Source organism: Seriola dumerili, unplaced genomic scaffold (genome assembly GCF_002260705.1).
Source record: "Seriola dumerili isolate Sdu_G_001 unplaced genomic scaffold, Sdu_1.0 BDQW01000449.1, whole genome shotgun sequence".
NCBI classification, from domain to species: Eukaryota; Metazoa; Chordata; class Actinopteri; order Carangiformes; family Carangidae; genus Seriola; species Seriola dumerili.
In genome coordinates, this window is record NW_019174704.1 from 5,583,400 (window position 1) to 5,655,488 (window position 72,089).

A 72,089-nucleotide genomic window follows, 5' to 3' on the forward strand; every position below is an offset into this window, starting at 1 on the left:
GAATAAAAAAGAGTCATACAGCTAGATGGGAAAAACAGAGTAATGGAGTGAAAGCAATGACAACCTAAAACTGGTGAAGAAGTAAATGTTTGCTGGGGAGTGTTTGTGCTAGGGCTGATGGCTAATAGCAAGCAGCTGACTGGACTTCAGTCATCATTAATTTTAATATTTACAGTCGTGCTTTTTCCAAAGGAAATGTTAGTAAAACTTAGCAACTGGGATAATCAAAGGAAATGGACAAAGACAAATGAAATGAAACCATATAAAATATCTCACAGCTGGTTAGGTTAGATATAACAAAAACCATTCTGACTTTAAAGGTTTTCATGTAAAACATGTAACAGCTGAGATAGCAGCCTCACCAAAATCTTCTTTGAGCAAAATCTCAATTGCTCACACATTTCAACAAAGACATTTTCCTCTTTAAGAGATTTCCGGTGCGTGGGTGCTGTCCACAATGTAAGGAAATCTCTATTGAGTCTGTCATATAGCTATTTTATATTCCTTTCTGTTTTCACAAATCAGCTCCAACTTATTCAATAGATTACAATAAAACAAAACACAAAAACAAAATTAATTAATTATTATTTAATTCTATTGACCATGTCTTAAACAACCCAGCCTTCAGCATGTCCTTACCTTTGGTGGAGGATTGTGAAAACTTTTTATCCTTTTCTGTAGATAAAATTGACAGAAGAAGAGCATTTATCGTGCCCCCCCCCCCCCCCCCCCAGCCTCCTTGGCCCACATACTGAGCCATGTCACATCTGTTCCGTCCCACTAGATCAGTTCTCTCCCATCTCCCTCAGTGATTTGATTGATACTGTTTCCCACACTTGTTCTTCCGTGTGTCCCCTTGACATTGTGACTCCCAAATTACCTGAAGAAGCCATTAGCATTATTGGAGCATCTCTGCTTGCTATTATGAACCAGTCCCTCTTGTCAGGATATGTTTCTGAATCTTTTAAAGTGGCCTTAGTTCAACCCCTCCCACAGAAACCGCACTGAAAGCCCAGCTTACCAATGAACTACAGCCCTATCTCAAAGTTATCATTTACATCTAATGTTTTGGAAAAATTAGTCTGCAAGAAACTTCTGGAACATGTTGAAGAAAATGTCATTTTTGATAAATGCTTCCAGCACAAACAGCCTGAGACAGCTCTCCTCAGGGTCATGAATGACATTCTCATGCTGTTAGACCACAGAGATTTGTCAGCGGTCTTTGACACTATTGATCACGTTATTCTAATTGTTTGAATGGGTTGAGATATCTGATGTAGCACTAAACTGTCATCCTCTCATTTTTAGTGGCAACTGAAGAGGTGCAGACACAGACCAGGACTCCAGAAACTGAGAGGAAGTTAAAGATATTCATTGCAAGTTCACAGGCAGTGTGAGCTGGTAACTGGAAGTCTGGGGTTACAGGAGCAGGGCAACAAGGGGCAGAGGGGGCTAATCCAGAGGGAAGTCCAGGGGAACAGGCAGGGAGCAGGGTTGGTCAGGCAAGGAGACAATTAGTTCAGGGAACAACAACAAGGACAGAAAGCTTGATAGCAAAAAACCAGTGCAAGGCGCGGCTGGAAATATAGATACAGTATATTGACTGTAGCAGAGATTTGGGAGGGTGGACATGGCTGAGCTGAGTATTTGAAGAGGGCTTGATAACGGAGATGGGATGCAGCTGGTGGAACGCTGCTCTGACTCTGAGACACCTGCAGGCCATCACAACACACACACATATACACACAGAAAAAGGGAGAGGGGTGAGAGACACTTAGGGAGGATTAGAGAGAGGCATACTTGGAGGTGGAGGGTGTGGTAGTGGGTGTCCCAGAAGTGGCTGTAACACTTATTTATCTAACCGGAAGTTTTTTTTGTTTCAACTGATGGCAAGGCATCCATCTGTGCTCCCTTGATTTGTTGGGTGCCTCAGGGGTCAATTCTTGGAACCCATTTTATTTTCATCATATATGATCCCTTAGGGCACTTGATCTGGCACTTTGGTTGTGTGTTTTATCATTGTTACAGTTATCATACACAGCTCTACTTATCAGTTAGTCCCGGTTCTCAAATTTAACTCTACACAAGTGTCTGACCAAGATTAGTGACAAGATGTCTCAAATTTTTCCTCAGTTAAATCACAGTCAAACTAAAGCTCAGGTTTTTGCCCCACATCAGGTCTCTACTAACATCTTCCAACACCACAGCTCATTAGCTGCTCCTAGAAAATCTTGTTCCTGGGTGTCATTTTTGACTACGAGATGAAATTTGAAAAACGCATCAAGACATTCATAGAGTCCTGTTACTTTCACCGGAGGAATATCACATGTCAAAAATATGTCCTCTTTCCAATATGTTATCTTTCCAGCAGCTGGAAATGGTTATGCATGCTTTTGTTTCTTCCCACTTAGACTACTGCAATGCTCTTCATTTCTTCCTAAGCCAAGATGCTGTTACATGGTTACAGTGAGTCCAAAACTCTTCAGCAAAATGACTCACCAAGACCTCATATCGCTCTCATATCAGCCCGGTTCTGACGTGCTGGCTTCTGATTAAATTTAGGATTCAGTTCAAGATCCCCCTCCTCATCTTTAATAATTTTGCTCCGGGGTATAGAAGTGAACTACTAATACTAATAACTCTGCTTGGCCCCTCAGGTCCTCTGAGTGACGACCGGAGGGGATTGTGCATTTTGCCGTCTTGTGTCCCAGGCGGTGGAACAGTTTCCCCCCTGGGAGTCAGGTCAGAAAACTCGCTTGGATGTTTCAAGTCACACCTGAAGACCAATCATTATTATGCACACTTTTTTGATTTGTAACGTCTCTATGGTTGTTGATTTCTCTGTGCTATGTCTCCTGTTATAATGTTCTTTTTACTGATCTTTTGTTCTTTTAACAGTTTATTCTTTTGTAAAGTGCTTTGTAACCTAGGTATTGAAAGGTGATCTATAAATCAAATTGTAGTTACTTACTTCCCAACAAGGGATTGATATAGCATATTATATCAATCCATTTCTCACCAGTAAATACCATTTTGTAATTGTGATTTACAATGCTTTTTTCTGTGGCGTTTGTTTACAGCAAATTACAACAATGAGTGAACGTGTAGTAAAAGGAAAGTTGTAAAATCCCACTTAAAATGTTTGGAGTGTAAATCCAAATCCAATCCAAATTCTAATAAAATCCATGCCTAAAGGGAGAGAGTGCTGATAATGATGCATCACATCAGTTTCCTATCCAAAACTCCTCCAGCTGCCCCTTAAGCTGCCTGCATAATGTTTCTTCCTCACAGGCAGAGTTGGAAAATAACTAAGTACATTTACTCATTTACCATTTTACCCCTACTTTTACTAGCCCTCATTGGATGCTCTAAGATCATTACATGGCAAGTCAGTGTTGGGCCTTTGTCCATATAACCTGTGCTTAGTCCTGACAGAAAGTTTTCAGCATGCAGGTTACAGTTATTCGATCTGGTTCCCTTAAGATTTGTGCTTTTGTCAACTTTGTAGGTCATCTTATTGATGTTTACGACACACAGTGGCATCCGTCTGTGTAGCTGCATGGAGACGCGTTCTTGGGAAAACACAAGAACGGCACACAGTATTAGAAACTGTGGAGAAAGTAGGGTGATCTGATTAGACTGTGGAGTTTCTTGCTGCACAAATTATCATATTAATAAGAAAACCTAATTTTGATTAGTGCTTTAAGATTCTGAGTTCATGCCTGACTTCATATTAATACATCCCATGTAAAATGTGAAGAAGTACTGTATATGTTGACATAGGATTATCTGCAAATGAATGCACTGATTTACTTAATTAATAACCACATTAACATAACTGCTTATCTTTTATATATAGGCTATATTACGAGGACAGTGCTGGGATATTAGGCAGCTCAAGTGCCTCCTGGGGCAACACACTGGCTCAGTTGTGATTACTGTCGCCTCACAGAAAGAACGTCCTGAATTTGAACCCGCACAGAGCTGTACTGTGTGCGGTGGGTCCTCAAACCCCAAATTAAAAATGGAGCACTGCCGCTGTCCCTAAAAGGACAATGTCACGTTTTTGCTGACAATTTGCAAATTCATGCCATGTAGGTTTTGATTTTTTTTGACAGGCAGCTGTTGGTTTCCATTCATTTCAAGTGGCACACACTTGGAAAGTGCCCTGCATTATCTCATGACTGTAATGGAACTTAAACACACACATTCACACGCCAGTGCGTGATGCAATGCTGTGCATGCAAAAGTTTGTTATTGTAAACGAAGAAGACATCTCTCACCTCAACACAGTCTGAGACAACCAAAAGAAATAAAATTAGACTGTCCCATGTCTGAAATCATCATCTGCAGAAAAAAACTGTCAAATGCAGGAATAGTGCCAAATAAAAGAAATCTTGAGACAGATCTAGAGACTATTTAGCCAGTAAAGATAATGAATACTTTGATCACAAAGGGGTGCAATAGTTTGGAAAAGCCACTGCCCTGAGGCCACACCTCTAGTGTGGCTAAAAATGAGCAGACTTGCTCGAGTTCTGCAATGCACAACAGTGCACATCAAGTCATTAACAAACCATTTTCACTGAAGACATTTTGACATGTCGCAGTGGGAAAAACACAGAAATTTAGACATCATAAAATTAATGATGTCTAAATTTCATTTAGCTGCTTCCGTTTGAGGGTATTGTGCATGCTGGCTCACCATCACACTCTCATGGCTTCCTGGGACATTTGAATGCAACACAGCCATTGTTAATGTTGTTAACCTACCTTTCCCTCTATGACAAGTCAAAATGTCAGCAGTGAAAAGGTCTATTTTGTCATGCAGTCCATTGATTTGAAAGGTCTGTCCACCATTACCTCAAAATAAGAATAATGCAACAATTAATGGTAATGTGGCAAAAAATAGCAGCGACTTAATGGTCATTATGATTGATTACACAACTGGTTGTTAATGAGACTGTTAATTGATTTCAAACAGAGAAAATACTTTAAAAAAAAGACTTTCTACAATAGCAGCATTGTCGTGATGGGAAGCATATGTGATTTGTAGTAAACGGGCTAAAACATGAAAAGTTTAGATTGTTCTTTAAGCCTCTGGCCTCAGAACCTCCGGCTGCCCTCTGCCCTTAAGTGTTTAGAATAGTTACAATGCAGAGGATCAGTTTCCTCAGTTAGATTACTAAAACATAACTTAACTTTGTAGACAGTTGGCTGAATTTGGACACAAAAATTAAAGGCCCAGACAACTCATGCTGTGCTTTTTATAATTAAAGCACAGGCTGATGCCAGTTTCTGTTACAGCCTCTTTTTTTTTCTTGAAATCATTCCACTGTAGCTTGTTCCTGCCACAGTGGTGTCATTTTAGGTGTAGGAGCCCCAAGACCCTGTAATCACCTCCGTCAGTCTGAAATATAAAAAGGAGTCCTGGCTCAGTTTGTCCAAAGTGGCTATAAGCCAGTGAAAACCAGTGCCTTATCATTTATTTACAGTTTCTAAGGCATTCAGTTATTAATTAAAGCAAATCAAAGTCAAAAATAGTATTGAAGCTGTATATTTTAGCATGTATTTAAAAAATCAACTAAGGGTTTTCAGTCATTATTTTGCACTGAAATTGACATTAAACGTGTCAACAACACGCCCAATTCCACAAGCATGTATCGATCTTTATCAGTCCTGCATCACTTGTAAAGATGAAGTGTAAAGAAAGAAGAAAATGTTTAAGTGCTAGAAGTTCATACACAGCAGTCATTTCTTGGTCATTTAAAGTAAAGCAGATTTTTCTTTTATTCTTCTTTTAACAAACGGGCACACTTTCTGCTATGTCACAAAATTACACACGTTATTACACATCATAGTCAGCATTATTTGGCGTGTTTGATATGTCTTTAAAACAAGGTTAGTGTGTGAAACATATTACTGTACACAGTCTGTCAACTGGATGTTCAAGATACAATCTAAAAAATGAGTAAGTTGGGGAATATTCACATATTTTCTTCAAGAATTAATTTCATTTATGGATGGAGACTAAACATTTTTTTCTCTTTTCCTGAAATCATCAAAAAAAAATACAAGTTATGTTTGATGTAAATGTTTACTTTACATAGTTTACAAATATAAACAAACCCAGTGAAATGTGAAAATACATGTAAACTCACATTCAGTCATTAAGGCCAGATCGCACTGGATGTCATTACTGACACTAGTCACTGGATGCTGTTCAACTGATGCTTTCTGACTCACTCCAGCTGAGAGACTTGAATTAGCAGCATCAATGATGCCATGATGCATAATGTTTATTTATCAGTACGTCTCTTCTATCATCTGGCTCTAGTTCATATATTTGGATACCAGATTTTTTTATTTGAAATGTTCCGTCCAAATATGCTACTTTAGCTTAGTAGGTACTTTTTACACCGACTAAGCTTGCGGGCACACTTCAGAGCTTTGTTAACTGGGCTTTTCCTCATCCACTTCTTAACTTCCTGCAGCCAAACTCTCAGCAAGAATGTGGTCAAAAAGCTGCACAATGTCATTTTGCCCTAAAGTGGGTAACAGTCGCTAAAAGTCTACTAACCTTACAACATCCATTCTAGTTCAACTGTGACTTCTAAAAATCAAACCCAAGCGTGAAGTGGTGATGGACCTGTATTTGAAAAGGCTTTGCTTCCAGTGCGTTTCTGCCTTTAAACTGTCTGTCCAAATCAAAGCGTCAAGTCTTTGTGTCAATAAACCACCATGTAAACAAGTCTAGTAGTGGGGGCAAAAAAGTAGTGGGGCCGTATTGCCTCCTCAAGTGATATTTAAACATTTAATTCCAATTTAAATGCACTGCCACTCAAACTGTGGCTCTGGTGTGGGATTGGATGAGCCTGTTTAGCTGTGCTCTTTTGTCATGCACAGCAAACCAATAATTTTTATTTTTTGATATGTTTTTGCAAATGCTCAGACCTGCTTGAAGACGGCAAGGTCAGTGGACTCCATCACAATCACTGTAAATATTACATTACACACGATTGTTTTCAATATAAATGAACATACATGAGAAAGTTTCCTTGCAGAGCTCAGACAGGCTATTTCCTGCAAACTCATCCTCAAATTAGACAAGTTTCTCCCTCTTAAAAAAACTTCCCTATACTTCTCTTTACCTACATCCCTGCAGCTGCGTAATTTCACAAGAAAATGAGCCATAAGAGAAAAAATCATTAACATCAGCAAAAGATATTTCAGGCAGAGATAATGGCTCAATGTGCTGCTCAACGATCAGAGCAGCCAGCAGGCTTTGCAGCCTCCTGTGTCCATCGCTATCTCCGCATCTCGCTCTCACAACATCTAAAGCACATGAGGGGGAAGGAGCACTAAAAACACATCTCCTAAGGATAAAAAAGTGAGAGGGTATGACAGCAGTAAATTGGCTATTTCCTCCCCTGAGCCTTACTCCAGACTTCCTCGGCATGCTGAGCAATTTGAATTGTGCTGTAATTGCTTATGTTGCTTTTCTCTGCTCATCATTTCTACAATAGAATTTGATCTCATTGCTTTTGCCCGTGGTTGAATTCTCAGCCACTCAGCCTGGTAGGAATGGTACTAAGTGGCGTGTTAAGAAAAGAGGCAGAGCAGAGGGACTGTTGCACTCTGCTTTTTGATGAACGGAGCGAGAAGAACCAAAAGTTGAGAAGGCATAAGATCTCTGTGTGACAAAGCATCGGCTCCCATCTTATCACTTTTAAAATGAGGCCGTTTTAAAAAAGTGCTGTTTTTTTTGTGTGTGTGGTTCAAAGCAGTTTAAGTGCGGTGCAGTTTCTTATTAACTTGTTGTAAAGTGGATTATTTTACTCAACCACTGTATGACGGAGGGAAAGGAAGAGCCGAAGGGGCAGCAGAGAAACGGATGTGACATAAGTTATGAAATAGAAATCAAGCTCAGGTCCGGTTGCAGTGGAGTAGACTGGTTATAGGTTTTGGGAGCATGTATAGTGGATGTAGCCTTAGGCGATGTGCTTCTTGTTAAAAAAAGTGGATGTACTTTGAGTGTGAAGCAGGCTCTAGATAGAGTGTTTGCCCAGACAGCACTTCTCAATTCAGCCATGCACTCATGTATCTGCTCACGTTGTTCCCTTCCGTTCATAGAAGAGAACTCGAGCAAAGACATGGCAGATGCTGCAGGACTACTGATATCTTTTAACTCTTGAGGAGGCAGTGGTAAGAGAAACAGAATAATAAAATAAAGTGAGAGTATTTTTGAAAAAAGAAAGAAAGAGAAAAGTTAAGAAGGAGCATTTCCATTTCTTCCTCACAAATGTCCTCTGTGGTTCATTCTGAGTGTTGTGATGGATTTGAAAGTGGTAGCAAGAGTAAAAGATGAGTTGAGGATGAGATGGAGGCTTCAGTAGCTCCAACACTTCCAGTCCAGGATGAGTGTAGGCAGCAGCAGTAATGGTAACACAAGCACTGCTCGGCTAGCTGCTCCCCGCTGACTCCCTCTGGCCCCCGATTCAATGTTAGAGTCCTTCTCAGAATAAGGCGGGATGACATTGAATTCCTCGCTTTCTTCCTCCTCCTGCTGCTCCTCTCCCTCGCTGTCCTCCATCTGCAAAAGCAGGGAAAGAGTGATTCTTCCAATTAACAGAGGTGGTGAAGCATGCGGGGGAAGGTCAGTATGTAAACTTCGCAAGATAGTCCACGTGAAAAACACAGAATTCACAACTACATATGAAAATGTCCTCAAGCTGCAGCCAAAAACAGCCCCGGTGCTGCCGTGACTGTGGACCAACTGGCAAAAACCCTGCAACAAATACAATCTTTGCAAAGCCAATAACGTAACATAGTCATAATCATACAGTGTATAAGGGTCTGCTACTTGGCAACATTTGAGTTTCCGTGTTAATTTGAATTATGCTGTTTCGTGTTTAGATTTCTAACATTCCCTCATGATTTCAGAGTTGAAAGAGTCCAGACCTACATACACTTGGGGCCTGCTCTTCATGAAAGATCAAGATTTATTGAAAATAAATGTCAGTGTGAAAAAGGCTCAGCTCTGGCTCTGTAATAAGTAAACTAAACTCCTTTGGAGGAGAACAGAGAATATTGACAACGTTGCACTGCTCTTATAATGAAACTGTTCTAACTTTTTCATTTATTTGCTGGTTGACAAGAACTGATGACAAGGTGGTGCTCGCCTCAGCTATAAAATTATTGGCAAAAAGGAAAGTATTCTGTTCTTTCAACATAACGCCGTCAGGAATGTGTTTTAGATGCCTGCATGTAGGCAACAAATAGGTTTTATTCTGGAGGCCATTAGACTAGTAAAAAGCTGCAGTACAAGAAATGATTAATTTACCAGTGCGAATAAATTTGATAAATGCACTTGCATTGTACCACTTTTTGACATAATGTTTGTTTTAGATATTTTTAGGAAGCTACATTTTCAGATCTTTCTAACATGGGTGTGAATGAAGGGTTAATCACAAGCACTATGTTGTCTATTTCCTAGGGGTTCTTCTTTTAGAACAAACCAAACAAACCAAGATAGAAATGGTGACAGAGTGCAGAGTATATCAGGTTGATGCCTTAATTACTTTTCTATATATCAACACGCATTAAGGCTGATTTGCAGGTATAAAAAGCAGCCATGCGCACAGGGCTCCTCTAGACTCTGGTGTAACAAAACATTAAAGACATCAAAAGGAATTAGGGGGCAAGTAATCAACAACTCTCAGAAAACCACGTCTAATAACTTCGATTTTGAATTTGATTCAAAGTATGACCCTAGTCTTTGTCTCTATTCAGCCCATTATCGTGGCTAAGAAAACAATATTCATAAACTGGCAGAAATCCCAGATCCAGATCAACAGCAGAATCTATTTGATAGTCGCGTGGCTCAAAACCAATCTGTCCACCAAAATGAGCGTCTGAGGTTTGCAGCTGAAATACAAATACAAACACAGTATAAGGACATTTCCAGTGTGTATCAGGACACAAGGTGATACACGTCTGGCCTTTTCAATTTCATTAGGTCCCTCCACACAAGCCCTTTAAAAACAGAGGGCCGCTCCACGTGAAGTCAAATTTGCAGCTGTGGAGGGCAAAGCTGTAGCGGGAGACTGTACTGTATAAAAACAGGTGGATGGATACTGATGCTTGCTTGCCCAGCTGTTGTTTTACATTGTGTGCTTTTTCCCTGCAAATATATTATCCCAAATCAGTGATCATGTGCTATAAAACACATTTTTGATGGATGCATATACATTAAGCCAATTGGTAAAAGTTGAGTGAATTTTGAGACAAAGTGATTGTTTTGTCATTTTTAAAGAGAAACTTATCATCACCTGAAAATCAAGAGTCTCTTGAGGAACCGCTAGGGCAGGGTAATGTAACTGACAAGACTGACTGGTGTTAGGAGGCAAATTTTTGGTAGCTCTGCTAGTTTGTCTTCTTGTACTGTGCATGAAATTAAACACATAAGAAATGTATAACACAATAGTCTGCGGAAAATAAGTAAAACCACATTGTCAAATGTAAAAATTATATAATCATCAACAACTCTAAGCAAGCCATATTCTCTAACGTGTGGACAGACTTCCACCATGCCTTCAGAGTATCTGTCCGGAGAAATATTGTCACGTTTTATGTTAGCGAGACCCAAACACAGACAAAACACAAATGCTGTAAGGTGGAGTGAAATGACTTTACTGAACCAAAAACACAAGGAGCACAGGAGTAAGGGATGCAAGGAAACATTGAAAATCCAAACAGAAGTTCCACAGGGTAAAACAGGACGAACTGACCGGGACAAAGGGGAGCACAGAGACTACATAGACACAAGGGAGGCAGGGGTGATTGAACACAGGTGAAACGAATTAGGGCAGGGCAGACAATCAAACCGGAGGGAAATAGGACAAAGACAGGAAATAAATAGATCATGAGACACACAAGGAAAGTAACTACAAAATAAAACAGGAAATGACAATGACCAAACTAATATAGTCCAAATATAATATAAAAACTCAAACATAAATTGTCCATCACAGCAAACCATGACAAATATATAATGAAGAGGAAAAACTAAGAACACAATGCCATATAAAATAGAAAACAATTTTAATTTTCACCAATCAGTCCCTAGTGAAATGCATCCATTGTAAATGAGAAAACTCATAAAACAACATTGTCAGCTCACACAGCTGACAAAATAATATTTTACAGAACTTTATACATGTATATATATATACATCCTTCCTTCTCTGGCATGTGCACTTAGATTTCGGGATAGTGTCATAATTCAGCAAACTCTCATTGTTGCAAGCTTATATATTCCACATACATCCCTCTAACTGCTCTGGGATTACCTTCAATATGGCGAAGCTTCCACTCAGACACAGGAAGTGAGTGTCTACTGGCTTGAAAGAGACTGAGCCTTTGTCTCTGACCTTTGCTTTGGCCCAAGTTTTATTTCTAAAGTCTAGTCAAATTGGCTTTGACATACCACTGGCATCAAAACTTGACGAGAGCATTTGTTCTTCCTCCTTTCAGTTACTGTTGTAACATAGCATTTTCAGTATCCATTTCTAATTTTTTAAGTTTTTGTGAGCAATTGAGTTTGATGTTTTTCTGAAATTAAATTTTAATCTTAATAACATTATATGAAACTTTCTTTTATGACAGGAGACATTTATTGGCATAAGAAATGGCATCATCTAAACCCATTTCAGTGCTACATAACAATTAGGAAACTCAAATGCATTATCTTTAATTAAACTGTTTATGTGAATGTCCATTATGCAGGCCAACAGCAGCAGCGTTTCAGTGCTGTAAGGGACTATGGGATGGGATAGGAGGAGCAGTAAATGGGGAATGAGAAGGATTAAAATGGTGAGAAAATGAGAAATATGGGGCAGATGAGTGTTCATACATGAATATTAACAGTAAGGGTTGAGTCTAATGCTGCAAACACCTACGGCTAATCCTGAGCCACAATGAGAGGTGGTGGGGTAATAGAGGGAGAGAAATAATCTCAGGTTATGAAGAGAACTGCGGGGCATATCTCACTGCTACAGTCCCTGTGATACTTAGGTGTTACCACCTGATACACAGTCAACCACTTCTTCAATTCAACTTGTAACAAGTGTTTAACAACAGCATATGGTGAGACAGTGAGGAAGTAGAGAGCACTTACACTGGTGAATTCAGGGAGGGTGTTAACACTGATGTGGACCCTCTCCTGGAAGACACGCGGGGGAGGCTGAGAGGCTGGCACAGGAGTGTGTTCCACAGGAGGAGGTGCAGAGACTCCCATGGAGTTGATAGCATTGCCTGAAACAGAATCAGCAGGGGTCATCTTCATTAGGTTCACACCATTATTCGTCTTTGAAACATCACCAAAATATTATCAGTGGCTTTCTAAGAATTACAAGTCTAGATAGTATGCATGATTGGGAAAAATATATTTGAATTAGTTACTTTCTAGCCTCTAGAGATCGCATTACTATCAAAACCACTGGATGTCTTGCCGTTATATTTGGTAGATATATCCATGTGCCCCTCAGGATGAACTGTAATAACTTTGGTGATCCTCTGACTTTCCATGTAGTGCAAGGTCAAAATTATCATTATTTGTCTAATATTAAATAATATAAAATTGTTTTCTGACTAAATACCTGTACAACTAATGACCTATCAGCCACAATAGCACTTTTTTTTGGTGCTAAGCAGGGAAGGTTAACATGCTAACATGTTAAACTAATATGGTGAACATAGTAAACATTATAGCTACTAAACATTAACATGTTACCGTTGTCATAATGAGCCATGAGTATATTAGAGAACTGGTGCCATGTTCAAAGATGATTCCCTATTCATTCCCATGAAAGCTGCTCCCTGGATGCATATGTCTCCACAGGTTTCCTAATGCTTCCATGTTTTAGGGCCAATAGAGCATGCTCGCTCCTTCTCCAACACACACAAATCACGGGATAAAATAATTTATTAATATGGCTCTTCTAGACTTTCCAGACATTATTGGACTGAATCAAATTCTGATATTAAAAATAATAATTTCAAATGATGCTCATAAAAATGTTTTCAGCATTTTTCAGAAGCTCCTTGTCCAATGAATGTGTTTGAGAGAAATTGTGTGCCATTGTGTGACGGTCCCGTGCAATACCACATGCAGCCACTACACCTAAATCACTTCACAGCCCAGCAATTTTCCTTGGAGCTTAGTTTTGAGCATGTTAGCTTAAAGCGACATTGTGCTTAAGTATAGCCACACAGAGCCACTACCGTAGCTGTATTGTTTTTCCTTAAAGAAGACAAAACTGCCTGTGTAATGTACATCAAAGATGATGCTGAAAATTAACTTCAGAATGGGATTCATTGCAGTTTTAGCTTATTTAACAAAAGCAAAATGGTGGAATACATAAAAGGAAAATGAATATTACTAAAACATGGGAATGTGAATTTGTGTATTAAGCTCTGTTTATTCTTCTCTCCACATGTTGCCATCACAATTTATTTTACCCTAAACAATAAGAGTAAAACTGACCTCTACTGATTCATTCAAGAGTGGATTCTTCTTTCAATTAAAATAACCTGACCTCTGACCCTCATTGTTTCAGTGTTTCACAGTAAAAATTGTTAGACAATTGTTACTGCAAGTACATTTTACATAAACTGAGACATTTATACTTAATCAGTACTTCTTGAGGTGTTTCTTTCTTCTTTCCACCCCAGTTGGTTTGGCAACAATTCAACAAGAAGTCACTTATGTTTATCAGATTTGGTGAAATTATTTGTTGACTCCACAGAACATGGAAATCCCATTCACAATCGGCAGCCAACCACACACTAAGGAGAATGTCCCTTGCCATTTATTTATTTATAAGAAAACATTATGGTTCAGTAGTTCATCCTCTTTATAATCAATTACAACCCACCTCATTTGAATTCTGCATTAATGCACATTATAAAATGTTCAGTTGGAACTGCATCTCAATCATCAATCAATGTCAGTTTAGCTTTAACTCAGATGTGAAAACTAAAAAGGTAATATTTCTTTTGTCATTATCTCGACGAAGGAAAAATTATCGGCAGCAGTAGTTGAGTTGTTTAAAATCAAACTGAGCAGCGTGTCTGAAGTCTGGAAACAGTCTGTCACTCAAACTACTGGACTGAGTTGTAAGAATAATCCAATGTTCCTGTACTGAAATATTCCTATATTGAAAACTCCCAATACTTTGATTTTTGATTGACATGTTAATGTACAAACACAATAATCTTGGTAAGAGGCAGTCTTCATAAGCATTTATCCAATTATTTAATGGAAAATGTTGATCAAGTTTTTCAGGTCACACCTGTTAACAACTTCATCACTACTTAAATGGTATATTTGGACTCATTTCACTGCAAAACAGTGAAAAAATAATTCTGCAAAACTGAAACATCCAGAAAATTAAAGGAGCTATTTGTATGTTTTGCTGTTGCTACATAGCCAGCGTTAGCATTAACAACTGTTTACTTGCGAGTCTTGCCAAGAGCTTCAGCCATCATTGTGTCTACAAGACCAGAGGTTATAATACTCCCTCTGAGCTAGTTCTTCAGGGCAGGCTCGGCACTACAGTGACTCAGTATGGGAAAGTGACGAGACAGTCAGACGAGGCCGAGGCTAGCTGTTTAGCATGCAAACTGTAGTGCAAGAAAAGCAGTGATAGGAATAGAAGCAAAACAAGAGGGTTGCTTTCCACCACTGGAGACGGCTCTTATAAGTAAAGGAAAGAAGTTTGATGCTGAACTCACGGCATGTCTTCTAGACTGGGAAGTAAACATCTGTTAATGCTAATGTTAGCTATGTGGCAATAGTAAAACTTGCAAATATATCTCCTTAAAGGATTATTGTACTGTCTGTGGTAACCTCGTGACATTTTACTCACGCAGACATATGTTGTTGCTGAACATATGCAGGATTCGCTGACAGCCCTGCAATTCATTCCCACTGCCGTCACATGTGCACCACTGGGACACTTCTGTGCTGCTGTTGCTCACATAGTTGGGAGTCATGATGGTTCCTGGATGAAAAAAGAAGAGGAAGAAGTCATATTATTGGTGCAACTTTAAAAAACTTTGTCAGGAATATTTCCCTCAGGCAGAAGATTTTCAATTTTTGAATGCAGCACACACCTCTATGGAAGGTAAGACACGGTCAGCCAATGATATTAGTTTCCCATGGGGATCCAGTGTCACCAGTTTTCCAGCTCTCGATATTGATAATTACAGGTACACAAAGTTACTTTTTATACGGTGTGGGAGACAAAAGGAAATAATATTACCGCAAACATTTTGTAGGGCTGCTGGATACGCAATTTTTAAATCAAGTTTATTTGAAGTGATGCTGACTGGATTCCCAGAGCAGCAGTTTTTGTAGTTGACCATTTATGAACCCCTGTAGATTTATTTGTGTGACAAAATGAAAATTATATAAACCAAATATCACTGTTAGACACCTACTGATGTTTTTGCTTTCTTAACTATTCCCTCTTTTGGCCTCTTTACTGCTTTCATTTCTTTTCCTCCATCTCACCTATGAGTCCAGCGTAGGCCTTCAAGCACATGGCTCTGCTCTCTCGCATACAACCAGAGGCAGACAGAGGGGAGGGCTGGCAGTTATGTTGGAAATCAGCGAACCGGGATCTGAAACACACACACACACACACACACACACACACACACACACACACACACACACACACACACACAGAGGAGATTTTTTCATGTGTCAGCACAGGGCAACAGTTCGCTGTAAAGTGCTTTGACAATTTCATTTTGGGATTTGGGGTCGAGCTATAACAAAACAACACAAACCACACTACACTAAAAAATTTGATAACCGTGCACTTGAATAAAAACCATGTGTTATTTTTCTTTGCTTTTTTCCCAGCCCAACAACACCACCCTTTTCTCTTTAGGAAAGTAGTTAAAAACTTTCTTCTCCGTGGGGCAAAACACTAAAAAGTTAGGTCTAATATTATTATTGCATTGTAGTCCTACAGTCATACATAGTCATGGTACTGGTACTGAGGGAGAGAATAATATCCTAAGTATTGACAGTAAGAGCTAATTCCAGAGGATTAAAAGCTGAAGATTTTAAGAGTAGATGTCTGATGCTCACTATTAATCTTTACAACAAGCACACACGTCTTAAACATCTTGTCATATAGCTGAATCACTCAGACATTTCATCAGAAGTCTGAGGAAAATTTATGACACTGTATGTCTAAAACCAAAGACATGCTGAGTGTTCCTGTGCTGTTCCCACAGTCTTCAGTGGAAACACATGGAAAGCTGCATGTAAAACAGAAGAGCCTCATATTAACTGTAGTTCATGCTCCTCTCTTTTTTTTTTCTTTTTTTTTTAAAATCTGTTACTAATAATTCAGAGGGAGGATTTTGCATGACCTTCTTGGGTTCAAATAACTCACATATTTGTTTTTCTCTTATCATGAATAATCTCTGTAACATTTAGACACAGCCTAGACTGTTATTAATGTCAGCAAGTCCTATACATGTATGAACAATAAGAAGAGATAGAACTGACTAAAATCACCCTCACAGAAGTTTGGCATAATCATACTGATGAGCGGGACGATAGCCATGAGTTCTGGGCCACTAAAAGCAAACAGCTCTGAGTCCCCCATCCATCTTTGTCTGTCTGAAAAACATAATCCTTCTGGGCTTTGTTGTTGGGCTAAAGAATTGTCTTTTGATTTTAATCCACTACTATAAGTCAGGAAAGGATCAATTCAAAATAAAAACTTAGTTTTTTGATACTTTGATATTTAAGCTAAGAACCAAGCAGGTGCCAGAATTTATGTAAGTCACAGGCTAATAAACGATCAGATGTCCTCCACTGACTCTGTTGTTTTCAGGACATCCTGGATTATGTCATCATGGTTACATGGCCACTTATCACGGGCAAAAAGCAGCTGGGTCCTGAGGCCAAAGGCCTAACACACCTGTTGAATGTATTTTACTTGCTCAAAAGGTGACTTGTCAATACTTTGACACCTTCATATGTTGGATCCATGTTAACGTCGGTTAGTCGTTTTCTTCTCTACATTTGCTGTTGCACTGCTGCTTTTCTTGGTGTGTTACGGCCACACACGGTGGGATAGCGTGAAACTAATTTACATTACTGTCCACTCTAATCAGGTGGGATGTGTATTATGTTGCTAGCACGCTCACACGTGTGCATGTTTGTGTGTGAGCTGTTAAGAGGAGGATTAGTTGATAAGACTTGATCAACATCTATTTTGATAACTAAGTTATTTTTCAAGCAAATACCCCAAATGCATTTGGTGATTCCAGCTTCTTAAATGTGACAGTTTGCTGCTTTCCCTTGTCTTATAATTCAGTAAACTGAATATCTTTGGATTTTAGACTATAGACTATATGAATGTGTCACTTTGGGTTATGTTAAATTTGGATGGGCATATTTCACCATTTTTTCATGTTGTATCGATTAGTCTAGAAAATAATCAATAGGTGAATCTATGGTGAAAATGATTGTTTGTCAGTTGTGGCTCTATATGTGATACAAACCAAATGGGGCTTGCTCATAATACTGCAGCTAGTGGTCAAAGCCTCAACATTGTGCCTGTAGTGTTGCTGTTCTTGTTGGCTGCATTGAATAGGGAGCAGAGTCGTTCTCTTTGGTTATTTTTGTAGTATCTGTGATGCTTTACACCTTATGCATTGTTCAACCTGCATTTCTTCTATTCTGTGTTGGTCTAAGGTACAAAACCTATTAGGGACACTTGAGGTCTTGCACCCGTCTTACCTACACAGCTCATCTCTGGAGCAATAGTTCTGCAGGCTGAGGCAGTTAGGCTTGCCCACCCTTTCCTCCCCTCTGCCATTCTCCTCATAGGAACATGACGGGACGATGGTTTTCCTCCGGCGCTCCCCACACAGGGTGTCAGAGCAGGGACAGAAGAGCAGAGCGAAGCTGTACTCCTCTGGCACGCGCTCAAGGAAGCGCCGCAGGGCTCTGTGGCATTTCTGGCGGTTACAGTTGTTCTCAGAGACTGTTGCTCGCTTGGTGCAGGCCACGACATATTCTGATCGCAGGGAGCCACATTTCTCATACAGACCACAGTCCTGAGCTGCCTTCAGACACTGGTTTTGGCCATCCACAGATAGGGTGGAAGCTGAGAGGGGAAACGGAGTAACGTATATCAGGAAATAAAAATCACAACTTATATTTTATTTGTGTGTCAAATGAGTAAGAGTAAGAGTAGTGCTCTACCTGCCATGATGGAGGCCATACGCGACATCTCAATGTTTCTCACCAGATTTAACTCCAGTTCTTCATATGGAGACACCTCATACTCATCATATGCTAAAAAACACAAGCATAGTGAAGTTATAACATGAATTATGCAGTTGAGATTAAAACACACACGCGCACACACACACACACAAGCGCGCATGCCAATGCTTAAACCCACCTGCAAATCTCACAGTCCAGTAGACCCTGAGGCAGTGTTCCTCCCTGCGAGAGCCACGCTGACACTTGCAAACCTGAAGGGGGCGGTACTGCTGCAAGGAGTTCTGGGCCTCCAGGCACTCCAAACGAGCATCTGGGCCAAGGGGCGACACCGCCTCCTCAGCTGCACAGTACTCCAGCAGTCGATAGAGGACCATGCAGGACTGCTCCTGGATGCAGCCCTGCTCCGCCACCAGGCAGTCAAAGGATGCAGATACTGGAACACCACCTGGAGGAGAGGTTGATATTGTCAGTGGACAAAGCTGTTGGCTGCTTACCAACATTACCCTCAATAGATTCGTTGCTCTATAATGCGTATCTCTCATCCAATATTAGTCCTTAAGCTAAATAGGTTGTAATTACAACAACAAAGTAAGAGCTCCTTAGACTCTCCACTGCACTGCAGGTTACTATAATATCCAACCAGGAAGATTTAATTGAAAACACACGAGTGTAATGGAGCAGCAACGTGAGCGAAACATCAGAGCTTCTCACAGAAACACAGGAGTCTCTCAGATAATTTAACAACACCATAGGGTTGTGTTATGGTTATAATTATATCATAATTATTTCATCATCTTCTCGTTGGGACTCCCAGTTGACTTCTCTCCTGTTATTATGCACACAGGTGTATCATACTTTTTATGAGTATACCATTTTCTTCAGCACATCGTCTCCAAGTTTGTACTGATGAGAGTCACAAGTCCATCACCATCCGCCACCTCACACTGTGGTACTGTGTGAAAGCCAGGTAGTGTGTGTTAGCGTCATCTTTCGTATCACACACAATAATGCTCCTGGATCATTGAACTCAACACATGATATCATAAATTCAGTAAAATCTATGGTGTCAAGTTTCAAATATGCCGTCTGTCAGGCTTTACCTTATCCTCCGTCACAGCACCTTTATTAATTTTTTTTTGCATTCTGTTGTTTAATCTCCTATGCTAATGTCACATGAACACTCTCCCTGCTGGTCTGTTCAAGTGCTTTTAAGCAACGTGGGCAACCAAGATTTGAGAGTCAGCTGCCTAATAGCGTTGCATTCATAAGTTCGGCAGAAAATTTCATAAAAGAAAGAAAAAAAAGGATGATTAAACACAAAGGTTTTGAAAAGTGAGTTTGGTCATTTCCTGCATGAAAACGGATGTTGTTCAACATCCACCTCTCAAGTCTTAGATGCCTCTTGGATCTTGGACAAAAGCAGAATTTCCAATAGAGTCCCTTCCACTTCCACAAAACCACTTTAACTGATTTTTAGCTTCCTCAAGCAAATGTAGAGCTGCCTTAGTGGTATAAACGGATCTGGAAAGTAGCAAACATACTTCAGTCTAAAAAAACAGTGATATGCTCTTGTAAATCATTGTTAGCAAATGAAAAATGTACAGTGAAAAATGGACTGAAAGATGTAAAAATATTGGTGTGGTGCTTGAACATTTTAGATGTGACATTAAGTATCTACAGTACAGAGACATGTACTCGTGGATGTCTTGTACAAAAGCACTGCTGTTATTATTGTAAAAGGACACATGAACAGCTGCGGGCAAAACCATTTGCAGCAGGGTCCCTTCCACTTGGAACAAGCTTTTTGCCAAAGCCAGACACTGTCTCCACATGTAATGATAAAGACAAAACCAATTTATTCAGCACAGCTCATGTTTTTCTCTCCAAAACAACTGATACTTTTCCTTCCAATTTTGCTTTCAGACAGTGACTAGTCTGAAATACCCACTATGAGGATGTTTTCCCCCTGAAGTTGTCTCAAACAAATAGTCTGAGGGAAACGGTTTTTATATGATGCATCACCACATTGCACCTGCAAAATATGTTGCTTGAAGATATTGTAGAATAACATCAGCCATATATGTATTTAAAAGGCTTCATCCCATTAAGTTATGCAAGGGTCGTTGAGCACAAATGCGTTGCATATCACCAGCCACATTTCCTCTAAAACGAATACATTGTTCAGTATAAAAACAGCTTTGTTGGTCCATAGTCATTAAGCATTAAGGCCGTTTTGATTGACAGTGTTGTGTCTAGATTGATTGGAAGTGAAAGACTAAAAAAATCATTTTATAATACTGATTATTGCTCCATGAAAAACACAATGCTGGAAGGCCAGATGAAGCCCGAGGAAGAAAAGATGAAAGCCCTCTTCATAAAAATACATTCTAAAGGAGCATTTCAGGAAAATGATTTTCCTAAATGTGACATATAATTGTCCCCAGCAATTACACTTTATACCCAGTGTTCCCAGACTGAGAAAGAAAATAGCTTGAGTAAGCAATATATATACACACACACTTTTTTCTGCTTTATCTCGTTAATTTGCTATATCCTGTCACTTTTTAACGGCACAAAAGGAACAGGCCGGCAGACTTTTAAAAATATATTCTGCAGCTATAAATAAATATCGTAAACGTTCACGTTTGAACTTAATGCTCGCCTGTTAACAAATATCTGCACCTATTCTATTCTCACATGTAGTTATGCTTCAGTACATTAGCATATACTGTACATCACACAAGCTCATATACGGACACACACACACACGGCATTGTGTTAGATTGGTCACACACTTCGATTAAGCTCCTGCTGACTGGCGGCACAAAGCACGGCTGCAATCCAATTCTGCTGCTGCATGTTTTGCAATCTCAGGCACCACATGAGGTCCACGTCTCACTTTGGCATGAAACATATCATAAACAGAGGCTACGCTTCATCGCCACAGCAGGAGACCTGCCAAGGCTACTGCAGTGACTCCATAGGCAGAGGTGGGACAAAAAAAACACACAGAGCAATGACTCATATTCAGTCACAGCTCCCCGAGGTATGTAAAGGTGATGATTACCTGTGTATTTGTATATCTATGTATCATGATACCTTGATAATTATACTAAAGTATTAAATCCCACCATGTTGAGCTGCAATTTAAATAGACTTCATGTAATCTCCTGTTTGGGCAGCGAACAGTTTATTCATTATTCCTTCTCAGTGTTTGCTCCCCCAGGCTTACCATTGATAAAGAGAGACTATCAGCAATTTTAGTTTCCGAGAACTTCTCTTTGTGCTCGTGCACGCGCACACACACAAACACACGATCTTGCTCACAAAGGTATTAAAACCACAATGTATCGCACAAAGGATCAGAGTGGAGAGTACAGGGCATCGTGTAGGTTGCTTTCGCTACGGACACCCCATACGTCACACACAGGACAGCACTTGACAGACACACCATCACACCACACCAACAAACAGAACCACACATACACACACATACACACACACAGATAACAAAAATCTATATAAAGTACAGAGCAGCTCTGTTAAATCTCGTCCAGTAGACAGGTCATAATTATTTCCCTAACTTGAACATTATTTAATGTCATGATGATAAAGAAGCACCGTGCTCACATTATGCTGTTTGAGAAGTAAAAAGTAAAAAGTCCGGGTTGGTGGAATTGTTGGTCTGTGCATGGAGAGTGTTTTTTAAAGCAAAAAGAAAAGGAGAGAAAAAGCGAATGGGAGATGAATTACTGTGATATGTGAGCCATAATACACTCTATTGATTTCTCACTCGGGTGATTAATAGAATTTGTGAGGCAAAGCTGATGAAGGTTAACACCATCAATGGCAAACCACACACCGTCATTCACGGGGAGCAAAGTGGTTTGGCAAATTTCTCTTCCGCCCTTTCAAGCGCGTGGGATGGGTAGCAGAGCATCCAGATTGTTTGGGAGTAATTTGACTTGAGAGGAGCGCATGGTGGGAGAGTGCGACTCTGATGATGTGAAACACGTTCGGGCATCGTGACGAAAGGGACTCGTTGGAGGGCTCAGGCTCGAGGAGGAAATGGCAGCAAGGCGGCAAGATGGAGCAAGTGAGACTGGAGAAACATGCCACTTGATTGTTACTACTCATTCAGCTCACCGGCGATCAAACCAATGGAGTTCCTGGCCGGGCTGTACATAACTGAGTGTGTTGACATGCACGTGGATGTTAAGGCCTGATGTGGTCGTCTGTGTTAGCAAATTAAACATTATTGCATCGGGTCAGACTGTCATGGAACAAAACAAGAATTTTGCAGATGCCAAACTGGCTTTGGGAAATTGTTAAACACATTTTACACAATTTTCCAACATTTCATAGACAAACAATTAATAGATTAATAAAGAAAACAATCCGCAGCTTAATTGGTGATGAAAATAATAACCATCAGCTGCAGCCCTAAATTCAACAGTGTTTTTTTTTTTACTTTTAACTCTGATGACTCTAATGTCTGAATGCCTCACAATACCACCCTGTTGTGTTCATTACTGTAGTAGCACATTATTTCAGTGCTTTTGATTCCATTTGATAACCAACATATTTAAGATCTTCTGGATATCATCTCATCCTGGTTGGTGTAAAGACAATGCAGTATTTATATGTCCTGTCTCGTGAAATGAATATATGAATATAATCAATATACTGTGTAGTTAACTGAATGTTCATTTGCAAGTACACACTAATTGGCCTTAAGAGACCAAGCTGGAAAACATGGGAGCAAGTAAGCTGCAGGACAATAGAGCGCATTCATAAGTCAAAAGTAATAATGATTTTCCTGCCAAATTGCTTACTTTAATTTTGATTTAAGCTACTACATTCAAAATATATATATTTATTAAAACTTGGACAGAGCAGATGGCTAATGAAAGGGGTGTCTTTGTAAACAATAACTAGTAGATTGGGTCCAAGCCTAAAAATACACAAAACAAAAATGTGTGACTGACCCCATCTTCAAGAATGAAAATGCCTTTATTTCACACAGTAAAGCTGGATTAAAAATACTGCACCATCTTGTGCCATTAGTGTTTATCATGGATTCCTCAGTGAGCGTTTGTGAAGCCATTTCACTTTCTGACTTTTTGATGAGCGTCCCCAGTCCAGACCGCAGCAGACCTCCTATCTGCTGGCCTGCTCTGTCTGTGTACCAGTGGACAGGGGTGTCTCCTCAGGAGGGACACAGCTGTTTCATCAGTGCTGATTTAAACATATAGACACAGTCATTTCTGCTGAGCTCTCCATTAGGCACTTTCCACCAATCAGCTCATCGGATTTAAACTTTCTATTAACATTAAACATATGCTTAACGGTTTGCTTGTATTCTCTTTATGTGGAATATTATAGCCATTGCTCTGGGCAGAGCTCCTCTTAAAGAAACTGGATATGTTTTTTCTATAATAGAGATGTACTTATATCCACACTGTGTGAACTACCAGTGACTTTATTCTTATGTTTATTAGACAGATTAACAAATGTATTTAGACACACTTGCCATAAAAAACATGTGTTACGTATGTTTTTCCCCATTTTTCTGGGTATATTGATGTTCCCTGAGCCATTCGCTCCATACCTCAGCATTTATAGGACATCTAACCCTTTTCAGCTCTCATCTTTGCAACTCCTCAATCCCTCCATGATGCTACACCTGCTGGATTTTATTATTCCCTCCAAACTGTCTGCCTCCAATTTTTGCCAAATCATCCAAAAATATCTCCATACTATATGCGTCTATTTCACATCTTTCTTCTGGTGACTCCTGTGGCTCTCTTCACACAGTCACATCAAGACCACATTGATGACAGCAATAATATGTCTCATCTAACTGAGGAACACATACAGTCTCACTCGATAACTAGGAGAATAAAAATACATCTTCTGTACAAAGCCCACTTCAGAAAACTTGATTTCTTTTTTTTCCCCCTGACAATACCCTGTCTTCGCAAAAAGCTGCAATTTCATCTAATCGCACAACACCAGCTGAGACAGGGGCCTTGCCAGCTTCTTTTCAAAAAGTTTAACATGTAACAAAGTTTCACATGTCCTGATCCTTGAATTCCCCAAAAGTGCCTCTCATGCATGGGTAAATTACACCCTTGTTTGCACCTCAGTTTGTGCGAGCTAACAAGGCTGAATCTCTGTGTGACCCGAGCAGTGAAAAGTGCAGCACAGTTGCACTTGCTTTAATCAGTTTTCATGCACTCACCCCACAGAGGCGACACCAAGGCTGGAAATATGTGCAGTGCTATGCAGCCTTCGTCAAAATGCTCACTTGCAGTGAGGAATAAGCAACTCAAGGTGTGACCACTCTAATTATTATGGCATACAGTAGAGATGGGAACAGTTCCCCCAGGAAGGAACATTTTGACCGCATAACACACAAATGTGAGCTAGAACAGAGAAGAGAGAACTGGGAGATGGATCCAAACACTGCAGAGAAGATAATAAAATGACTTAATTATGCCTGTTTGGGATAATTGGGCATGTGATGAGGGTCAAAGCATCCAAAGGTGACAACTCACTAGTGTGTAAAAGAATCATCATTTCGTGTTCTGAATCAACAGTTACCCATTGTACTTAATGAGCTGTGCCACTGGATTGTGCAGACAACATCCCTCCTCTGTACGCCATGGTCAAATGCATTCTTGCATCAGATGCCACATCAGCCAGTCAGGGTGTCTGGAGCTGGCTTCTTCCTTCTGCTGCCTGGTGCAGTCCTAAATTAATTTCTTGGCCAGAAAGTGATACACATATCGACAGCTTCCATCGGGCTGTGGGTTTTGTTGGTGCCATCAAGCGTGTAAAAGTGACAATCAAGATGCAGAGCACACACAAACAAATTAAGTATAACAGACAGTGACACATAAATGATGCGAATTAACATTCAAGAAACTTTCTGCTTTTAAGCAGTGAGCTGGATAGTGACTTCAGTAGAAAACAGGTGATTCAGACGCCCACGTTTTCATGTTGAAGTTGTTCTTGATGGGAGCATTTTAATTAAAATGATTTCTTGAAAATAAAAAAATCTAATATGTCAAATAATTGCATTTTCAGAAAGTGTATTTTATAGTTTTTTATCTATGTAATGTCCAATGGGCAAGTTGCCAATTTAATCTTTGTGTGCTGTCGTCCTAAACGAAACTGAATTACAAGCACAGAGTACATAAAGACAATGGCTCAGCAGAAAGAGAGAAAAAGAAGAGTCTATGACACAGTGGGAGAGATAAAGAGGCCATGGGTTGGATAAACCTGTGTGCACAAGGTGCACCCCTCTGTGTGTATATCAGATAGTCAAACCCTGAATAGAAACACCTCGAGCATGTTATTAGTCCACCTACGACCTGTGTAACTTTACACAGCCTGGAAATGAAGCTCTAATAAATTCATGACAACCGTGTTATGACTCAATCACGTCCACTAAATGAAGTACCAAAATAGCAACACTCAGTCAACAGTTGCAGTCTGTACTGCGACTTTAGCAATAATCCACAAAGACCTTGCAGCAAAGGGTCAAAGTCAAGTTTAACGTCATTCAACAATAGCCAGCTTTCTACTGATTTATCTGGGCAAAGGTTCTGAATGGACACATTCAAAGTGATCTCATGCATTATATGTGAGCTGTTTTTCCATTACAGTTATTCATTTGGAAATAGAAATTGACATCAGATGCAAACAAGGCATAACTGCCTGAGAATAATTAATATGTCGTCTCAGTTTTAGATCAAATCCGAGACACGTATCAGTTTATAAATAATGAAACATGTTTTCAAGATACTGAATCTAAGTGTGTTCTTATGTAGTTTGTAGTATGAAGTCCTGACATGTGGGGCTTTTGTTCACAGGGAAGCTCTCCTGACACATTAATGATGACTTTGGTGAATTTTAGCCCTGAGCTTTGTGGGGCGTCAGTGGTGACAGACATTTTGGGAAGGCTGTTGTCTACAGCTAAAGTTCCCACCTCAATAGTTCCAGTTGTTGAGCTTTTCGAGGCCATACATATTATGAGGTAAAAATAACATTGGGTGAGATGAAATACAGTTCAGAGGGGCTATTTATACATTACCTATAGATGTAGGCAGAGAATGTCCATTAGACTGGCACTTCACAGTCTATGATTAGGCTCTAAAACTGAAAGCAGCGTTGTAATATTCACTCTTCTTTAATGATGTCAATAAACAAAATTTAAATCCAATAAATTATTATGCAATTAGGTAGAATGGCGGAATTCAACATCATGGCAGACATTCTAATCTGCATTCGTTATGACTCCGATCTCAATTAAATAGCACTTGAAAATAATTGCTTTTCTAGGTATGATTTCTCCTAAGTGCCTGTCAGGTGGATCTGACGCACTGGATGATTTACTGGGTGCCGAAAGGTTTGACTTTCACATGAAAGCAGGCGTCATTTTATGATACTTATGTCTCCTGGGCAGCCTCACCTGGCATTATCTGAATTTTCCTGGATGCAGTGAAGCCACGCACCTCCACTGTAATAACCCTGACATTTACAGTATTTTACATGTATTCCTGCAGTAAAGAGCACAGGAGTTGTGTCCTCATATGCTCAGTGTTAACAGTGGATACAGATACACGACCTGTAGACAGCACATGCAATCACTTTCAGGTAATGAAAAAGACTCTCTGCTCCGGCTCGAGCATTGAAGAGGATTTATGATCAAAAATGACATAATTCAATATCAATAACCACAGATCAACAAGCATCATGCTCCACTGGGACATTTCTTATCCAGCCACAGTCACTATTATTGGCATTTAATGATTATAACTCATTTTGCAGGAGCTTGTGTGTATATGGTAGCAGAGAAATTCCTATTCATATGCTCTAATGTTCACCATCTTTTGTCCATGTGAACATCAGGACAAAGACTCATAAAGCACTGACACTATCCATTATGTTCCTGCCATGAAGTTATGATTTTATTTGCTTTCATATTCAATCCTTCATCCTATCAACTTTAATGCACATTTTATGTAAAATGTCAATAATTCAAAGGTGTGGAAGCCAACATCCTTTCATGTAAAGGAGAACACCATTAGTCGAACAATTCATGTGTGATATTTCCATGATCTGGGACTGTCCGATCAATATTTGGAGATGAACAGCTCTCTTTGGAATGCATCCAAGGCTAAAATATAGCAGACCTGAACCCATGATGTCATCCACATGTAAAATATAAAGCTGCTTCTTAGGTAATGCGGGGGAAACTGATTTTATAGACCTCTGTAATGTTATTCCGAGGGTCATCTCAAAAGTTACACTCAAACCTCACCTACAAAACTGAGAATGTCCCTAAATTTTGTATAAATATCTGTCTCATGCTTAGACATCCTCATTCCCAGTTTTTTGTGTTTTTTTTTTAGCATCATGAGCCCCCTGTCTTCTTAATATTGTAAATTTGCAAAATGATTAAGTTATTACCAGCAATAGAAACTGAAATCCAGTGTCCTCATGTGCATCTGCTCTGGTGGCTTTGTTATAATCCATAGCCTAATTGTCATGTGCATGAGAATCTCTTGTAGACAAACATGCATTCTTGTTCAAGTTAGAAAACATATTTTCCACCAGGGAAAACATAATCTGAGCCAGACAGACTAACTGAATGATACAGTCTCAACGGTGGGTAATATATTCTACATCTAAAACAACGACCCAGCTGTTAGAGATGAGAAATATGATGCTTACTATGAGAGAAGACGTTGAGCAGAAGTCCAATGATCATCATCCTGTCCGGTGACATTGGAGAGTTGGGGACTGGGAAACTCGGACCCGGCTCGCTGCAGCTCAGTGACCCGTCTCCTGCTACATCCAGCCTCCTCCTCCTCTGCTGCTGACTGAGGCAGATCGGATGGGCTAGTACACAAAGTTGGCAAAACTGAACCGTGCACACAGCTGGAGCGATTCAAGTTCTCGCGATTTTTGTTGTCCCATTTATTTGTCGGATCCCGGTTCTGTTGATCTCTAGTGAACGCATTCGGGAGATTCCAAAAACACGTATCCAAAAAGTTTCTCTGCAGCTGCTCAGCTCCAGCCACACAGACCACAGTCTCCAAGTACGAGTTATGTCGCAGTTGCACTGGTGTGTGGCTGCGTCGCAGCTCCACAGTTGTCCAGCTGGAGTGGAGATCACAGTGTTGAGACTGCGTGGCGCATCTCTGTTAAAGGCGCAATATGATTGGCGCCTGAAAAGGCTGAATATACCCGTGGGATGTTAACATGTTTCCTGTGGGAGAACAGCTGGGCTGTTGCAGACAAGTCCAGCCGTTAACATGACGGACAACACAAGGTGTATACTTTAGATTGCATTAAAACTGAATGAACATTAATGGCCTTGACCTTGAAACTAAACTTATATTGTGTTTTTTTACACATGCATCTGCATTCAGTGAAAACGTGTTCTCATGCAGAAGAAGCAGAACACAAATTCACTGACTGACACTGCCTTCTCGTTTCATCTCAACCTATCTGATTGGGCATGATTATATTTTTTTCCCCCCACCTGTCTCTATAGTGTGTCTGCTGAGGTGAGTTTAAATTTTCAGGGTTAAATTAAATACGCCCCCTCATTTGTCAGTTTGCAGCCCCACACTCTTTTTCACTCCTATCAGATTACAGCTGGCCTGTGGTTGTGGGTTGCTTGGACCAGAGGGGTTGACATGTAGTGGAAAATAAAAGAATAGTGTACCTGTAACACTCACCCTTTTTTTTTATATATACTTTTGTCCCCAAAAAGACAGTTTCATTGTGCAGCTTGTGTCTGTGCATGTACAGATACTGTACAACAAAGGCTGCCTTCCCCTGTATTATTCCTTCCTGTATAAACACAAAGCAAATTTGCATTTGATTGCACTACAGCTTTTTGGGAGAAGTAGTTTAACTTCTCACAGAGACTTTTTACACATTTCTGTTTGAATCCTCTGAAAGAAACAAGCCTCCTGTAGGTTTTGGTTAAAAAATCAGTCAACAGATTGATTACAGATCTGATCTTCATTTATTTATTTATTTATTTCACTTTAAAGTTAGGCTACATATGTCTGTTTAAAACCTTGCTCTGGAGTATATGAAGTTATCCAGTTTATATCTAAAATACTACACTCAACATATAATTAAATAAACCCACCACTACCTCTCTCTAAAAGAGAACAAAAGCAATTTAGCATTGCAAAGTGCATGCGGATGACCTGTTGTCCTCCCTATAATTAAATGACAGTAAAGGGATTAGTGGATTAATTTACACATCCTGTTCAACTGAATGCTCAAGTGGCAGTAAGAAATACAAGTGGACAGTGACTGTCATTAAAATGCAAGAACAACAAAGTAAAGCCTTTAATAAGGCACTCTTATCCACAGTAAACATGGCGTACACAGCGACCTTTCACTCTACTCAAACTAAACCATCTGCTCTTAATGAAGTTGTTTCTACGGTAACATCAAACACATTATGTCGTGTGTGAGTGAATAATCTTTGACAACTTGTTTGCGAGTGTGTTCTCAACTAAGTCAAGTTTGTTATCTTGGTCTACTCCAGATAGCAGCTACTCCTGCTTCAAAAGTTTGTCTGTGGCAGGATTCCTCAGAGGAGCTTTGACACTGACTGCATGGCATCACAGCAGCTCCTCCCTGTGGTCAACACTGTGCATGAGATAAGACGTGCACAGGTTACTGCAACTTACAGTATACAGATCCAGATGCTTCAATAATGCGAGCTCTGGTTTATTACTGTGAGATCACGGTGTTTTTAATTAGAACAGTCTTATCAGAGTTTTGTGTGGCTACACCAAACATGGTTTGGTGTAATAAGCTATCAACAAGGCCCTAGAGACTATATTCAACAGCTGGCATCATCTTAATGAGAAACACATTTTGCTTCCAATTCTGTAGTTTGATGAGGCTTGAAATAAGTTGTTTCATAAACTGTCACAGGGATATATGAACCACAAGAACATCTTATCATTGAGACCTTGAGTGCAACAGGAAGCCAGCAATATGTCAAGCCCTATCAGCTTTTTTGATCATGAAAATGGTGTAATGAATGACACTTAACATACTTTTTTGTCTTTCTTTTATTCTTTCTTTCTTTCTTTCTTTCTTTCTTTCTTTCTTTCTTTCTTTCTTTCTTTTAAATAAAGAGAAATAACTTAAGGCTCTTGCCGCCCCCTAGTGGACAAATTTGATCAAGCTTAATCTGGATAAATCAAACTTTTATTTTGGAATTTCAGCACTTATGCAGCAATTGATGTCACCAAAGATGCACAGCATCACAAGTTAGCTCTCCCCAAAAACTCAAGACATACCATTTTACCAGGTGAGCTCATCGAGTTGAGGTTCCAGACAGTGCTGGAATGTAATTAAGTATTTACTCAAGTACTTTACTTGAGTATTTTTTATTGTATTATACTTTATACTTTTCAAATTAACATTCCACATACAATATATAGTAAGATGTGTTAAATTTTATAATATATGATGCATTGCTTTACCTTTAAACTAAGCAGTAGTGCACATGTACCTTAAATTACTTTTAGTAGACCTACTTTAAGTACCTTTTTCTGATAATACTTCTGTTCTTGTACTTAAGTTATATTTTGAATGCAGGAGCTTTACTTGCAATAAAGTATTTTTAGATTATAGTATTTTTACTTAAATTACTTTAATGGAGGATCTGAGTGCTCTTCCCACCACTGGTGTAATCATGATCCAGTATGTTGCTCAATAACATTTTAAGGATGAAATCAAACATCTGGCATCTAATGACATCCAGGTTTAGTAAACAGCACAGGCATAATAAACAGAGTGAAGAAAGACCACCACAAGCTGGAACAGCAGTTCATCTGTTAACAGTTAATAAGTCATGGACTAGCTTATATAGCCTAAGACATGTCAGTTCAAAGGAATGCACCTAACTGAAAAACAATAGCGGTATTGCAGTATTATTACTTGCAGTTACAGTCGCTGGAAGTTGTTTAATATTATTTGAAACGTTATTTTTCATTATGGTGATTAGGCCTCTGCAGTCCTTGACAGCCTGAGCTCTGTACGTCCCAATGACTTTCCCCCAGTATGATTCAGGGCACAAATCTGTCTCTCCCAAGCTCTTCATTGGTCTGAGGGCATGACTCCGAGCTGGAAACCAAATTAAAGATCAAGCTCAAGACAGTAACTCGTTTGGTTTTCTGTCTTAATTAAATCAAGTGTATTTTGTAATGTCAAGATTTACTTGTCTAGGACATTGAAATTATGTGAAGGGACGACATCAGAGTTTCATTGGCGGGGAACCTCGTGATGTTCGTGGATTGGCCAACAACCTCCACGTAGTTCTCGTGCTGTCTCGCGATCCACTGTCTTAAATAAATCCGCAACGCAGCTACCCAATCGGCCATTTCGTCGGTGCAGGCCATCAGCCATAGAGGGCAGTGGGGATAAATAGCGCGTACTGGTTTCCTGAAAGACACATCAAGAACATCGCAACATGAGTGAGACGGCTATTTCTTTCGCCAAGGATTTCTTGGCCGGTGGCATCTCTGCTGCCATCTCCAAAACAGCCGTCGCCCCAATCGAGAGAGTGAAGCTTCTCCTTCAGGTAAAAAAAAAAAAAAAAAACTCTGCCTTCCGGTAGCCTGTCTGCATTAGCCAGCTAGCTCCTGTGATACTGCTAACTGCCATTGAGCAAAGTTAAGTGCTCGTCTCTGTCTATCGTCCTCTCATACCCACAGGCTTGTAGTTTAGCTCAGTAAGTATGTGCCGCTGATGTAGAAACGTCAAAGTCTTAAGGTTGATGGGTTTAAAGATTTAAGGTCACCATGTAATGTGAAATGACCTACACGAGCCTTACTGCTAATGTTAGCTTCCCACGTTAACCTTAGCAGGCGTAGCTAACAAAGGACAAACGCTCGTAGTGACATTGGGACATTGTGTACAAACACACGGAAACCCCTGTAGTGTATTAACAACTCTAATATTTCATATGCAGTTACAAGAGGACAGTATGCAGATTATATTCTCACTGAAATTGACTACCATGTAGACACTGTGGCTAATGTACTTCTGATTGTTAGCTAACGCTAAGTGAGATGGCTGTACCAAGGCGCCGGGCCCTGTCATTCATAGCCGGGTCAACAAGTTTTACACTCTTTTCTGATCAACCTGTACAACGACATTGTTTCTATCTCCTCCAGTTCTGACCCCCGCCCGTTTTAGATTAATGTTAAAGATGGAGATTTTTTTTATAACTGTCATATTAACATGTCGGGTAAATCATAACTCAGCATATCAACCATTATCAATTGATTGCTAGTAAACATTGGCCTGTACTGTAGAGCTGTTAAACTGCATTTGCATGGAGAATTTGCAGCAATTTTACAGGTTTAACATCTACCAAGGTCACAACAAGGGGATCTAGTGATTGTCATATGGTCGACAGTTAACTGGCTTCTCTATTTCAAACCTGAACCTCTTTCTTTGTTTTTTCTCCATTACTTCAGGTCCAGCATGCCAGTAAGCAGATCACCGCGGACAAGCAGTACAAGGGTATCATGGACTGCGTTGTCCGTATCCCCAAAGAGCAGGGATTCCTTTCCTTCTGGAGAGGTAACCTTGCCAATGTCATCAGATATTTCCCCACTCAAGCCCTCAACTTCGCCTTCAAGGACAAGTACAAGAAGATCTTCCTTGATGGCGTTGACAAGCGCGCCCAGTTCTGGAGGTACTTCGCCGGTAACCTGGCCTCTGGTGGCGCCGCCGGAGCCACGTCTCTGTGTTTCGTGTACCCCCTCGACTTCGCCCGTACCCGTCTGGCTGCTGATGTGGGAAAGGCTGGTGCTGGGAGAGAGTTCAACGGTCTGGGTGACTGCCTGGTGAAGATCTTCAAGTCTGATGGTCTGAGAGGCTTGTACCAGGGCTTCAATGTGTCCGTGCAGGGCATCATCATCTACAGGGCTGCATACTTTGGCATCTATGACACAGCTAAGGGTACGTTGATTGTAGACTGACATACACTTGAAACCCTGAAGAGATGAGTCTACAGCTTCTAGATCTGTAATTTTATTCCTTCTGTATTTACAGGTATGCTTCCAGATCCCAAGAACACCCACATATTGGTGAGCTGGATGATTGCACAGAGTGTGACAGCTGTTGCTGGACTGACTTCATACCCCTTCGACACTGTCCGTAGACGTATGATGATGCAGTCTGGACGCAAAGGAGGTGAGATTGTATTTATGGCATCTTTAAAGTCTAGTTGACACTATCATTTGTAGTCGTTTGAATGTGCAGTTGTTAGTGTCCATGCTTGGTAGGCAAAGAACAGTCATTTTTCTGATGCCTCCTCTGTGTACTCTATTTTATTTCTGTTTGCTTCACTATTTGCCACTGCTTTCTTCCTCAGCTGACATCATGTACAGCGGGACCATTGACTGCTGGCGTAAGATTGCACGCGATGAGGGTGGTAAGGCTTTCTTCAAGGGAGCCTGGTCCAACGTGCTCAGAGGCATGGGCGGCGCCTTCGTGCTGGTGTTGTACGATGAGCTGAAGAAAGTCATTTAATTCTTCGTTGTTGTCACATCACTGTCCAATTTGGCTAAATGTAATAACTTTCCATTTCTATGGACTCAGCATTCTGCCTTATTTATGGGAACAAACTATAGTGTCTCACCACTAGCTGTGGGCAATGGCTGTACGTTGTGCATCTTTGATTTTAAACGTTCCACACCCTCTCTACCAATGTCATTCCTGTAAGAAATCTGATACCTCCTCCTCCTGTCATTCACTAGGTTTGTATGGTCCCAACTTGAATAAATTTATTCTGGGGAACAAACTAAACCATTGACTGTCAACTGTCTCCTCCACTGTCATAGCATGCGATGTGCACTCACAGGATAATGCAATGCACGAAGTGGATTACACTCAACTGCTATATTTACTCACGCTTATCTCTTCCTGAGCCTTCCTGGTTTGACCGTGGTCACTACCAGGACTGTAGAGTAGAACACCTCAGTGTTAGCGCCTTTCGAAAACGACTTGACAGACAACTTATAAAGACTGGCGTGCACATGAATTTTATGCTCGTTAATTTTGTGGTGATAAAAGTTACTGACCCTATTGAGGTTTTGGTCCTGTTTCTAGGATACCATTTGTAGTAAATTTAAATGACTTTCAGGAGTGCAGTTTCAGTTATTCCATCACAAACAGCAGGGAAATGTAGACTAGCTCTTGGGAGAGCTTCATTATAAGGTTTGTACATTTTCATGGCATGCAGGAACATTAAAAAAAAAAGCTTAAGCGTCGTGTTGCTCAGACATCAGATTATATGAATGAATATTGCCCTATGTTCATATCTCAATGAAGAAATGTTAACAAAAAAAATGGTGTTTTAAGATTGGAATGTACCAGACCTTACAATGCAGAATGACTACAATAAATCTAGGTTCCTTTTACTGTACTAAGTGTGTTTCTCTAAGATGGAAGCTGTTCATGAAAATTTATTTGAACTGGGGCTTCAGCTAACAATAATTTTCATTTATAGAATAATTTTTCATCTATCAAAATATCTAACAATGAATGAAAAATGCCTTTCGAGGTTTGTCAGAGTCCAAGGTGACTTCTTCAGATCTAACCATCAGTCTAAAATCCAAAGACATTGAAATTATAATGATATGCAGCAAAGAAAAGCATTAAATCAGCACATTTGAGAAGCGGGTGTCAGCAAGTGCATGGCATTTTTACTTGTGAAAATGACTGATCACGATCGATTTTTAACATGCCAATTAATTTTCTAGCAATCACCTAATCCTTTCAGCTCTAATTTTGACAAGTCACTAGTAGATGAATAAAATTAAACTGGTCTGTTCAGTGCATCATTGAACTTAGCTGTGTGTCCTCAGTTGAGTTCAAACATGTTGGAATAATTACAACTACAAGGTGTGTCAGATAGCAATGGGACTGAGGTTTGGCTGTTTAAATACTTCCTTTACTAGTCATATCTACAGTGATCATACACAGCTGACAACCTTTGACAGAAGAACACGGTAGTGTAATAGTGTAGATTTGATGACAAGGCGCTAGTGAGTAGATATTATCGTATGTTATATAGATAAACACGAGATGATCTCCTACACCGTTTGTAGCCTATTGAAAAAAAAACATTTTTTTCCTACAATGTCAGATGAAGGAGCAGATACCTTAGAGGTGACACCGCACAACGCGGAAGTTCCACTCCTCCATGATGTTAATCCCCTGCTTGGCCTGAGGTGCTGCATGACTGACAGCAGGGGGCGCCAGTAGCAAACAAGTGTGGAACCGGCGCGCTCCCGTACCAAGTACGCGTGCTCGTGTTTCTCAATGAAGGGCGTCTACAGCTCAGACAAGCTTAAAACATCTGATTCATCTCCTTGTCGTGACATCGTGACCATGTACCAGGTGACAGCGAGTCCCAGATGCACTGCAGGTGGACACTGGACCGTCATAAACACGTGCGCGATACACTGCATTGCAACACAATACATTTAGAGCAGCTAAATCAGTGGTCAGTTAAAGTTCAAAGGCGTTGATACATTAAAGGTTGTTGGTGTAAATTAAAATGTGCTGTTTTTCCCCCCATCCACTTGTACAGACTAGCACAATAACACTTTACAATACAATGCAATTTATCACAAAATAAAGGAAGAGTAGTTATATGGTGCATGAATAAATTAATAAAACACTGGTTACTAAAGTGGCCATAAAGCAGCAAATAAAATGGATGGATATGGAATCATTTATTTAATATTCCTGTGCATATTAAATGGATTTATCTCAAACACTTGATTTGTGTGTCACAGTCATTACTCAAAGAGCACACATTCGCCAGCATTGCACCAATTTATGATCAGGTACAAAGACTGTTTAACTTTATGTGTGGTGAAAAATAGGTATTTTTTATCAAAGAAAAAAAAATCACAAATCATTTTGGTAATTAGGCTGCCTCTGTATTTTTTTTATTTATGTTGACAGTGCAGTTTTAGCTATAATATATAAACTTGAGAGCTAAGAAAAATGAAATAGTCCAGACTAAAAATAAATAATCAGAAAATAAAAAGCCACACCACGATGAAGCAAACATTTCCCTCTGACAAGCTCATAATTCATCCCACCAAATAAATCTTTTAAACCAATATTTCAACATAACCTGAATCCAGCATTAGAGTGCAATAAAGAGCATCTTCTTAATCTTCCTGCCCCCCTATTTTTGTTCTCTAATGTGTTTACCAGATTACAACCTAAGTGTAAGGAGTCATAACTGTGACATTAACACAGACTGGATCACAATTTAATGTTAAAAGCAAAATTCAAATCTGACAACAGTAAGCCCCTCTAAAACTGAACCTTAGATATTCATTTAATTGTATTGTATAGGGAGGTTATGAAAGGGTGGGAATCAATTTCACTTACATCACGGCATGCACAATGATTTTTATGAAGGTACAATTTCATTTTATTTCCTTTTCAGATGATGTTGATCATTATTTTTATTTGCAGGAGGAAAAGTACAGTTTAACACTTACTGGATGCTTAATCTTGCAGCAGACAGTCTTAATCTGAGTGTGAGCAAAAGCTAAAACTGATGGTGTTCTGGTTCTGGTTGTTCTCATTACTAATCGGGTGGCTAATCAGAGAGTGAAAGCATCAGACCAGATCACCTGATACACATCTACAGTTCATCTGGCTTGTTTGGCCTCTACACAGGTGTGTGTGTGTGTTTGTGTATGTATGTGTGTGTGTGGTCCTGTACACCAGCTCAGCGGTTAACACAGACTCCTCACAGCAGGATGAATTCAGGCTTTGCTTCCTGGAAATCTTTTCTGTGTGGAGTTTACATGTTGGCTGCATCAGTTTCCTCCCACAGTCCAAACACTGGTGGACTGCACACTAGTATTGCCTGGAGGTGTGAAGTATGACTGCAATTGTTTATTAATCATTGTTGGATTTGTAATGGACTGGCAGCTTGTCCAGTCCAGGGTGTTTCCTGCCTTCTGCCCAATGCATTCTGGGATACAATCCAGCCTGTTGGTCAGGATCTTGTCACACAGCACAATGTATCTAATAATATTATATTACTAATAATAATATTATGTATGGGATTAATTTTAGCTGATACATTTTTTTTCTATCCATCTATGTGGTTTTATGGATTAACCAGATTCAATTTGCAGTTGTTGTCAGTGCAATCACATGAGGAGTCATGTGTAGAAGCCTTATTGCATATACTGTATTTCTGGGCAGTTTATTCATGAGACAATCCTCCATAAAAGGAAAAAGAGCAGAAAAATAAAACAGCGACAAGACTTTCTGTGAAGTACAGGAAAGTACTAGTTTTTATTCCTTCATAATCAAACTTCACAAACAGCTTGAACTTGTACAATACCTCAGAGAGTGAAAATTACAAAAAAAGTGCTGGTAACATTTACAAAAATCATCCTTACTTAGCAACAATCAGTTTATTCTTCCACACTTTTTTTAGTCTTTTGTATTAAGGCTTAATACTTCTGTATAAAGTATATGCAAGATAAGTCTTCACAGTTTTTCGAAAAAAGTCACAATATTATGTAACATAATGAAGCTTTTACGGCTATTTTCTTTATAATAACAAATACACATCACTGGTAAATATATGTGAAATACAGGGCTTATTGTAAAATGGCAAGTAATGATACTGTTTGCTGAGATAAATTGATTCCACACACTGTTATAGGAAACATACCATTGCTATAACTGAAGGAGGAGGAAAAGAAAATGATAAGCATAAACACTTGGGAGATCGCCTCCAAACTTTGGCACATCCCATGAAACAATTTCACAAAATATGAGATTTACTTTTGAAATCATACATATGGAAGAATAGTTAAACTGGCATAAAGTGAAAACATGCTGTGTAGTAAGGTGCTAAATCAGATATTACGTTGCCAGCCTTTTTTTTTTTTTTTTTTTTTTCCCACATGGACTGACATGAATAAGGTGCATTTGTAAGACTCAAAGCATGTAGGCCTTTCTCAGATGTCAACAAAATATGTAATAAATACAAGTTCTCAAAAACAACCTAAATGAATTTGACCAATAGTCTTGAGGCGACCTCGTATACTCATGCATTCCCATGGATTCAGAGAAATGGATATCTCTACTGCAGTTGTGTAACTCTCTAACTGTGGCATGTGAAAGTAAAAGCTGTATTGTATTTATGGTATGTGTTATTTGCTTTTTTTTTTTTCTATTTTTATTTTTTATTTTTTTAACTGTTGAAATCGTGACAAACTTGATGAGTAAGGAGATGGAATAGAAAACTGAATGCGAAACTAAGCCAAGATATATTCACAAGATCCTCTAAGCTGCACTGGTTTACAGGTCAACAGATGAGAGCTCTAGCCCTAGACTTACCAATTTCACCCTCATGCATACTGTACGGTTAAAGTGACGCAACAAGCTTGCTTAAATAGTCTACATCACAAAAGCAATTTGGTTTTAGTGCAAACACAATTGGCTGGCTTCAGCTTCTCAATATTAACAAGCTCACCAAGGAGATTACAAGAAGGCACATACTTATGCTTCCTCTAACACGCAACATATTTAGACAAACCGCAACATCTTTCAACAACACCACAAAGCGGTGAAAACAGGAAAGCTACTACATCCAGATAAAATGGTGAAGTTTTGCTGTTTGTGAATTATTGAAAAATTTACACTTATCCATCAACAAAATAACAACGTTAAGGTCAATAATCGATGCTGTTGTGAATGACCTTGTTGAAAAAGGATGAAGTATGAATGTACACTTTGGTGGACACAGATTCTCTACATACGTTGCCAATGATGTTGTGTTCAAATGACAAAAAGGTGCATTTGGAATTTTTTTTTTCCTCAAAGAAGTATTTCATTATTGTTTTACTTTAAAGCATTTTTCTTTTAACACCCCAGATAAAAAGCACTCAGCGTGACCAAATATGCAGAGATATAAGACGAGTGTTTTTAAGGGAAAGGTGTGCACGACAGTGGACAGCTGGGTTTATCTTTTGGTATTTGTGTTTATCTTTAAATGTGTGGTCGGTGGCTGTGTGATGAAGACAATCGACAGTAGTTGACTCATGGGAAATGATTCCTTCCCTCATACATCCCGTTCCTAACCTCAGATCTATAAGAGCTGCTTGATTTGTCCAAAACAATCACAGGAGGAAACAACAGTTTTAATGCCCCTCAAATCTGGACACTTATACTCAGGGTACTGCTGGGTGACAAAAAAAAAACAAAAAAAACAAAACAAAAAAAAACGGACAACAATATGTGGACGTCGTGTGCATTAAAAAAGGCGACCAATTCTGTACCTTTGAATACAAAAACAGATGAATACTTGTCAAATATCACCATTTACTCAGCATTCCCACTGTGGGCAGACAACCGTCAGATATTATGGTTCAAAAATGTGTTGAGTGAATTATATTGCTTTTGATAGAAGAAGACCAAAATAAGTCTAGTGCAAATCTCTTTTCTGGTTTGAGAAGTGGTGGTTGGTGTAATGAGACTCAACTGTCATATCTGCTCTACCATAGCAAGAACATACCAGGTGAATTTGAGAACTAGATAGCTGTCAAGTGGTGTCCCTTTACATTTTTTTCTGAATATTTAAGAGAGCACTCTTTCTTCTTCAGAAAAGAAAAGAAAAAAAAAAAAATCTGTCATCAGTCGATGCCATGCAACAATTTGGAAGGAGAACCCTAATAAATATTTTCTATTATATGGAACCCATCACCCAATGAATGCCATTAACCAGCACAAAGGAAATGTCTTAATTTCTTACATCTAAATGACTCCTGTTTTGAATGGGAGGGTGGTGGCCATGTTAGTCACCCTCCCCCTGTACAGCTGGGGGGATGTGCTTCGTCTGTCAGCTCACATCTGTGCTAACGGGTGTCGTCTGTGCAGTTATGTCTGTCAAATACATCTCTCAACTTGGAAATGTTGGAAAACTCGCTCCAGTCCAGTGTTTGACAAATCATATTATAAAAACGTTCTTGCACATACATTAAAAAAACTTTATCCCCTATTTCAAAACAGCAGTCAATACATTTCAAACAAGCTTGTTTCATAACAACAATAATAATAATAATAATAAAATACAAACCAACTTGGAGCATAAATTATCAAAAACAAACTGAAAACACATTACTGCAGCATATATTTCAGGGTTGCTTAGTTGTGATGTTAACTACCTTTACTACAACAGCTCCACTTCTGCCAAGTTCATAACTATATAGGAGAAGTATTTTTAGGGTAATAATAAAAATATCAAGCTAATGTAGGCAAAAAAAAGCCTAACAAAATATACACATATTTATAAGCACATCTCATAGTTCAACTCAAGTGCATGTTTACAAAAGCATCTACATACAAGATATGGCAGCAAAAAGCCTGAAAGCCGGATGAAAAAAAAAATCCTAAGCTGCTTTATAATAGGGCACATGTCATTTCTGATTTGCAATGCCAATGTTTGAGAAATTCTGTCTTCTTCCCAGGTGTAAAACATCACCTGAATTACAGTAATCAAATTTCCTATTTTTGGACACACAGGATGAAAAATATACAGCAGATTCACCTAGAATTAGACCTTACAGTAATAAAATATTGTCATTTTTTTTGTGCCAAATGGTTTAGATTCTGCTTAAAGATGATGTGTTGTTCTTACAAAAATAAATCATCACTTTCATAAATATTTGGACCACATTATGATGTTCAAATGTTCAAACAGGTTACAGTTTGGTTTGATTTTTATTTTCATCATGTGGTGATGGCTGGATGTGATGCTTTTTTTCAGTGAACATGAAAGACTCAGAGATCGTGAGCACCTTAGCTAGATTTGACTTGAATTGTTGAGACTGAGAAGTTGTGTATTATTATTCTCTTTCCTTGTTTTTGGCTTAATAAACAACCTACAAATATGTGCAAACTTAACATCTTGGTCCATCTCAAGTATAAATGGCTAAATGTACTAAGTCACAATGTCAGATTAGTATTTTAGGGACAGCCTTAAAATATTAGACACTGCCAATATTTGAAGAAAACTGTATAACAACAACAACAAAAAAAGGTCATACACTCTATTTAGATATAATCCAATGTGAAGGTGAACAGGTCTACACTCATTTGCTAAATGTGTGTGTATAGAAGACATAACCAATGATTACTGAGTATTATTATGTTTTTTCAGAGGAACAATGCAACATTTACAATCTTATACATGTTTTAACATGCGATAGTTTACATCACAGCTATTGTGTCAGATTCATTTTTATGTTTTGTTGCATTTCTTATAAAAAAAAAAAAAAAAACTATTTTGGTCTACAATAGGCAAATTAACACAACCACAAAACTATAAACAACTGATCAAGTGACAAAACATAGATGCATTTTCACAAGCACCCTGCCATGAGAAGAAAAACAAAGAAAACCATAAAATAACTGTGGCAATCTCGCCCAATCATGGGAACCCCACACACATAGAAAAGAAATGTTAGTTTCTCCATAAAAGTTAAATTATCTTCACCCTTCTTTGGTTTGTCAAAACAAACATTGTCTCGTACAGTTTTTTTTTTTGTTTTTTTTTTTCATTTGACTCCTAATGATAAGCATGGCCCCTGTTTTACAAATTACCGCCACAAGCCCCCTTAGAAACATTACACTGCTAAAATGTTTTAATTTTCTAAGTCTGCATGTCCATTACAGCAGACTACGTGTCGGCTGAGACAGTGACCAACATCGTGCTGAAGAAGAGCCTTGACTTTTCTTTTTGCTGTTTTTGTATTTATGTTTCTGCACGATAAAAGAGAGAAACAGAGTGATAGCATAGTGCATCTTGTCTTTAGAACCAGTCCACACAAGCATGAGCTGGGCTCCGAGCTAATGAGGTTTGTGATCTCATGGCAAAATTTGACTAGAGATGAGATAAATAAAAATAAAAACGGAACTACTTGAGGGAAATATAAATCTTGTGAAACTTTAATGTGATGGGCAATGTTTGCTATAACATGATCAAATATCCAACAGATCTGTAAAACGATTAAGCGCTGGAAATCTTCTTCAATATTAGGTTAGTTAAGTGTGGAAAATGAATGCCAGACTAGGAGTTGGAATGTTCTGGACTTGAACAGGAATGCATGTTTTTAGTTACGCTGCTGCACACTTTAACACTCATTGTCTCATCGAGCTGGACTAAGCCAAAAAGACCACAGCTAGTGAGAACACAAAGAGGCTCAATGTTTAGTCTTTAGAGGCTAAATCACACTGAAGTCTCCTCATCATTGTGATTGAAAAAAAAAAAAAAAAGATTCCGAACCACTGTTATCGAGGGACACGCAAAATATTGTTTGTGCTCCATCAAAAACAAAGTACTCCCCTACAGAAAAAGCTGTGTAGACAGGACTGCATGCTTCATTTGGACTGATAGTTGGTAGTTACCTGATGATGATGTTTTACTGAAAACCTCATCAGGGTAGTGTAATAACTGCATGTTTGGAGAAAGCATCATAGTGAATATAATCTAGATGTTGTTATAGCTTAGTTTGGCTGTGTCGTACTTTAAAATCTGAACAGCTGCTTCACTGTATGTGTGTAAAGCTCAAAATGGAAACAGTGTCTGGATGTTTGTCTGTAAAATCTGAACAGATGCTGTTTGTGTGTGTCACAGTGTGACAGTTGGATGACAGGGACTAGCTATATCACATTGCCTACATTATTAATGCTTCATTTTAACATTAAATGTCTATGAAACTAAGCCGTCAAAATGTGTATTTGTTAATCATAGCTGTTTTCTCCTATTTACTTGAACACTATGTATTATGGAGGATTTAAAGATTCAAAATAAAGGCAATCATTTTCTTTTAGTATGATGCTTATAAGTTATGTTCATTTTTACAGAAATTTCTTACTTATAGTTTTTTTTTTTTTTAATTTTCCTATTCCTGCTTGGTTCTCACATCTCATTTAACAATAGTGGTACAATTTAAAAAAAAAGTGTCTTTTTTTCTAAATTTGGCACAGTAACTAGGCTGGAGAAGGTTATAGAGAAAACTGTGGTAATTAGTCCACAGGGGACAGAATAATAAGCCATCCCAAAATCTTTTATCTAGCAGCCACTCAGCCCTGAAACTTGATTTATGGTTTTTCTTCCACCATATTTCCTTTTTTTTTTGGTTTTGTTTTCATGTTGTTAAATGAACCACTTAAATACCTTTGAGTTCTGTATGCGTGTGTTCATCTGTAGCCAAAACTTTTAATTTGTAATCTCATTTTGCCTCCAAGTAGTGGTTATAAAAATCTAGTCTAATGTTTAATGACCAGTTTCTTTTTTCTCGTCTCTCGTTGCTTGCCCTTTACGATTTCAAGATGTACGTAAACAACAAGGCTGTCAGATAAGATAAAACCTTAATGATCCTTGTGGGGAAACTGGGCACGGGTTTGCATGTGGAAGGGCCTGTCATCAAGGTCAAAGGACACACAGTGTACTTTGAAACCAACTATTAAATCAAATGCCACTTCCTACATCCTGCAAACCCTTTTTTTTTAAGTGTCAGAGGCGGTAACTACTGCCATGTTTATAGATTTAATTATAATCTGAAGGATGGAAATATTTACCACAACAAGATTCAAAAATATCCAAGGATTTAATGTGTATTTTGGTTATTGTGGCAGGCAGTGTTAACTTCACCTCTTCCATCTGATGTGTGGCTCCCTCTGCTGTTCACAAAGTGGCACTGCCCTTTCCCCCCTTGACATACAGTACAGTATAGTATATGGCTTGTTTGCAAATGGCAAAAAGTGAAAATAAAAATGCCACAATATCAACGAGAGAAAGCTACGTGAAAGAAAAAAAAAAGGTCATTCAATTTAGTTTGTATTTAATGATCAATTACCACTTAATCCTACTAAACGTATATCTTATTTATTTATATTCATTTAATCATGAAAATGTGATTGCATTTTATATCTTTGAATCCTCCAAACTGTATAAATGTGAGATAAAAAATAAAACTTGCAGATGAAGCCTTTACTGTATATGTATAGAACATTTCAGGTATTTTAAAGGGTTCTCTTAGGATGCACACAACCACCAGGTTTTAGCAGTAATAGTATAAATAGTATATTTTTAATAGACCATTGTGTATATACTGTATCTGTGCAATGTAGGAGAGAAAAACTATGAATATTCTGTATAGTTGCTGTATGTACTGATAGGCACTTGATAGGCATATTCCCTATATCCCACAAAGTACTGTATACTCTAGCTGCAATTATGTCTTTATCAAACTATCTGAAAATGTATTTATTATCTGTGTGGAGATGGTGATACTTAAATATATATAGTATATTTGTAAGAAGCTATCTATTTCACTCTTATGTGTACTGTAGAAGGACAAAAAATGCAGTTTTAGTATTATCTGAATGGTTTCATGAGTTTTCTGTATTCTACTCTTAACTTTGTGACTTTATTCATGCTTGAACAAAAAAAAAAAATCTGACTTAAAATGTGTGGAGACAGACTGAAAGACAAACAGGAAGACAGACACATGCTTATCAGAATAAAATGAACCTGTTCCTTACTCAACATGACCCTCACCATTACTATCTTCCATTTCCTTGTTTTCATCTCAATGCAAAGTATATATGTATATATATATATATATAGTACACTGTGAAATATGACTCAATAACTGACTATCCTTTATCCAGTCGCGTGAAGCTATGTAACAACACCACTATGATCACCAGAAAAAAGCAGGAGGAAGTCTGAAATAAAGAAGTATAACGATGAATTAAACATACTGCAAGAAGGACAACAATGTACTGTAGACCCTGTGTCTCTACACTAAGATAAACAAAACATGAACAGTAATATATTTGAAACACAATACAAACAGCTGCAGGCTCAAGGCTATTTTCTACGTTTCAATATGTTTTGTTCTGGAAAATATGCGTACACTTTGCAAACATAAAGTCTAGACTTTTTTTTTTTTTTTAAACTAACAACTAGAAGAAGCACGATTGAGATAAGGACTTATTCCTGGATAATGTTGCAACTTTTCAACAATTTTTAACCGACTCTTTGCAACACTGAGAAAAGAGAATTAAGCACCACCACAAGTAGCTGAAGCAGTATAAGGAATATATAACTATGGACAGTGAAGCGCATGTGATGCTAATGCAACAGGGGAGGGAAAAAGCCTGGGTATGCTATAGCACGTTATGACACACTGGAGAGAAGGTTCATCCCCTTCCGAGCCTGGTCTGCTATTAAACACCTTATGATACAATAAGTCAACTGACGATGGGACGAGTTATTAGCCCTCATCCAGATAACGTTGAGATTGGCTACTTTTGTTATTCCAAAAAAAAAAAAAAAAGAAAAAAAAAAAGAAAATGATAGAGAAACAATTGATAGTGTAATTCTGAAATCAAATATTTCAAAAACCAACATCGAGCTACTTAACCTACTATTTAGACCAATGATACCACAAAGCTGGTTGTACTCATCTAGCTACAGTCAATAGTGCATTTGATATATGTGTTTACACAAAATATGTAAAATTTAGGTGCCATGAAGGAATGCTAATTACTGAATACATACATTACACCGAAACAATTCAATTAATGTCTCTGCCTTTGCTTTCAAGGAAGTGATGATGTTAGTTTGGCAGTGATTAACTTGGTACTGAACAAACAGCAAACACCATCATCATGAGCTGTGTGCCATACATGTGGCAATACTGTTGGAAAGAGATCTCGGCAGTTGCTTACATATTCTATTTAGTGCATTGTCTGTTAAGGCATGAGATTACCCTCCACGTGCTGTGTGGAGACAAATATAGCACTAGCATGCAGCAATATTGCCATCCTGGCAACAACAGCTACAAACAGGAACCATACAATTTAGGCTTATATGCACACCATAAGAGACGGGCCCAATCAAATGTTAAATAATGTGCTACTTTTACTGAGGACTAACCTCGTGCTTTTTCAGTGTGTTTCTCATGCGTGGTCAATATTTTTTTGTTGGTTTTTTTTTTTTTCAGCTGAGGAGAAACCAGAATACAGGTCTCACGTGTTCATCACTCAACTTCACTTCAAACTGACTCCACAGGGATCTGAAATCTAGTAGCAATTATCTGAAATTTAGCATCAAAATGCTTGACATAACTTCTCCAAACAAGAAAGTCAACAGTACTTGACCTAGGCTTTCGTCAAATCTCACAACAAATGTTACAGGTGCCGTATTAGCCCAAAAGGTTTGGAGAGCTGCTTCTCATAGTACCTGTGCTGCATATTGCAAAGGAAGCCCTACAGTTCAGATATTCCACTTATCAACAGTTTGATTAGGCTATATACCACACACAGACACTCACAGACATACAAACACTAAGGAAGAGACACAACTGTGTACAACTGACAGACAGATATCAAAGAAGCTGCATTCCATCACCTCCGCACACCTTTAAACCCACAGAAAGTTGTTCTAGGACACACATATCATTTATGTTACACACACACACACATTATAAATGTATTATTATTAATAATATAATAATAGTTATTATTATTACCTCCGCCAACGGAGTTGGACGGGAGCTGTGTTTATTATTACTGTTGTTTCACTGTTAAAAGTTGTTTGGCTTGGATGTTCTCATAGGAAAATTCTGTTCTGCGTCTAAAGAAATGCAACTGAAAGAACTGTTATAGGGAACTGACTCCATAAAAGAATGAATTCAAAGGTTAAAACATAGATGAGCACATATAATGGTACAGATTTAAATAAAAATAAATGCTTGCATTAACACGGCACGGGTATATACTGTAGGTAACTGCAAGCAATAACAAAAGCCAAGAACCGCTGAATTACTTAATGAATAAATTGAAACAAAGCTATTCTATTACATGTGAACTCTACAACCAAATGTTAGATTAAAAAAAATCCTCTTTTCTAAAACTATAATATCTCTGTTAACAGTAGTGCACTTATTGGTTTAAGCAGTGCAACATATATGCAAGAAAATAATGCAGTCCACTTATCAAGATTTAAAAAAATGTTTTTTTCCTTTGAAATTGAATAAAAGAAAATCATAGAAGTTCATTTAAGGAAAATGATTAAATATTAAGCACAGGCATTTTAAGAAAATGTGCAAAGTAGCACTTTGTTTTTTTGAATGTACAGCAGGTCTTTTAAAGACCGCTGTATGCAGTTAGTTATTCTTTTAACAATACAACTACGAAAGTGTTTGCTCACATAAATGAGCAAATCCTTCAGATTGCAGTTGCAGGCAGTTGCATGTGTGTGTGTGTGTGTGTCCTAATTTGGATAAAAAGCAATACAAAACAATTCAAATATCAGAAATGAGCCTTAAGTGATGTGATGCATGGATGACAACTTGTGCACACTAGCTTCCAAATCTATTCTGTACATGCTGTGTCTAGGTTTTTTAGAAAAATTAGGAATGTATACTATTGTCTAGAAAGTCCATCTGCAACTTGTGGTATATCAGGAAACAGTGTCGTATCAATCAATGGAGCTACTTATTTCGTTTTGATACTGTATTTCCTTTCAAAACGTTGCAATGCCATTTGAGCCTTTGGGGAGAGCTGGCACATAACGGGTAATGCATTTAGCTTCCACCTGCTGAAATAGCTTTGCAATAGCAATGAACAGGTTATACAGGGGTTCTAGGCATTAATTTCCAATTCAGATTGATTCAAATTAAATTCCCCCTCTTTAACACTTTTCCAATCAACAACTTGCCTAAACCCCCCAGTATTATAATTCAATTATCAAATTAAAACCATGTAGGCTACTTAATAACAACAATAGTTTAAGTGACAAATCCTTTTTTTAATCTACATCCCATAACAGTCAGGTGCAAGTTGAGGAGCAGCAGTTACGAAGGAGAGAGTTTAGTCGCATATTCCAGCCTGCCATAACTGTCAATGTAAAAGGCTAAAAAAAAAACCCTCAGCAAAAGAATCTTTCTTTTTTTCTTATGTTTTGAAATGGAAGAGGTCTACTAGCCTTAACAGTCTTTTAAGATATTAGTGGCAGTGTATGCAAATGAGTTAAACTCCAAACTTCAGAAAAAAAGAAACATATTTTTGCTCAAATACTGTCTCATCAACACACCTTAATTTAGTAAACCATCAAAATGCATGGACAACGATTACAAAACATATGAGAAATATTTGTCCCTGTCACCATCGACAGCAAATTACATTTCAGTAAAATGATTGAAATTGGTACCTTGACAACAGCTGCATTATAATCCCTTAATACCATAGGAATAAATAAAACCCAGTGTCAAATTAACTACTCTCCTTTTTTATTTTACATAAGAAGGCAATCTTGTGACCATCAGTATTCTTAGAGGGAATATGTAGCCCAACCCCAGATGATTCTTTTGTTATTGTTGTTGTAAATTATACCACAGTAAGCTTGGACATCTATAGTTTCCAAACTGGTCAGTATGGGTTCACAACTGCCATGATTTGTTTCATGGCAATGTACACACACACACACACACACACACACACACACACACACACACACACACACACACAGACACACACTCACACACACGGACTCTCACACACACACATACACACACGCACACACACACAGACGGACAGACAGACACATGCAAATACACAAACCAAACGCCCAAACATAAATGCACATGTATATTCATTCAGACATATCTACACTAAAGGTGTGTTTGTGTGTATGTGTTTCTTTCGTAGGCCTTTCGGTAGTGTTCAACACATAAATCAGTATTTTAGGAAAGCATACATTTAGAGGCCTGTAGTTAGGATCCATCCAGTAGATCAATATCAAACTACTAAGCCTTAAGGCCACCATCTTTTTTTTCTTTTAGAATAACAGAAAAAAAAATCTTTTTTTTTTTTTGGGAAACTTAATGTGCCAGTGTCTATACTCATTACTCTTCATACCTCAAAATAAGAAAAGGAAAATCTAGTGCCATTTTATTTGTCATTCTTTTTGAAAGAAGTTTATCTATTTGTACTTATCCATCGGAGACATGCATTCGCATGTGGTCATTGAAGTGCTCCATTTGGTCGAACTTGGCAGGGCAGACGGAGCACACGTAGGTGGTCCCTTCTTGGCAGCTCGCTTCTGCAGCTACACCCACTCCTGTTCCAACCCCAGCCCCTACTCCAGCACCTCCACTCACTGGCATGGCGAGGGCCACCACTCCAGCTCCAGGCTCAGGGACAGCCATAGGAATGGGAATGGAGACGGGGCCCGGGGTACCTGCGCTCCCTGACAGCCCTGTGATGGCGCTGCCTGTGCTGTGCAGGGCCATGTGCCTCTCCAGCAGGGTCTTGTGAGAGAACTTCTTCTTGCAGATGTAGCACTCATAGGACTTCTCTCCACGGTGCAGCCGCATGTGGACATTGAGAGAGCTCTTCTGGGTGAAACGCTTGTTGCAGATGCTGCACTGGTAGGCCCGCACCCCTGTGTGTGTCACCATGTGTTTGATTAAGTAATCCTTCAGGGAGAACGAGCGCCAGCAGATGCTGCACTGATGAGGCTTCTCACCTGGATATACATACAAAACAAAAGCATTAAGGGGAAAAAAGAAGAGACATATTTTGAGTATTAGTTTAGAAAACATGGACGAAAAATGTCACTGTGGCCTACAGAAGCTCTTAACATTTATCTGCTATTGTTGTTAAATCATTTTTGAACATCTGAATTATAGAAATCTTGTGTAACTCTGTTGCCACATGTGCACATGTTGCACATGTATACTCAACAGGCTCCTAAAAGATCTCTCTGGATGGTCAGGTAGTGCGTCATATTTGCATCATTCATTGCAAAACAAAAATCACTGTTATGAATCCAAACCTTCCCACTCTATTTCCATTTCTTCTTCTAAAGCTAATTTAGCTCCATCTGTTTGTCATGTAAACAGACACCTTGATGAGGGCTTTCACTGAAATATTAAAATCTGTGTGGTGCGGCCATTTTTGATATGAAAAACTGCACCACTGTGAATGCAGCTGAAACAACATGAGAAGGCTCAAGTGTCAGCATGCTGTCATGTGTAAATCAACCTTGATGAAGGCATGTGGCTCCATTATTATTAAAGACAAAAGATATGTCTACGTCAGCAGTTGAGAATTGAATCAAGCCCAATTTTGATGCTAAACACTCCTTGAACAAAGTCACTGGACTTTTAACACTACAGAAATAATGTGGCAGGTTCAACCGACTTGTACTTGTGCAGCAACATCAGACGCCTGAAGCCAGCAGTGTTACATTTTCAGGACAGGAACATACCACAGGGTAGAGTTATTTAAACCTATATTAACCTTGTTATGATGCAGATTCCACTAGGTGTTGTATGCTACAGCATTGTGGGAAAGGCTTTCTTTTTAAGTAGCTCTAATACAGTTATAGCAACATGTACACATTACAAAACTGTCACAAAACTATAACACAGTGATATTTTATGGAAATTACTGTGATGACTTTACACAGTGAGGTGGAGCTACAAGGGAAAATTCTGAAAAACACATAAGCGTCTTAATTCCCATATGATCAGGAAGCAAATGATTTATGCATCTATTTGGTGTGTTTGTCAGTTTGTTAACATGTAAGCTCATTTTACATAATTGCCTCAACTGACATTATGGGCAGTAAAATATGAACATACTAATAATTATGTAAAACTAACAAGTTGAGGAAGAGACTGATAACTGCAAAATGAGCTAGTTGTATCTTGCAAGTTAATGAAGTCCTGTGTATCCGCTGTTTGCTGCTGCACTGAGTGAATTAATGTGTAGCTACCTGCTTTGATTTAATGAAGCCAATAATGTATACTCTCACTTCAGCTTTGTTTTTTTTGTTTTGTTTTGTTATATTATGGGTTTTTTTTTTGGCTGACCTGCTGTAGAGGAAGGTCAGAGGTCAGGGTCAGTTACAGATCAGCAGCGTGGGACAAGCACATACATAACAGGTATATTTACTGTCTTACTCTTCTTCAGGGCAGTGACTCATACAGTTATAAAGCTGTCTCCCTTGTCTCTGACTGATTACAGCCAATGACGGCAGCTCTGCTGCACACGTGCATCATGCAGTAGTACCAGTGTGTTCTTCGTCTTTTAGCTTTATTTTAGGTGTGTGTTGTAATTAATAGGGCTCCAACTAATGATTATTTTCATTATCGATGCCAATTATTTTCTCAATTAATCAATTATTTGTTTTGTCTGTAAAATATTAGAAAATAGTGGAAAATTATTACATAAGTTATAATTTCCCACAGCCCCTTGTTCTGTCAGGCCAAAAGTAAAAAAAAAAGACATTCATTAATTATCAGCTGATTGACTAATACACTAATTAATTGCTCCAGCTCTATAATGCAAAAATCCATATTTTTAGGAATTTTCATTCATTTGCACTGACTGTTGAGTTGGAGTTTTTTTTGCCTTCATCTTGCACTGAGGCACCGTGTGACTATTACATTTGCCAAAGTACCTCCTGATTACCTTTTATTTACTCAAATAAAAACAATTTATGTTGCAGATAGGTTATATTTATGGTAATCTCAAAGGGGCATAAATAAAATACTACGTTAAATCATACTGCTATAATTTTTAAACAATATTCTTTACAAGATTCAGTAAAGGTAATCCATTCAGATCAAGTCCATGGGATTGATCAATCAGCGACTTTCCTTCTCAATATGTCATCACACTGCTCCACACAATTGTGTGAATAAAACAGGAAATTTAGTTTTGAATAGCCTTCATATATGAGGTGGTTCTGAACAAGCAATGGTTTCTAATGAATAATAATGGCTATTTGAGCAGGCAATTTTTATGAGATCATCTAATTATATGATATCTAATTCTTTCTGTGATGATAATTTCTTCAGTTTATGATTGATAAGGCTGTCAGTGCTGGATGAAAGCAGTGCACAGTTTAATGATGTGCTGCACGAGCAATCTACTGACATTGTAAGTCAAATGATAAAGATGCTCAGCTGTGACCTACAGAATGTAGATTTTGAGTCTTTTTGTACTTTTCCAGTATAAAATCCTAGCTAACATACTATAAAGTACTATATACTGTATGTTCTAGGTACTAATCGTCATTACTTAACACTAATTTGTTCTAGATATACTAATATAATATATAATACTATATAATATATAATATTAATACTATTATAAACTATTATTATTTCTATTACGAATGAGCTACTGGACACATGACGTTCCCCTAGGGGATAAATTAAGTATCTATCTATCTATCTATCTATCTATCTATCTATCTATCTATCTATCTCTATCTAGAGGGAAAGGATAAAGATGGGCATCAGTCAAAGGTAAATGTAAATTTGGAGATCTACTGCCAAATAAATTTAACAAACAAATAGCGAAATCATTTTTCATCATCTAAAGTTGTTAAAGCTTTGTTTCAACATTGATTCCATTAAACACAGACGGTTACACAGCTGAGGAAAACACCATTCAAAGAATGTTGACATCAATGTGTGTATTTTATATTGTCACTTCCTCAGTGTGAGCAAACTAGAACGTCAACCTTTGTGGTATATCTATAGTATGCAGTATGTTGTCACTGCAATAATAGCATTAATGAAAATGAATACCAGTTTTCACCTCTTTTCAAGTTTCACCTTTTCACCTTTTTTAAGCCTTCAAAACATAATCCATGTGATGTCAGAGCCTATACTACTATCTACATCAACAGTGGATAATACAATCATTTAACTGAGCTTGGTGTCTTAAAAAAACATTCTTTACTACATATAAGACATTTTGACTTACCAGTATGGACAAACATGTGTTTGACGTAGTTCTGTTTTGCAGTAAAGGTTTTACTGCAGAGAGTGCATTCATAGGGCTTCTTTTCCCCCTGACCAATTCCTCCTGCAGGCTGTTGCTGCTGAGCTGGCGCTTGTGGTACCGACATGGGGTTCGGGAATGATGGCATTGCAGGGGGCGGCACTGCCACAAACTGTGGTTGCTGCTGGCCAGGAAGGTAAAGGAAAGGCTTGTTGTCTCTAGCCGGCTGTGTAGGAAAGAGTGTGGGCAGGAAGGTGCTTCCAGCAGTGCCCATCACTTGGGAATTGCTGGTCACGGTGAGCGGCATCCTCAGATTGCTGGTGTGTGATTCTGCCTGGCGCATGTAGTGCGGGGCACTTGGCAGGGACTGGGACATGACTGAGTTTGGCAGGGGCTGCATCATGCTACTGTCACTAGTGCTGTGGGATGTGTCCCCGTCCTCTGTCTCTTGCACTTGCTCTGGGGACGAGTCATTGACCTCTATCTGCACTGGAGCTCCTTCACCTTGCTGCCCTTCCCTGCTCCCGTCTTGGCTAAAGCCCGTCAGGTACGGCTGCTGTTCCATAGCATCTGGCTCAGTGCTGATGGAGGAGCTCACCCCTGAGTCAAAACTTTCAACCTTGGATTCACTCTCTACACCCTCTGTATGGTCAGTGTCATCTTGGCAGTCCCCCAAATTATCGTAGCAGCTGTACTCATCTTCAGCCTCCTGCTTTATGTGCATCCCTCCTGTTTGTATGCGTACCGGTCGGGGTTGCTTGCGGCAGTGAGTGGACTCTGCTGTGGAGATGAAGCGATCGACCTGCTGAGATCTCTCCTGGATTCGGTTTATCCAGGGCGGATCTTGAGATTGCTGGTCCTTCTGAGTGCTGAGAGTTGAATCGTAATTTGCCGACAGAGGGTTAATGTAAAGGGGGCGCTCGCGGTTGCCGTTCAGGCCAGGGTAGGTGTACAGTGATGTGTATGCACGATCCATGCTTTGCTGTGATGTTGCTTGCATATAACCTGACTCTGCGTCGCTGCTGGGCCCAGAGGTGCCAGACTCAGGAGTGCCACGGGGTGTTTCCTGACCAGAATCTCCTGGTATAACAGGGAATCCCCCTGGCCCAGCCAAGCCCACATTCTGGGACACGATGCGGGTACACTCATCAATGACGGTCTTGATCTGTAGGATGCTGGCAGCAGTAAGGATCTGCAGGGCCTCTGATTGAGATACCCGCAGAATCCCACTGTACATAAAGTCAATCAGCTTTTGGATGGATTGCACTGAGACCACAGAAGGGATCTCAATGTCGCTGTAGCCCAAGAGCAGCTTGTCCTGAAAGAAGGGGCTTCCAGCAGCCAGCACGCACCGGTGAGCTCGCAGCATACTTCCATGGATCCGAACAGTCACGTCACAGAAGTGCCCACGGTTGCGCTGCTCATTGAGGGTCTCAAGTACAGAATTGCTGAAGTTGTGAAGATTGATGTTATGAATGCGCTCGGTCATCCCCTTGCAACTGATGTCACCTGCAAGCAGCGAGCAACACACCTGACTTAAAAACTCTGACACCACATTATTCAACTGGCTTAAACACAACAGTATTTTTTCACATAAAGCAACAATATAGTTCCATTAGTAGATTACAGTATTATAATTGAATAATGAAATATACACTATGTAATATAACAGTTATGAGCAAATGAATCACAAAAGAGAAGAAGGAAAAAAAAACATTTTTACAGGCTAAATGCTAGAATACACAATCACAATTACTACAGTTAATTTAAATACATGATAAATACTATGGTTCTTATTATGAACAGAACATATGAGTGTTCACTGGGGGATTCCTGAAATGATAATACAGATGTGGTAATTCTAAGTCTCATAATACTAAGATAAGAATCAAATAACGTCAACATCTGAGCTAAATTTCTCTCTTCATTCGTAGTTTAAAAAAATCCACAATGCCACGGTGAAAGACAATTAAGATGGTTCCCATTTAATTACTACAAGTTTCTCTGTGTTCATGTCTGAAATTCCTCCAACCACCATTAGGTGGTGCACTGGGCTCAGAGGACAACAGGCCTCTTTTGTTAGCCATGTGTTCACTGTGATGGCGCTTCCTAACTATCCTAGGAATACACTAGATGTGACCCGGCTGATCAGTGTGTAAGATAACTTAAGATGCTTTTCTTCCCAGTTAGATGTCAAAAGAAATGAGAATCTTAATCCAAATTAGATAGGTAGTTAACATAGGAATTATGCAAATTGTGGGTTTTCATAATTGCTTTTGCATACAAACATGCTTGAGAATAATTTAAGTAAAGCATTCGACCTTATGTGAGTGATTATTAAACATAGCACTTTTGTTTTATATCAAGGAAACTGTCTTAATTTTTATCTTGGAAACTGTACAATATATACAGATATATAAGTAGATATATATAATTAATTTACACTATGTCACTCAATGAATAATGAATGCATTTATGAAAATATATTGGTGATGAAATGTCAGAATCAACACAGAATTGAACAACTGTATAAACAGGAAAAAAAACTTGAACAGTTGGAAAAATGCTTTATAATTTTTAATGCACTTATACATTCAATAGAAATGAATTTAACAGTGTTACTAATAATAAAACCATATTTGACAGTAGTAGATTTGTTTATCCAAATGAAGTAGAAAATGCGAAAATGTCTCACAGAAGAAGAGTGACAGTGTTAGCACAAAGTATTAATGCTCATTTCAAGCTAAGTTATTTCTAACTGAAACATGAAGGGGGAAAAAAAGCTGAAACGGTCCAGTACTCACAGTCAGATGACGTTTTGTTACGAAGATGCTTGTGTGGCTGGTGATGAAGTGCGGGTCAAGCTTCAGTTTGCTGGTGGAGATGGCTGATCAGAGGCCGGGTGCTAGGCAAGGCTGTCAGTCCTCTCTGTCCAAATCATGTGTTGCTCTGCCAGTGTTTGGAGGGGGAGAGAAAAGACAAAGACAAATCTTAATGCCACATACTGCCTCGTCGATATTGCCACTCCCTTAATGAACCAGGAGCCACAGTAACATGAATATCTGCCACCGGCGTGCTGCAACAGATGTGTGAAGAGTTTCCAAAGCGAGACGAATGGACGTTCCTGTGTGCACATGGCCACCAATTACAAATCAAGGTTGAAAATAACATTGGTGTTGGAGCCACTTTTTCTCTCAGCAGTTATCTGAGCCGCTGGGCAACAAAACCACACCCTTCCAAAGAAAAACGAACTCGAATCCTCATAAATTTGCACAGATTAAATATTTCAGAAAAGGTCTCACGCACACTCACCATGAAGTGTTTGTATGTGTGTGTGTGTGTGTGTGTGTGTGTGTGTGTGTGTGTGTGTGTGTGTGTGTGTGTGTGTGTGTGTGTGTGTGTGTGTGTGTGTGTGTGTGTGCGGGGACGTATGTGTGTTTGTTTTCATTTTCAAATCCACAAATTAAACAAGACAATGTCCAATACAGACATAGAGCGGACATGAGTAGTTGCAAAAATAGAAAAGAAATATTAAACACACAAGGCATTCATTTAAAAACACAAGAAAGGCATTCAATGACATTAAGCATGTGATGAGCTGATGATAAAAAAAAAAAGCCTCACACAATTGCTCTTATACTGTACACACATATTAGAATGCAAAAGTCTGACCTCAAAACTGGGAACACAATTATGTAAAACTGACCACATTAAAGTCAGATACTCATGGGATCATTTAAGGTCAGGCAGACTGAAAAAAAATGAACTGAACCAATACAAAATGCCCTTTTCAAACAATTTCTCACATATTAGTCCCACACTGGTCATAGTGCTTTCAAATATTTCAACCAATAAAGCTTCAAAACTATAAGGAAAATGTTGTGAATGTTGGGGTGTGAATATTAATCATTAACAGGAGTTTAGATCATAATTACAATCGTGACTCTTCAATATTTTTTTTGGAAAAGGGGTGAAAAAACGTTTAGTAGCTGTCACGCTGCCTACAACACGAACATCAAGTGCTCTGTGAAATGCCAGTAACTACAGTGTGTTTCTGAATGAACAGAACGGGGGTAAGATTTGACCAGACTTGCACGTTTTTGTTGACACATATTATTCTTTCATAAATCTCAAGTACTTTCAAGGAACATGCCTGTCACTTTGAAATACTGAGGTAAAAATATGGATGAAAAATATTTGATTTTAAGCAAGTGACCTCTGCACTTTTCCTTTTTTTCACAGATGCTGATAGAGGACGGAACAAGAATTTGCTTTGCCAAGGTAACAGATACAAAATTTGTCCATAAATAAGCCTAGAAAATAGTCATATAAGATCATGATTTTTTCATAGTTTAGTACAGAAAAGCAGAATAACTAAGGGAAAGCCAGAGTTAAAGTGTAAAAGTAATAAACTGAGATAGCTATGTCCACAGACTGCATTGTGTCCGTAGGCTTCAGTGTGAGAAGTGCTGCGGACAGTCAGATGTTTGCTTCTTTTCTTGAAATGTTCATCAACTAACAAATTCAATTATTATGTATAGACAAGTAATAGCGTGTTTAGCAGCAGTGGTTGATCACTCGATGCTGAGACAGATCATTCTTACAAAACACACACACACACGCGCGCGCGCACACACACACACACACACACACACACACACACACACACACACACACACACAGGTTTGTTCTTCCATCTTGTTCAGGACAGATATTGTATTTATACTGAAATCCTTAACCCCTAAATCTAAAATGAAACCATTTTCTCTAAAACTCCAACACTAACCTACAATTGCCCAAAATAAACCATTAACACTTTTATTCAAGCCCTCAATATCAGCCTGAGCCCCAAAAATGTGCCTTGTTCTAATACCTCACTTAAAAACTAGATCTAACTCAAACTGTAAACCTACTGTAGGTGTAACCCTTGCCTTAACCTCACCACTGTCACTGCAATATTTCACAATTGACTTAGTCAAAGTGAAAACCACACACACACACACACACACGTGCCAAAATGCCTGAAGACATTACAGTGACAAATATTTGACCCTGTTCCTTTGCTTGCAGTGTTAGTTTGAGTGGTAACTGTATTCGGATGCTACTTTTTGAATGCAAACATATATGTTCCCTCTCTGGCTTCCCTTGCCCATCCAGACATGTAAATCCACCTGCCTAAGGGGTAAAGTGAGGTGAATGCTAGCAACAAAGGAGCAGGCCAAGGGAAGCAGGCTTCAGTTGCCCAGACTGCCACTCACAACAGTGATTCCATTTTAGCCGTGACACAGTGGGTGAGCAGCAGCCAGCGCCTACCTGCAGTGAATTCTAATCAGCCCAGGGGTCTGTCTCCCTCCCTCCCTCCCTCCTGTACCCTGCCTTGGACTAAAGGGGCTGATGATCCTTCAAAATTAATTAGATCCTTGTAGGAGGCGGCCATTTTCTTTCACTTCCTAACGCTCCACGAAAAAAAAAACAAATTTTTAAATTGCACTAAATTTGGGGCGTGTACCTCCTCCCTCATATTGATCTGTTTCTCAGTGTGTCTCTACCTGTTTCCTGTTTCATCACGCTGAAACTCACTCGCCGTCTTTCCTTCCATCTGTCTGTCTCTCCGTCTGTGCCCCCTCCTCTTCCTCCCTCCCTATGAACCTTCCCCAACACCCTCCGCCCCTCTCTGGCTGCCTCCATGCTCCCAGCTCTGTGTCTGCCTCTGTGGAGTTTGCTGTCAATAAATCCCCAGAGGTCAGTTTGTCTGCTGGAAATCAGACACAATGCTTCAGACCGCCAATGCAATGCATGCTCTGCTGCTGCCGCCACAACAAAGACTGAGGAGCGGGTGGGAGGTGTGCTGAGGTAGAGGCGAGGAAGGGGAGGGAGGAGCGGGGATCGGGGAGGGGAGGGGGGGGGGCGGCACAAAAAAAATATAAAAATTTAAGACAGAGAGACGATGGTTGCAACTTCACCAGCCAGACTCCAGGTTAATCAGCTGCCTGTATAAGGTGACGAGCTCATGAAATACGCTGCATCGAATTGGACATTAGTTAATCAAAGGGGGGGGGTGGGGGTGGGGGGTGAAATGGTGAGGATGGGGGATGGGGTTGAGAACAGACATAAGAGGCATGCTTATGAAAGGAGCAGTATCAGCCATGTGAATAATATACATCTTGAATATGCAAATACTGCTTACAACACACTACAAGCATATATTCAAGGCCCTTGGTACATTTAAATCTGGAGACAAAAGGGCCACGGGGCATTGTGAAGAGCTCATGTCCATGCATGTGCATACAGCTTCTTGATGAATCTGGTGCAGATTTGCACTTATCAAGAGTGTTTTGTGTTATACCTAATTAATAGTAATTTGTGTTTGAGTTTGTTTGAAACCTCTACTGCTTAACGATCACTGTCCAACATTGTAATTATTAATTTCAATCATCCATTTATCCCAAGTGCATTAGCATATAAACTACCAGAAATCATGCTTTAATAGTATGGTTAGGATATGTGATCTAATGTAATGTAATTTAGTGCACACTGTAAATGTGTAGCAGGCACACTGGGGAATTTTAAGCAATAATCAAAAGATGAAGTGTTGATCTGACGAGTGATAATTGAAGGTGTGTTCGATAAAGACTCAGTACGTTCATTTCACTCCTCTGACAAAACAATGTACAGTTACAACTCACTGTAATCAATCAAACTTTTCTGAAATACATACATAAATAAATTACACCTCAGCTAATGCTGCGGTGTCTTGCTTCCCTTTGATCTGCACAATTAAAAAATATTCTTTTAGGTAACTGAATATTCATCTCTGGCCAACAATGTTGCGTTACCTGATTAAATCTGAGTTATTTAGATTGCTGTGTCTCTTATTACATTCAAGTGTTAGCCTATAATGTTGTGAAGCAATTTACCCATAAGGAAAATAATGCACCTAAATCAAATACACTTCAGGAGAAGCAGCATTAAACACCTCACAGTCTCAAGATTTAATTGATTTGCCTTTATAGCAGTCAGTGAAAATCATCAACAAGCACACGTAGGCTGATGACAAGTTGAGCCAAGATTTTCACACTTTCTTTTTTTTTCTTTTTTGACTTCATTTTCTCCCTTGACTGAAATTGTATGGTGCAACATCACATAACCAATGAAATACTTCTGAGATGTATCTAAATGTCTGATGATACTTGTAATGTGTTTGAATTACATTTTAGCCAAGTGTTATCCAAACAATTACCACATGAAATGTCTACCTGAACTTTGATACGGCCCTTCGTCTACAACACAGATGTAGAATCAGTGTTTTTTCCCTCACAGCTGCAGTTTCGATTTCAAGCTTACCACCAGGGACAGTTTAAAAAAAATATGCAAACACTATAAAACAGCATTTCATTAATTCACAGCAATGCTATTGTTTCATTGTTGTGAATGCTGGTCAAAGCTTTGCAAAGTAATTACAGAGTACCAGCGCAATGTTATGACCACTGCTCAACTGAGATTGCTTCAATAACTGTATTATGTTCATGCATTTCTATGCATCATGCTCTAACTGGAGCTGTTAACTCTTTCGTCCTCTAATTTTGAGCTAATTGTTCATGTCTAGCTCCACTGCTACTAAAATTTCTCAAATAGCACAGCGGATTAATGTGTTAAGAAATTGAGTTTCACAGAAAGCCATTCGAATGTGACAGAATGTGCAGCTTTCAAATAAATTCCTCAAGCAAACAAATAACAATAAACACTAAACACTATAATACCATTACACAAGTATAGGACAGTTTAAGTATTTTTTGACAGGGCAGCTTGTTCGATTCGTCATACACATTGAGGAGCCATTGCCCACTTACAGATTTTAGGATAATGTACATCTAATATTATTTTTTTGGAGCAAAGTCCACATCCATGAATCAGTCCTATAGTAAATGCTGCATACTGTATTTCCTAAAAGAGCATAGAAGGAAAAAAAAACAGACAGCCACTGTTGGCTTATGAGCATTAAAATTATAAAGACAGTATCACATTTTGGTGATGGTAAGTACGCTTTCAAGAATATCTCAGAATTGGTAAATAGCTGTGCTTTTGTTAATGAGCATTTGACCAAAAAGAACCATCTGACTACTCATATGATAGTCTCCAAAACACCTCTAACCCCCGAAGCAGATAATGCTAAATTCAAGAGTTATCATTTAGGCACAAGTGTCCACAGCAACTGGCTCTCTACAGCTACTACACACGTTGAGGACATTTTGCCTCTCTCAAAAAAAGGACCTCAGAGGCTATTAAGAGATCTTCATCAACCTACACAGATGCTCGTATAGGACTTGTCTGTCTATCACCAGTGTATCATGATAAAGAGTGCTTAATTAATTCTATTTGGCAAGAAATGCCAAACCTACACCTTGTGTGTCTCTGTTTGTTTGTCTCTGTGCCTGGATGGTATATAAATAAACAAGATTTCAACAAGTGGCCTGTGTAGTATAGAGGGACTGAAGCACCTTCATATCTCTGAGAGAAAACCAAGTGTCTCCTGACTTTCTGTTCTTGAGAGATAAACCAGAACAAAGATGCTTTGTTCTGAATAATGAGAAGATAGTGTGGGACCTCCACTAACGCGCATACAGTTCTTCTTGCTGTAGAGAACAGCAAAGCCTCTAAATATGTTTAGTGTACACAATGTTTACTAGAGAGACCAGACTAAATACAGCCACACTCTCACACATGTAGTATTTAGAGGAAACAGAAAAAATGTGCTCACACAAGCCTTATGCAAAGCTGACTTTCATACACAACACTAATAGTGTTGTAGTAAAGGTGCTCTCACATACATGCATGCATATGTGGTCAGTGTCTTAAATAAGTGAACTACACACAAGGTTATGATATTCACTCTAATATACACTAATATTATATGTTAGGTGATGATAATAGGAATCAAATAAAATTCAATTGTGAGATTTTGTTTTTCCTTAACATGTCATGTATGTCAATTAAGGACAATTTGATGTATCCATTGTATTTGCTTCATTTCAACCATTTGTGAATGTGACTGTGAGCAGCCTCATAAGTTCTGTACCATGTGCTTCACCAGCAGCTGCATGAGGGTGCATGAGCCAGTGTCGAGGTGGTCCAGCACAGAGCTGAACTTTCACAAATGGATGAGGGCGCTTGAAGGAGTTCAGCACAACTTTGCACTTTTTTGTTAGCTAGTCTGTGCTTCAAGGGTGAGCACTTTAGCCTCTCCCAGAACCTGGAAGGCTCAATACTTGCCTTTTAAAAGGATTTGCCAGTCTACTAAAATGACAAGATGCAAAACTGCTAACATGCTGTATGTTAACAATATAGAAGCGAGGGAAATGGTGAAGGACATTGCAAAAAGGTGTTATGATGCAACATATTTCTTCAGCCAGCAGCTATGGCTACAACAATACACATGCCATTGGGCTGAGTTAAAACTGAGTCATTATTAAGGTAAACTAATCAAGTAATCTTCAACGTGTCTCCAGCTACAGATTGTTCTTACTATGTGAAAAAGATATTAAATCCAGATGATTTAATAAATAAATTCTGTGCTTATTTTGAACCTTATGGATGTTAGCACTTTTAGTGTATTTATAGTTTGGCTAGCTGTTGTGTAGTAAATACAGATTATATATGTCTCATCAACTCATTTGACATATGACCCATCTAAAAGTGTAATGCTGACACGCTGAAACACAGTCCACCACATGAGTGCCCTATATGCACTTTCACCATGTGCTGGCACCTCTGCATAGTATCTGAGCAACATGGGTTAAATATAATGTTAGATATAACATACCACAGTACTATACTCAAAACGTCTGAAATTAGCACAAAGGTAAGGTTTACTGTTAATCCAGTGGGGGGGGGGTGCAATCTAACCACATAAGAAACCTTATCCATACAATACTGTGTTGCAAAACAAACTTGTTAAGCAAGGCAGCTACAGAATTTCACAATAAATGGAAGATTTCCCCCAGTTTAGCAGTGTGTTAACGGTGAGATATTATCAAGAAATTTGAGCTGACTGAAATGTTTCTAGTACACAGTGCTGCGCAATGAATGTGCAGATAAGTCCAATGAAAACAGGATTTCAATAAGCGCAATGAGGTCTGCAATCTATAGAAAGTATAACTACTACTAACTACATCCGAAGAATATTGTAACACACACACTGTTACTTAGTAAATCTTTATGGAAAACTATACATTTTCTACTTCCCCAATTCTGGTCCAGAAAACTGATGAAAAGAAATGAACACAGGTAGTTACAGAAATGTATGTACCATATGACCTTCATATGAGCCACACAGTAAATATCAATAGTGAATTCATTGGTGTTCATTATGCACGTGTAATACTTGCATCAGAAACTGTAGAGTGGTGTGTCAAAATTTTAACCAATAATTTCAAAATGACATTCTGTAAATGCCTCTTTTTTTTTTTTGATTTCAGGCTGTGCTTTGTGCTTCGTTGTGAAAGTTCTGTTGTGAATTAGTTTTGCAGGCAGGTTTTCTCATAAGCACGACCTCTTTTTATTACCCACCAAGCTCAGGAATGCCTGCAAGGAAAAACTATGCTGAGTGTATAAGTTGGTAGTTGTGTAGCATTCTATAAATTGAGTAAACACAACCATGTATTATCACTGATCACATATAATACCTTTATCTGTTGCAAAGACATAACATTCTTTTTAAGTGATGTCTCTTGGGCTGTGTATTTGTCACCGAAGCTACTGCTAAATATTTTCTGTAGGGATTTTTTTTTTTTACTTATTGGTAGATTAGCTGTTAACCTAACAAAATGTAGGGAGGGATTCATTTCTGGTCTTTTCATTACCCATTGTATCTCTCCTACAAGGTCAAAGATATTTTAAGCAGTAAAAATTGATAAAAAATACATTAATGTGGTGGTGAGATGGATGTTTTTCAACTGGACAATCAGAACAATTTATTACTTTTACATTTGCTATTTTACTGTTTCTACTAAGAAAAACTAGTATGGCTGTGCAAAGAAAAAGCTGTGTGTAATAAAAGCAGAGCCCAATTGGTTTGTAATGTGTTTTCATCCCCTTACCTGGCTAACGTTTGTTGCTATGCAATGCATCACTACAAGCAATACAAGCTATTTGACTTTTCACCATCACTACACTTGTTATTCTGATTGGTAAATGTTGGTGTAGTTTAGGCTCTCTGTACAAAAAGCAGAGTCACTACAGAGTCACCTCACAGCATACAGCGGAGAGATAACACGGCCACCCATCCACTCCGTTTATGATAATCATGTGGCCTTTTGGCCTAGCTAATGCACATGAATTGTTGGTCAGTGTGGTCTGTTTGAATGTAGCAGAATTATTATCTCTGATGGTAACAATCTATAGCTCATAAGCCCTAGAGTGTAACCTAAGCTCATCAGCTGTTTCTGGTAACATTACTATAAAAATCATGCCACATGGCCGTGAGTATTTTCGGCAGGTCTTATCATAAATGTGTTACTTCTAAGTCATTTGTGCTGTCCTGGTTAGACCAAGGGGTGCAGGAAGGTTAACACTTTATTTTGATCTAGATTTCGTTTTCATCTTTGTGCATTAGAGGGTTTAATGTGAAGAAAATGTAGCAGTATACCTTTAATTTTTAGCTCCTGTAAGTGTGTTTCTCTGTTTGTGCATGCATGTGTTAGCCTAGTGACCTACCCAGGGTGTTGCCCTGCCTTCCTATAAATGCATGTTGGGATACGCTGGACTGACCCTGAAGAGGAGTAAGTACGAAAACATTAATGAATGACTGAATGCTGAGACACTACCCAGCAGTAGAGCCTACTATAGTCAAAGGCCAAGAAAGACAGTTGGTTTCATATCAGTTAACATAGTCTCAGAAGTTATAAAGGAAAAAGAAGCTTGTTGTTAGTTTACATAGCAGCTGCCACAAGGTCTTTTATTCTTCTAGTTCTCAATAAAGTGAAAAACACTGAGCCACCGTTGCCACAACTGACAGCTATTACATTGGTGTACTAACCACCAAAACATCTAATGGAGCCTGACACATGTGCTGCATATGTTTAAAATGCAATGCAGGCAATATCAACTAGTGCTAACAGAATGATCACATTGTATTTTTTTTTGTATCACTTTTGTCAAACCTATTGTGAAACAAGTTCAGCAACTATGATAAAACTGAAAATGTTTTTCCCTTTTTATGTTGTTGAACAGGTTACAGATAGTTGTCAGTCGAACAGTTGAACACCAACCGTAACACTCTTCTAAAACATTTGTTTCTTACATGTTAGAGCAACAAGCTTTTATAATTAATAATTGTTTTCCAGCTTCCTAAAGGAACCTATTTTGAATTCTATCTCTACCAAGGTCAGTCTCAGCGCAAATAACAATGTAAAGAGTGAGATAAAGAGAGCAGATATTTTTTTCATTGTCAAGAAAATTCTTTGTAAAAGAATTTTTTCAAAAGTTTTTTTTTTAAATTCTTGCTGTTGTATTTCAAAAATGAATCACTTACTCAATAAAAAAAGAAAAAAATGCAGTATACTTTAAGGTTACAACAATCTTCATTTTGTGATAAGACTAAAACGCAAACACTATTGTATACCCATTTCACAGTGCATACTGATGTACCTTGAGTGAGCCTGTGCATGATCTTAACATTTTGGCTGCCGTGAGTGCTGTTTACTGGCTGAAAAAGTCTTCCTGAATCCAAGATAAAAGTAGAGAGTTCACAGCACTTATTCTCTGTCAAAATCATTTTAAAAGTTACTCTTTTACTCTGTTATTTATTTATGTTTTTTATTTTCTTAAACTCTCTTTAGATACTTTCTTCTTTCAACTAGGCAGTGAGCTCACCATGACTTGTAGAAAACCATATGGGTAGCAGGGTGAACTGAGGACACACATGCACCTTGGCAAACATACAACTTCGCTATTAGAATCCAGGATACATTTTTCACATCAGTTGAATGCCTGGGCCTGTGTGTGTGCTTGAAGACAGAGAATACAAATTAGGTTTAAATGCTTGTTCCTGTACTGCAAAAAGGAGAAAGTTTGCCTAAGAAACAAACATATGTTATTGTAACAAGCTGCAGTTTTAATTAAGACTCTTACTTGCAAAAATCTAAAAACGTTTGTACTTGTTGTAAAACCACTTCTGGTCAATATTTGTGTCTTACAGCACAAACGACTGACTTTGAATGAAAAACTTTAAAAACCAGCCCTGCAAATATAAAGAAGCATGAATCAAGAGTCTGTTAGCAATTTTAGCAAAGCTAATGGAAACACATGGTCACACCCACAACTGGACTGTGTGTTGCACTGTATGTACTGTATATGTATCAAACAACTACAGATTTAAATGGATCTCTGAAATAAATACCTGACTATTGAAAATAATAGATTTTCCTTTAAATGACTCTGAAATTTTATAATAGTGACGACACGAAGTGTAGACATTAAGAGAAGGCACAAACAGGCTCATCCTGAGGCAAGTGCATGTTCAACTGTTTGATGTTTTCCTTTTATATATATATATATATATATATATATACTTGAACTATTTATCAGTTGATCCTAAAACACTGTTGTATTTACCATCAAGCTATCTGGAAACTAACTCTGCTTCATGAGACTTTATAAAGTTTTATAACCAAACAAAAGCTTCCTGACAACAGCATGGCACATTCTCAAATACTTATTCAGTCTCAATGTGTACTTTCATTACGCATTCCTGTGATACTTGCAGGGAGGGGAGATTCCAAAACAAAAGTCCTTTGAAAACGGAAAAACATGCCTTAAAGTCTTTTGTTTGTCAGTTTTCTACATGCTGCATGCTCTGAAAGTCATTGGGTTTGAAAGTCAGTTTCATGACCAGTGTTTTAGATTCTAACTGCCAATTTACTAAAAGGGGAAGTATTTAAAAAAAAATCCTGCTTAGTGAATTGACAAATTGAGACAGTCTACAGCTGTCATGAGAGTCGTCTTTAAGCATTATGAAAGCATAATATATCACTGCCTGGTTGTAAAATAAAAACCTTTAGTTTTAATCCAAAATGTTTTTTTCCTGGCAAAATAGTTACCTCATCAATAAACAAGATGCATTTTTTTCTCCCCTTAAACAAAGCACATTATTTTCTATCCTTGCCTTTGTGCTGGAAGGAAATCACCATAACTCATTGTAACAGCATTTGTGTTGCATAATACAGCTAAAGGGGAAATTCTCTCCTTAATTACAAAGACACTCCGTACAGATTCTCAAAAGGTTTTACAATTGTGTTTTTAGTATTTTCAAGAATAAGAAAAATAATAATATAATGTGAAGAGAAGCATGTTATGTGTGAAAAAGGTGCTTTGTGGGTAGAAGGATCCAAGCCAGTTAGCCAGGAGGCAGCTAGCCTGCCAACAGTTTCTAGTTTCGAAAAAAATCTGCAACCCACCAAGGTAGAGTTAGCTAGTAGTCACTAATTTCATGATATTTTGCTATGATCAAGATATATGAAGAAAATAAAAAAGTATTACATGTTTAATATAAAATTATTTGAGACTTCTCTGAAGATTTGGAGGTATGTGAGCCCGTTTTAAGGTTGCCATGGTAACTGGGGACTCAAATGCAGTTTTAAAACTGCAATTGCTATAAAACAGCAGTCTTTGCAATAAACATCAGGTGAGAAACTTTATGTGTTCTTCTTAAACAAAACCAAACCTTTAAGATTAAAGTCTATTAAAAGCTTAAAGGCTATTCTGTAGTTAAATATAAGACTTAACATTAACTTCAAGATGTGCACCTGAACGCAGTCTCAGTTGGTAATCACATCAAAGATTAGTTTTGCTCTATGAGGGAATATTCTTCTAATGAGTATCGTACAGCAACAAAAAAGGCAGAAAGGATAAACACGGTCTGTGACAAAAAGGCCAAGCAGTTAACAAGCACTGTGACATTCTGGATGCAATCCACAAAGTGGCTCGTTATATCGATGGATCTCTACTGCATTCCCAAAATGGCTGCCAAATATGTTCAACTGTGGTAGACAAAGTGCCAGGATGGACTCAAATGCATATTATTAAAAGTCTCTTGACATACTATGGTAAAATACGCGACTTGGAATAATAAAAAAACAACATTAATTTTACCTAATCAGTAAAGGTTCACTAGTTCTGCGTGTATTTATATTTTATCTTTATATTGCCAGCGCATGCTTAAATTTGCAACCAAATTTACACTTGCTAACTTTAAAATATATGTTATGATAAAATTCAATTTTATTTAACTATATGCATAGAAAAAATAAACAACACTGCATGATTCAGTAGACTGAGGTGAATTCTACTCATGATCATTATCACATGTTCTCTCTTGTCCTTTCCACTATACTGTCCAATAAACCATTAAGCCTTAGAATCTTTTTTAGGAGAGTTGTATTGCAACAACATCGTGAACATGCGTTTACAACCAGGCCATCCTCACCGGGCTGTTACCAGGATTTCCTGGTAACAGCCTGGTGAAGATGGCTGGATGATGTGGGAATAACAACAACCAGAAATGTGGCATTGCGGAGGCTTCAGAGAGAGGTCTCTATCTTGTGTATTTGGGCAACAGTGCTTTTACTGCGCTTAAAATTATTTGGAATACTGACCTGCCATCTGTGTGCATGAAGTGTACAAGACGATTGTTTTTTTTTTTTTCTTTTTTGTTTTTTTTTTTGTTCTATGTCTCTTCCAAAGAAGCAATCATTGCATTAGTGCAGCATGGTATCCTTACACATTTTCACTCAAGAAAACCCAAATGATCAGGAGGAAGACGTGTGTAACAGAGTGATTAAATCAGTTCAAAAACTGAACACTATGGACACATTATGTCAGTTTGTTGGTCAATGATAAATTACTGAATGAGAAGAGAAGGTGACAAGCTACAGAGGACGAGTGAAAGATGGTGAAGCCAAAAAAAATTGGGATTGATTGTTGGGTGTGGATTAACTAAACACCTCTCTCCCTTTGCGTCCATGTGAGTGGGTCTACACTTTATCTGCTGAGTCTCCTTCATATAATAATGAGTTTCCTTGGTCTGCAGACATGCTCTTAAATATTCATTAGTCATGGGTGGGTTTTAGCCGTGACACAGAAAGCGGGCAAATGGCGATGGCTCAAACACTGTGAATATTAATGTACATGTGGAATATATACATATAAATACTCATTAGTGACTTAACTGAGATGAAACTGGGCACCTGATACTCTGGACTACAAACACTCCCAAGGCACATAATGGCTGTTGCTCTTTCAGCAGCTACTGTACACCTCTGTGCTGAAAAAAAAATTGAGATTTTGACATCAAGCCTGGTAACAGCTCACTTACACACAAGACAAGTACCCTCCAATTCATCAAACAATATGTCCAAAAATACAGGTGTTAAGTTAGTGTAGAGTTTCTTTTCAGAGGAAGCGAATTCAATCCAGTTCACACTCTGTGACAATTTAATTTTTACTTTACTCACCCACATGTATGCCTGTCAATCAACATGCTGCAATTCACAGGACAGCTTTATAATTATGTCCTGCTGAAATCTTACATCAAAGTGAAATGTTGCATTTCTGCTACACAGGGCTGCACGCTCAGCTCTGTGTTCTCCAAGTGTGTCCATTCAGAAAACAAATGATCCAGTGCAGCCATCAATTACATAACCAAGCCTATAGCACTGCAACCCATTTACGTTGTGGAAACATATTCTGAATGAAAGCGGGGAGAGGAAGTGATCGTAACAAAAGTGAAAAGGGATGAACGCACAATCATGTGGTAAAAAACCTGCACACACACAGAAGCACAAACACACACACACACACACACACACACACACACACACACACACACACACACAGGTGCATATCCACAGACCGTGTCTGCGCTGGAAGGAGCTGGACGCAGCGCTCATGCAGCCTCCCCTCTGTCAAACCCGGGACCGGCTTTCTTGGTTGTGGCTACTTGCGTCTTCTCACGGAAACAGCTCCACTCACCACACCAGGACCAACCTCTGGCATGACTAACGTGTTGACGCAAAGCTTTATACCTGCGCACAACTTCTGGGTTATAAGCGAGCCTGTTCCTATCAATCAGACACAGAACGTGTTGTGGTCATTGTAGAAACTATCAGTGGCGCTTATAATAGACACAAGAACATGCTGCATTACTCTCTTTATCTGACAAAGCCAAGCGCTTTGGGACATCTGTTTGCCACACACACACACACACACACACACACACACACACACACACCACACCACACACACACACACACACACACACACATGCACGCACGCTCTGTCTCTGCCCCTTTCTAAGTCTCTCTCTCTCTCTCTTACACACACACACGCGCGCACGCGCGCGCACGGATAGACAGAGCCCTAAAGAATAAGACTGACATGTTGCTCCGGCTCAACTCCCCATGGCCCTTTCAGTGATTTTTTTGGGAGTCATTGCTCTATTTATTTTTTTACTGCGCCAACAATGAGCATGCACGCATGTCTTAACTTTATTCAGTAAGTGAAGTACCTCTATAATGCGATCTAATAAGCAACAGCAAAGGAATCACGAGTTGCCCATGAATATTTTGCAACAAAATATCTTAAAAGGCACGCAGGAAGCGTCTAATGCAACTTTAATCACACCAGAACATGGCCTCATATCTAGGCCACCCTTTGCCAAAAACATCCTCACGTCGTAAACATTTTCACATACTGTAGGCTATGAATAAAAAGCGGATTTGCGACAGTTAAAGTGATCCTTCATTTTCGGGGGGGAAACATGGCACCAAAATCCAGACCAGAGTCCCACTGGATCTAGTTCTGATTTATCTCAGAAACTGAACCTGCAGTATTGTTTTACCTTCAGACACAATATTAGCCAGCAATTCCTCCGCCTGCCGAACATATCTTAATGTAACCCCATCTCAGAAATGCCATGCCGTATTGATATTAATTCATAAAAAAAAAATGTAGGCTAGACATCTGTCTGAGTATAAGCGGCTGTATGAGCCGCTGCTATAATGATATATTTCAGACATCGGGACCATCTTTCCGGCAAGTTCAACAAAGCGAAATGTATTGAAATAGCTAGAGAGAGTGGGTTATAGCGGTTAATTGTGATAAGGAAACGCGTTTCCTCTGATTCAAATAACTGACCTAAAAGCCAAATGCGCACGTCGGCTGCCACAGTTGTTCCGGGCTTCATAGTGTGTAAAATGTGAGCAAGCAGCCTGCAAGCATCGCTGAGGCTTTCACTGATTCAGAGAAACAGACCCGGGAACACAGTTGGACCAGAGTATTGTTCTCAAGTGTGTCTCCTGCCCGGCTCACGGACAAATCCGAAAGTAAAGGGCTAAAGGTAAAGGGGCATGTTGAGAATAATGGCAGATGGGAAACTTGCGTCATGCCAGGGCAGCGCGTTTTTGTAGTCGAATATAAATGGACAACAAAACCCCTGGCAGCCAAAAGTGAGCCCCTCTAACATGAGCGTTTCATTTCATTTCGTACACCGGCGTCACATTTACTGAATGTCTGAGATCCTCTGAAGAATAAAGTTTCCGATTATGTAGAGCTTCGTATTTGGTTGGTAAAGCCAGCCACAACTACATGGAAGTCAGTGGTATTTCATGCAATTCAGCCTGAAGTCAGCGAGCACGTTTTAATCTCCTACATAGGAAATTCCTCTTATTTCGCCCCTTTAATAATAGCATTATAGATATTGTGAAGACCCATCCCTTTTCCTACTTTTCTCAATTTCTTACCTGCACTTCGAAGCACGTTCAAAAAGTGG

The 72,089-nt window shown here is 38.8% G+C and overlaps 3 protein-coding genes across 3 annotated transcripts in view; 1 reads left to right on the forward strand and 2 right to left on the reverse strand.

The window, feature by feature from the left end:
* Nucleotides 1–5,784: 5,784 nt before the first annotated feature.
* LOC111234428 (GDNF family receptor alpha-4-like) lies at nucleotides 5,785–28,399 on the reverse strand. Its single transcript, XM_022762516.1, has 8 exons — nucleotides 28,067–28,399; nucleotides 18,501–18,767; nucleotides 18,299–18,391; nucleotides 17,831–18,200; nucleotides 15,575–15,684; nucleotides 14,928–15,062; nucleotides 12,176–12,312; nucleotides 5,785–8,590 (listed from the first exon to the last, which is right to left on the reverse strand). Exons 1-8 carry the CDS (start codon nucleotides 28,119–28,121, stop codon nucleotides 8,387–8,389), a joined length of 1,371 nt encoding a protein of 456 aa, XP_022618237.1. The 5' UTR covers nucleotides 28,122–28,399; the 3' UTR covers nucleotides 5,785–8,386.
* A 3,352-nt stretch (nucleotides 28,400–31,751) lies between these two features.
* On the forward strand, nucleotides 31,752–34,817 carry LOC111234285 (ADP/ATP translocase 2). Its single transcript, XM_022762280.1, has 4 exons — nucleotides 31,752–31,961; nucleotides 32,863–33,349; nucleotides 33,443–33,583; nucleotides 33,765–34,817. The coding sequence occupies exons 1-4, from the start codon at nucleotides 31,851–31,853 to the stop codon at nucleotides 33,920–33,922; spliced, it is 897 nt and encodes a 298-aa protein (XP_022618001.1). The 5' UTR covers nucleotides 31,752–31,850; the 3' UTR covers nucleotides 33,923–34,817.
* Nucleotides 34,818–49,030: 14,213 nt separating this feature from the next.
* Nucleotides 49,031–72,089, reverse strand: part of zbtb20 (zinc finger and BTB domain containing 20) — a 23,170-nt gene continuing 111 nt past the window's right edge. Inside the window, exons 1-4 of the mRNA XM_022762255.1 lie at nucleotides 72,061–72,089; nucleotides 56,071–56,215; nucleotides 53,249–54,775; nucleotides 49,031–49,991 (exon numbers count right to left, since the gene is read on the reverse strand). The exon at nucleotides 72,061–72,089 is cut by the window's right edge and continues 111 nt beyond it. Of these exons, the coding sequence (XP_022617976.1) occupies nucleotides 49,456–49,991; nucleotides 53,249–54,755 (2,043 nt within the window). The 5' untranslated portion in view covers nucleotides 54,756–54,775; nucleotides 56,071–56,215; nucleotides 72,061–72,089 and the 3' untranslated portion in view covers nucleotides 49,031–49,455. The remainder of the gene's footprint in view (nucleotides 49,992–53,248; nucleotides 54,776–56,070; nucleotides 56,216–72,060) is intronic.

What these genes read in the sequence shown, in the direction of transcription:
- LOC111234428 (XM_022762516.1), bottom strand. Translation starts at nt 28,121, where the DNA reads ATGTCACCGGACAGGATGATGATCATTGGACTTCTGCTCAACGTCTTC. An exon ending in TCCAGAGATGAGCTGTGTAG is followed by an intron (nt 15,685 to 17,830) that starts GTAAGACGGGTG and finishes TGTGTGTTTCAG; the next exon opens with ATCCCGGTTCGCTGATTTCC. An exon ending in CAGCAACAACATATGTCTGC is followed by an intron (nt 12,313 to 14,927) that starts GTGAGTAAAATG and finishes ATTCTGTTTCAG; the next exon opens with GCAATGCTATCAACTCCATG.
- LOC111234285 (XM_022762280.1), top strand. Translation starts at nt 31,851, where the DNA reads ATGAGTGAGACGGCTATTTCTTTCGCCAAGGATTTCTTGGCCGGTGGC. An exon ending in CATCTATGACACAGCTAAGG is followed by an intron (nt 33,350 to 33,442) that starts GTACGTTGATTG and finishes CTGTATTTACAG; the next exon opens with GTATGCTTCCAGATCCCAAG. An exon ending in GCAGTCTGGACGCAAAGGAG is followed by an intron (nt 33,584 to 33,764) that starts GTGAGATTGTAT and finishes TTTCTTCCTCAG; the next exon opens with CTGACATCATGTACAGCGGG.